Source organism: Microtus pennsylvanicus, chromosome 7, assembly GCF_037038515.1.
Source record: "Microtus pennsylvanicus isolate mMicPen1 chromosome 7, mMicPen1.hap1, whole genome shotgun sequence".
Classification (NCBI taxonomy): Eukaryota; Metazoa; Chordata; class Mammalia; order Rodentia; family Cricetidae; genus Microtus; species Microtus pennsylvanicus.
The window spans coordinates 114,238,864-114,310,952 of NC_134585.1; the positions used below are offsets into that span (position 1 = coordinate 114,238,864).

Below are 72,089 nucleotides of genomic sequence, written 5' to 3' on the forward strand. Positions count from 1 at the left end.
GTATGAAAGACACGGACCTGGTAGGAGGTCCTTCTGGCTATGTGTTGCTTTCATTGGTTAATGAATAAAGAAACTGCTTGGCCTGATAGGGCAAAACTTAGGTAGGCGGAGAAGACAGAATTGAATTCTGGGAGGAAGAAAGCAGAGTAAAGGAGACACCATGGAGCTGCCAGAATTAGATATGCAGAATCTTTGCTGGTAAGCCACTGCCACATGGCGATACATAGATTAATAGAAATGGGCTAAATCAAGGTGTAAGAGTTAGCCAATAAGAGGCTAGAGCTAATAGGCCAAGCAGTGATTTAATGAACACAATTTCTGTGTGTGGTTATTTTGGGGCTAAGCTAGTAGGGCAGCTGGGACGAACAAGTAGGCTGCCCCTTGCCATATGGACCTAAATGTGCAAGGCTCTAGAACTATCTTTTAGGCTGTGAACTAATGGCTGACAAAGACTATCATTGTCAGGTAGATGATTACAGAAATGAGTAACAGTTATTGCACAGCCAGTTTGGGGTGGGAGAGATGTCTCAATGGTTAAGAGAGCTTCCTTCTCTTGCATAGGACCCGAGTACAGTTCTCAGCTCCCAGGTCTGGTGGCTCACAAGTGTCTAAAATATGAGCTCCAGGAATTTGATAGTCTATGTCTCTGCCTTTTGGCACCTGCATTCAGACCCATATATCACCTCCCACCCATATTTATCTTTTTATGTGTACACACACACACACACACACACACACACACACACACACACACACACACACACAAAGCCCTGGGGCTGGAAAAATGATTCAGTGATTAAAGGCGCTAGCTGCTTTTCTAGAGGAACCATATTCTGTCCCCAGCTCCCAGCACCACTAACAACCAGCTATAGCTCCAGTTTCAGGGGGATTTAATGCCCTCTTCTGGCCTCTTTGGGCACTGCAGGCTTGGTGTGCACAGACATACATAAAGGCAGAACACCCATACACGTAAAATGAAAACAAAACGTTCAAACAAGCTAGCAAGAACAGCCAGTTTAGGGGCTAGGTGAATTGCACATCTCTGGGGAAGAACCAAAAAACCACGGGGTAGTAGAATGAGAGCAACACATGCAGATTTCCCCTGGGGTCTTTAAATGCACGTCAGCTGCGGTCTTAGCAGTTAAAGTGTGGCTCAAGGCCTGTGGACCTTAGTGGAAGCCTTCTGCAGCTGTCAGCTGTGCAGGGAGGTGCAGACACAGGCAGAAAACATCTGCCCCTAGAGGGAGGACCATATGCTAAAGGGCCACCAGCCTGTGTCACTACTGGTTTGTAGGAGACAGGGCCGGGTGTATGATGCTCTGGCCTTGGAGGGATATTGGGACCATGGCCCCTCCTGTTTCTTTCTCTTCCTGGCTACCGTCATTGTTCCACGCATGTCCTCCTCACCATGCTGTCCTTACTGCCTTACCACAAGCCCAGGACAAACAGCAAATGGGGACGGCTGAGCCTTTGAAACTGTGCACTAAGATAAACATCCTTTTCGGTGGATTGCCTCGGGCATTTTGTCGTGGCACTGAAACGCTAGCACATGTCTATATTCATGTTATATATGTATAGTTACACACATTTACATACAGCTGAAATTGATACTTACACATCTGTACGGTTGGAAATATAGTTGTTTTTTTTTTTAAAAAAAAAACAGGAATCTCCTTCCTAAGGTAGGATATAATTAGGTAACAAACATCATCTTGTGAGAGATTTTGTTACCACATACCAATTTCAGAAAATTATTTTAGAATATAAATCCTGAGATTTCAAGGTTTAGGAGCCTGAAGAGATGGCTCAGCGGTTAAGAGCACTGGCTGCTCTTCCAGAGGCTCAGGGTTCAATTCCCAGCACCCACATGGCAGCTCACCACTATCTATAACTCTAGTTCCAGAGGACCTGACATCCTCACACAGACATACACACTGGTAAAACAACAATGCACATAAATAAATATTAACAAACAAACAAAACAAAACTCAGAAGAGGCTAATGCTGCTTCCAAAGAGGAACCAAAGGGGTAGTGGGGAGATGTTCCAGAGAGATAAGGCAGACAGAAGCAGAAAAATCAGGAAGTAGTCACACTAGAGCGGTAAAGTTGGGGTTGACAGGCCACTTGGCAGCTGCTGGAACAGCTGTGCTGGTAGTTGACAGCTGGCTAATAGAACACCAGTCCTGATTGGCTGGTCAGCAGGATGGGTCCCCCTACCTGCTACCTGCTCCTTCCTGGAGAGGCAGCCCTGAGGATCCACAGGCTGTGTTTCTTTTCAGGCCAGTGTGCCCGGGATGATATCAGAACATTCTCTGGATTGCTAAAAAGGACAAGCCTTGGACAGTCCTTGTCTTTTGCTGAGTGACCACTGGAGAACATCTCTGCCATTCCAGGCCCAAAACAGAGTTCCTCCTGAGGCTGCTCAGTGCTTGGCACCGGGGCCAGTCCTGGTTGTCCACAAAGGGAGTCGGAGCCCCAGAGAAAGGTCTGGAGACTGTTCTCCACGTATTTCCTTCTAGGGAGTCACAGGCTAGGAAGACCTCCAGTTAAATGGCTACCTAAAGCCAGGGGCTTCTCCCCAAGCTTCCAGGAGAGCAGAACCCCCACTTCCCTCCGCACCCACTTTTCTATCCTAGTGTCCCCCCAAACAGGGGGAAGCATGGATACTCAAACTAGAGAATGTGAGGTACTGCCTCGAATCTCTGCAGAAAGAGCAGGGATCTACGCAGTGTGGCTCAGCCATCACACACTAAGTAGGGAGTTCTGAGAGTGTTAGCTTTCCTAATGGGAGCCTTTTTAAAAAAAACAAACTGAGGCCTAAAGCTACTCAATATGATCCCATTAGTTTAGCAAATGGATGATATAGGGGAAAAAAAATCTCTTTCCCCACATAAATAAGAAACTACTTTAAAGCAAGCCTTTGAATCATTATAAGCAAATTACGTGTGATTTCATCTAGTTAGTGATGGCGGACCTTCAAAATGAGTTCATTTCTTCAAGCATTCATTCATTAAAAAATATAATGAACGTTTGCTGTGTGGAAGGCTGCTAGGCAGGTGGGGGTGCCGATAGAAATTAGGAGGGAATGAATGTTTGTTCTGCCGCATGGCATGTTGGGCGCTTTTCCAGTCTTTGCATTAAGTATTCCTAAGCACCTTGGACAGCATGGCAGAGACTGGCGTTTGTCCACCTATGTCCATTCTCGGCCTCAACATTGTGAGCTTTGCATTTTAGCCGTGTGTCTTCCGGAAGAGGTAGTATGTGGGGTAAAGGGCACTACAAAGGGGCAGAAGAGCAGGAACAAGGGACAGGGAACAGAAAGACATGAGGCGTCACGCTCTGGCATGGCTTCTCTGGCATCATAACAGGAGGGTGACAATGGTCTGGGCCTCAGGTCAGGGTCTGTCTAGAGCGGCAGGTGAAAGAACTGTCTTACCAAGCATGCTGCTACTCCAGGCATGGATGGGAAGCGAGTCTGTCCATAATGAGGAAGACAAAGTAGAAGAGGACAGACAGGAAACCAGACCAGCTAGGAGGCTAAGCAGGGAAGCTGCGGCAGCAGGAGAGAAGGGGCGGGGCAGGCATTCCAGAGAGAAGCTGTGAGGGCAGGACCTGACAGCACTTGGCAGCCGGCTGGGAGTGGGAGGCAGGGAAACAGAGGAGCCCAGGACAACTTGGCAGTCCATTTCATCTCGCTGTGAGGGAGGAACATTGCTTGAAGATCCTCTCACCAGCTTTTCTCCCAGTCAACACCTCAGACAAGGAGTTCTGTATGCTCGAAGAGTTCCCTTCTAAGGACTCGTGAGAGGCAGGCCCAGAGCACATTCTGTTTCTCTGAGGATGATTTGCTGGTGGAGAATTAAGGTGACGTACACACCCGGCGGACACCTTTGCAGACCAGAATCCATGCTTATCTAGGACCTGACTGGTTGAGAAGGAAATGGGCCATGCCTTGTGTTTAAACTGTCCACTAACTCACCCTTCCTTCCTTCCTTCCTTCCTTCCTTCCTTCCTTCCTTCCTTCCTTCCTTCCTTCCTTCCTTCCTTCTTTCCTACATGCTGAGTCACAACCATCTGTGATTCCAGTTCCAGGGACCTTCTTCTGTTCTCCTTGGGCACACACACGGTGCACATACATGTATGCAGTACGCACATAGTCATAAAGTAAAATAAAACAGCACATAAAATAAAAACTGTTTGGAAAGCCTTCATAAAACCTATCACTGTGTTTGCTATTTAAGCTAGGGCTCAGTGGGTAAAGGCACCAATTCTTAAAACCCAAGTTCAATCCCCCAGAACCACACATTGGAAGGAGAGAACTGCCTGCTACAAGTTGTCTTCTGACCTCCATCTGGGCACCACGACACCACCCACATATCCACAAAAAAATAAAATGAGAGTTAAGAACTGAGAAGAAGTGTGAGCCCATTCCTGCCACTTTTGCGCTCTAAGCCTACCTTCCTTTTACAGCACACTTGGAATGAAACTCCAGTTCCAGGCTCTGACCCACAAGGCCTTTCAGGATTTGCTTCCTGCGGACCTTACTGCTTCCTCTTACTTTACCAGACAGGCCTCTGCATGACTTTGAACTTGACACCTGATCCCACCTGGGGACCTTTCATACCCAAGGTTGGAGAACCTGTGTGGATCCTCCTCCTTGTTCTAAGCCTTCATGTGCCACACTCCCGTGCCCACTGTAGTCTCTGTTCCTAGGTCACATCCTCTTAGCCGGCTTTGTGACCATAGAGAGATTTCTCTCACCCTTACTGGCTGCCATACAGCCTACCAGAACCACACTGGCCCACAGTTTTGCTGCAGGCCTCTTGGTGACAGGACCTTTGGGTGGTCCTGGATGTGTGGGAAAAGGACTTGAATGGCCAGGATTTAGGAAGACAAGGAAAGTGGAGGATGGCTTGGGAGAGTAGCTGTTTCCCACCAGCAGGGCAGACTTCCAGTCTTTAAAGCATTCTGGCTGCATCGTGCAACCCACTGGGCCCTTGAGCTATGCTAAGCAGATGCAGGCACCCATCTGCGTGGTTCAGTAAAGAAGGAAAAGTGGATAGCAAGAGCAATGTTTCTGGAAGCCCACACAGGTAGTGAGAGGCGTAAGGAAGAAAGGTGAAGATGTTTCTGGTTGTTGGGATTTGATATCAAAAGCTGCGGTGTGCTGGGAGTGTGTACCACCCTTCAGGGCTCACTTCTTCTTTACATGTGTTTGTGAGCATGTTGATAGGTGTTTAGGTGCTTGTCCGTGTGAGTGTGCGTGCATGTCTCTGCATGTGCAGGCCAGAAGTGAACATGGGGTGTCATTCCTGAGGTGACATCTACCTAGTTTTTGTGACACAGGGTCACTTCTTGGCCTGGTGCTTGCCAAATAAGGTAAACTGGCTGGCCAGTAAGACTCAGGAATCCTTCTGTCTTAGCTTTCCCAGGGCTAGGATTGCAAGGTCCGGCTCTTTCCACAGGTTCTAGGCATCAAAGTCAGATCCTGCGTTGGCATGCAGCTACTTTACTGACTGAGATGTCTTCCAGCTCCTAGTTCCTCTTATACATTTCAGGAAGTGGGAAGGTCTGCTCCTGCTTTGTTCTCCGACTCCATCCCAACAAGCCTCATACCGCCACGATAGCTGTCTCCACGGTCCGTGTGCAGAAGCGCATGCGTGGTGAATGCTCTGCTGTCTTGAAGTTCCCCTTTAAGGCGTGGACTTATTTACTCTGTGTGGTGTCGGCTGTGCCTGTGCATTTAGCGCGCCACATATGTGGAGGTCCGAGGACAACTTTGTAGACTCAGTTCTCTCTTTCCACCCAGGGAACAAACTCGGGTCATCAGGTGACTTTATCCACCGATTTTACCAGCTCTCTCTTGAAATTCTTAACAGTTCTTGAAGATGAGACCTGCATTTGCGATAGCCCCTACTTACACTGTAGCTGGACCTGAGGGTACCATTGCATAAAACAAGAAAACGGTCTTCCCCAGTGCCAGGGAGTCACAAAGTGGGATCCAGTGCACAGCCTTAGCTCCTTCAGTGGCCACGCAGGCTTGTGAGAAGTTAGAAGATCTTCTCTTCTGTATCTCAGATAGGGTCCTCATTTTACTCCCCTGAAACAGAAAGGAAGGAGGAGGATCTATCACCCGCCAGTGATGCTGGATCCCAGCTGAGACCTGGGTGGATAGAATGCATAGAGCCGAGGAGAAAAGTCTGTGTGCAAGTCCACATAAGCCTCTGGGTTTGCTTTTGCTTCTTCCCATGCGTGTTGGTAAGTTACTCATTGGCTACAGGTATCCTGAATCCCCAGAGCTCCAGGTTTTGTCCTCCTAGGCCCTGAACCAGCATACGATTGAGAGGAATGGCCATGTTTCCTAGGGCTGAGGGACCTCCCAGGCCCCCAAAGCTCTTGTGTTTTCTCTAAAACCATTGATCCCCAGGGTGGGTCCCTTTTTCAATTTTCTCAGCATACTTGACACCATGTAATTTCCCACTCAACAGCTGTTTCTGAGGCTCTGCTGTGTGGCAAGTGCCACCGGCCTGGGAGGACCGCTGAGAGGAAGCACAGGTCTGCATTTTGAACCGTGCCTCCTGCTCTCCTCCTCAATCTTGGGCTCAGCAGGCTACCGCGGCTGGCACTACGACCTAAGTCTACTCCCCATCTCGTGTCCCTCAGCTGAGCGGATAGCATCACTGTTCAGATAGGCCATAGAGGACAGTGGAGAACTCTAGACAGGCAGACAATGTGGATCCTAGCCAAAGCCTTTGCATGAGTGTGTTGCTTTGTGCCTCAGTTTCCTCACAGGGTTCCCAGGACTGGACGAGCTCTTGTTTACTGGATGGCATGTGTTAGCTGTTATTACCACATGACTACCCAGGTACTATCCAGAGAATCAGGCTTCATCTGACCCTTCCTACCTTCCCAGTTCCCATCAAGTCTTAGCATATGACTTTCTGGAGGGTTGAGGAATCTATTCGATGCTAGGCCTCTTCTGCACAGAGGCTCTAGACCAAGCCACGGTCACCCACTCGGTGGATTGTACAATCGTCTTTCATTTGCCCTTTCCACATTTATTCCAGTCTGTTCTGTTTTCCACACCATAGCTCAGCAGGACTTTTCCCACAACCTGATGTTATCAGGCCTCCATGCCTATAAGACACTTACTCCCCAATGCCTGCTTACCCCCCCACTCCCTACTCCACTGGCATTCTGAACCCCTGGTCACAGGGACTTGTCTTGTGTAGCACTGCTACCATGCTGTATCCTCAGCTTCTTGACACTACCGAGAAACTTGGCTGTGAAAAAGCTGTCGGCTTTTGGGCTGCTCCAAAAGAAGCACAGGCTACCCCCTTTCCCATAAGCCTCTGTAGGCCTTGTGGGTTTATGGTCAACCCCTTCTCGGCTTCACAGGCTCCACTCTTTTTTTTTCTTTTTTTTTAAATGTTTTTTTTTTATTTATTATGTATACAACATTCTGCCTCCATGTATGCCTGCAGGCCAGAAGAGGGCACCAGACCTCATTACAGATGGTTGTGAGCCACCATGTGGTTGCTGGGAATTGAACTCAGGACCTCTGGAAGAGCAGGCAATGCTCTTAACCACTGAGCCATCTCTCCAGCCCCCCACAAGCTCCACTCTTGTTGTAGGAGACCACTTTTTCATTCTGGGCCACCAAGACCAGAAATAACCACACAGAAACTGTATTAATTAAAACACTGCTTGGTTTATTAGCTCTAACTTCTTACTGGCTAGCTCCTACATCTCAATTTAACCCATTTCTATTAATCTATGTATTGCCATATGGCTGTGGCTTACTGGGTAAAATTCTGTCTGGAGTCTGTCTCTGGCGGGCTATATGGCTTCTCCTGACTCCGCCTTCTTTCTCCCAGCATTCAGTTTAATTTTCCGGGCCTAGCTCTGTTCTGCCCTGCTATAGGCCTAATCAGTGGTAATCACAGCATACAGAGGGGAATCCCACATTACACTCGTTCATCATTTCCCTGACCAAGGGCCTTCTGCTGCCCTCCCATTATGAGCTCTCTTAATACTGGATATTGCTCCCATGCAGTACTTACTACATGGTAATCGAAGCAAGTAGCTAGCAATAGAGCTATAATTTTGCTTTTGCTTGTATGATTCTTTGTGTGTGTGCATCCATATGTAGTATATGTGTGCTGATGTTTGTGTGTGTGTATGCACACGCACATATAGGTGCATATACACATATGTATTTGTATCTGTGGAAACAAGAGATTGACCTTGTGTGTCCTTCCTTGTCGTTTGCCACCTTGTTTTTTCAGACAGGGTCTCTTACTGAACTCAATGCTCATTAATTGGCTGGACTGGCTGTCCAGAAGACTCTAGGAAGACCCCCATGTCAGCACTTCCTGCCCTCTCCCCTGCATGCCAAGCTTATAGATGCTCTCATTTATACCTGGCTTTTCATGTGGTTTCTGTGGCTCCACACTTAGGTCCTCATGATTGCACAGCAGACCCTTTACCCAGCAGCCATCTCCCGGCTCCCGGCTCTCTGCATGTGCGATCCTTTGGCTAACACCTGTCTAAGATAACAGACCGTAAGCCCCACAAGGAGAGGAACAGGCTTAGCTTTTCAGCATCACTGTATCACAATAGATCTAGAATAGGATAGAACTAGCTGGCCTCAGATCAGACACACAGTGGGCAATCAGTGTTTGCTGAACTAATAGATGCTCGAAGATATGGCCCCGGCTGTCACACTCCCTACTGGAAGAAGTGGGCAATTAAATGTGCAAAGTCAACACAAGATACAGTTGTGCAATAGCCACCGAGCAGGAGCACACAGACAAGCCAGCTGTTTGGGGAGATCAGGGTGGTTCCTGGAAAACGTGTATGCCAGTTCCTGTCAGGCAGTCAGTCCGGAAGGAACGGAAGAGTTAGGTGGCTAGAGCAGAGGAGAAGACACTCGGGAGAGGGAAGGATTTCAAGTGAAAAGGTCAGCTTGGTTAATGACTCAGAAATGGTCCTCAAACCGCCTCTCTGCTCTCCTGCCCGCTTTCCAGTTCTCATGTGCTCCAGGCTCAGGCCTTGCTTAGGTGATCAGAGTCAAAGGGAACAAAGGGTGGAGTCAGGGATAGAACCTCTGCTGGCCTATGAAGGTGGGGGCAACCATTCTAGTTGCCTGGCATTGACCTGGCGTTAGCACTGAGAACCCTCTGGTCTGGGGGGGGGGGGAAAGTGGGGGAGCTGGCTATTCTCTTTGTCAGGCCACCCGGAGGGAGGGAGCGCCAGAGCATTCAAGCTTCGTGGCTTGAGCTCTGGATGAAGCAGAGAGCTAGAGCCCCTGGACTTGAATCGTAGCTGCATCCCCCAGCAGCCTGGTGTCCTTGGCAAGCTGTGTCTCCAGCTTCCTGAAATGGGCATTTTCTTATTTTCTGTATCCTTGACGCTAAGGCATTTGGGGACTTGAAGGCATTGTCTTTCCTAAATTCAACACGGGCCTGTTTTCAAAGCCTGCCTTTCCTATGCAAACCAACAAATCTAAGAGCTGCTTCTACGTCCCCCCTCCTTTACCAAACTCCCGCATCAAGCCAGCACGCAGCCAGCCAGGACTTAGTGCTGGAACATAGACCCCATTATTTACAGTCTACAGCTGCTGAAACGATTCAAACCACCCAGTCTAAACTTCCTCAGCACACCAGGCCTGGCTTACCTAGGTCTTCTGAAAACCCAACAAGGGCTCTGGGCCTTGCTTTGTTCTTCGCACTTTCTGCCTCCAGGGTCAACAAGGTCCCGTGTGTCCTGTTTCTAGAGATCTGAGTTTAAACTTCTTCCCTGACGATTGTTTATACATCTTACTATGCCTAATGAAAACCCTTCCAGGTAGATCTTTGCATATTTGCTTTTCTCCTCAAGCCTCCCTGCTTCACGTGGGGGCCAGAAGAGCCTTGTGAGATAATGTCTAGGAAAGAGACTCATTAGCTTTGAAGTACATTTTTATTATCATTCTTTCCAGGCAGTTTAGTCTGAAAATATTGGAAATCCCTAAAGAGCCCTCCGGAGGATGCAAGGAGGCCCTTCTTGAGAGGCTGCCGGGGGTCACTGGCCGCGGCTTTCCTGTGAGGGCTCTGCCTGCCAGGCAGCAGCAGCTGAGGCACATTCGGACAGCAGCCTCCTGGGCTCCTGGGCTGGCCGTCTCTGCTCCTTGCACCCCCTTTCCCTTTCACCGAGGGGGAACAAACACGTTGGGACTTCAGAGGAATGAAAACACTCCATAAAAACGTGTGTCTGAGCGAGAGCGCTTCTCATTCCTGGTGTAAGCATGCCTACCACAGAGCAGGGCTTCCAGAGTGTTCCTCCAAGAAAAACACGTGCAAACTGTTAAAGCCAGAGGCAAGCACACTGGGCGGGGCCCTCTCCCTCCTCGTAAAATCAGGAGACTGCGCCTTCCCTTTTCAGTTCCCTTCCTGGAAACTATCACTTCTCCAGCCCTGGGCTGTTTACTCTGCTTTACCCAGTAGGGTGGTTCACTTCCACACAGCCTGCTGTGTGTGACCTGTGACTCCCTTGCAGGCCCTCAGGCTTGGAGGTAAGAATCCCAGACTGACTAGGGGTACTTATGTGGTTCTGTGGCTTCAGGGAGCACTAAGTGGGCGTGACAGCAGCTGGCCAAGTCTTGAGATGGTGTTGCCAGATTAAACACAGGTTGCCCAAATAGTACATGGGATATACTTACACCAAAAAAAAAAAAAAAAAAAAAATAGAAAAAAGCGCATGTTTATCTGAAATTCAATTTTAACTGGACATCCGGCATTTTTTATTTGCTAAGTCTGGTAACCTACCTCAACTGCCCATTTCTGACATTTCTGAATCTATTTTTTTTTTAAATTTCCCGAGTGGAACAGGTTCATTCCCTTCATTTCCGGAGAAGACTAACAGGCCTTGTCTTCTATCTCCTGCTGCAAAGATCAATAGCTTCCTAAGCATGTCAGGTGGACTCTGGGAATGTCCTGTTTCTAGGTCTTTAACTAATTGGACTTAACGAGCAGATACCGGATGTGGAATTGAAAAGCGATTCATCAGAGTCTTGCAAGGTCTTGAAAAGCACTTGTAGGCACAGAAGCTGTGTGGGGGTGATCTTTGGGAGGGGCTCTGCCTAGCCAACTTACGCTCTAGAGCTTGCTGTCGTGCTACCCGGGGCAGGGTGTTAGGTCCCATCCCCTTTCCTTCTTTTGGCACTGGGGTCTTTGCTACTGTCTGTGTAGCCTGGTGCATCTATTTGTATCTAGAAATTTCTAAAGACTGGAGGGTGGTGGTGGTGGAGGGAGATGTTGGCAACTTCTGTCTCTTTTCCTGGACTAGAAGAGAAGGCTTTTGTGGTGAACTAGGTGGGCTAGGCTGGAAGTAGAGAAGGCAATGGGGGAACCTCAAGAGGAAACACTCCGCAGAAGGAAGAGGCGAGAAGACGCAGAGCTCAGGAAGAGGGGCCTCTCCCAGACAGCGCCATCAGAGAATCATTTTGACTGTGGTCTAACTGGGCAAAGGGCTCTGTTCACTATGAGTTGTGCATCCGGACCACGCAGTTCTTCTAGGCATCCTTGGGATGGGCAGTCTTCTCTTATTACTCGAGGAGCCTCAATACAGGGTAGACAAACGGCACGATAGGTGTAGGCGTGTGTAGAGACAAAAATCTGGGGTGGCAGGTCAGCTGGAGTGGTGACATCAGTCTGTATACCAAGACCTTGGCACACTCTTAGCGATGCCTGCAGGTGGGAAGCAGTTGAGGTGGAGATGGGGTAGGTTGATGCTCAGTGGTCAGGAGGTCGACCGCTTTCCTGATGTCTGAGCTCCTTGCCTTGGTTCAGGAGAGCAAAGAGAAGGACTGAACGAGGTGGAGATGAGGTTTATAAATAGGGTGCATGTGTGTAAGAGTTAGTGAATATAGTAGCACGTAGGTTTGTGCACTTGTAGACGTGTTTGTGTAAGTTTTCAGAACACTTGGAGATGACATCTCTATTTATTTGTTTATATTTACTTACTTAGTTAGTTAGTTTTTTGAGACAGGGTTTCTCTGTAGCTTTAAAGCCTGTCCTGGAACTCCCTTTGTAGACCAGGCTGGCCTTGAACTCACAGAGATCTACCTGTCTCTGCCTCCCAAGTGCTGGGATTAAATGCATGCACTGCCACTGCCTGGCTGGAGATGACATCCTTAAGATGGAACCCTGAATTGGTAGGTAGGGCGCTCAGGCTCAGTCTCATTTAGTTATTCTATTTGATTAGAGTCGAAGTTTTGAGATACCTGTGTGGCAGGAACTCTCCAGTTGAATTCAAGCTGGTACCAGGTTGGACCTCGTATAATTAAACTTCTTTTAACACCAGATTAAACTTCCCAGTTGGAATGTTTTGTTCGACTTCACCAGTTCCCATCTGTCATGAATGTAAAGAAGCCGGAAATGGGAGTGGTGTCAGGAGCAGACTTGGAAAGATAGTGTTTTCTCTGGGTGGGTGTAGCTTTAGTTAATCTGAGACAGAGGAAAGCAGGTTGGGGTTCAGTCCGGCCGCCTCCTCAAAGGTTACCTCAACATAACCTTACAATTGTTTATTTGTCTGCTTGTTTATTTATATGTTTATCTGTTTGTTTGGTTTTGATTTTTTGAGACGGGGTCTCCCTACGCAGCTCTGGCGAGGCTGGCCTTGAACTCAGAGATCTAGGATTAAGGTGTGCACCACCACGCCTGGCACAACCTTACAGTAAATAAAGGAGTTCTAGAGCACGGCTGCCGCTGGCCTATCACGGGGCTGTATTAGTGACAGCATTAGTAAACGCTCAGAGTGCGCACAGCATGAAGCCAAGGGCATTAAACACGCACCAAGTCTCACCTCTCCAAGACGGAGATAGTGGAGCTAGGTTTGTTGACTATCATCCAGCTGTCCTGGCAGACATGGAAAGATCACAGCCCCTGAGTGTGACTGATGGGTCAAAGGTCAAAAACAAGCTGTGAACGATCAGGGAGGAAATTCCACTGAAGAAGAGAGCAAAGAAGAGACATTGAGGAACGCAGAGCCGCACAGGAGGCTGGGAACCATCACTGCTCTGTATTCTGCGTTAGGAGAGGAGAGGCCACAGGCATCATCAGCCCTGAGCTGTAATTCACAGCAATTCATAGGAAGGAGAATAGTAACACTATTTTTAAAATTTCCAATATCTCTCTGACCTAAAGTTCAACAGAAGCAGGACTATTCGTGACACTAAGAGAGATCTCCTTCAGTGTCGGAAGAGGAACCTATTCCAGGTCCCATGGTACGTCAGCCAGAACGGAAATCCCAACCTCACTGTTCTAGAACCCAAGCTCTCAGATCAATGCGCTTGTTGCCTCCACAAGAGCTACATTCCTTCAGTAATGTAGCAGGATACAAGATTAACTTAAAAAAAAAATCAGTAGCCTCTTTTACAGAGATGATAAAAGGGCTGAGAAAGAAATCAGAGAAACATCACCCTTCGCTGGTGTTCTTGCTGAGAGCTGAGTGGGCATGGGAGTGACCAATGATCAAAAGCAGGAGCTCAGGCATATCTGAAGAGATAGGACCATGGCTTGGACCCGTGGCTTCTGTTCTCATAAGGGGTTGCTTATGGATGGAGTGGTCATGCCTCAGGATTGTGTCAGCAATAACCATTTCATACTCCCAATAACTTCTAAACGCACCCACTCACGGGGCTGGAGAGGTGGTCTAGGCGTTAAGGGTGTGTACAGCTTTTGCAGAGGACAGAGGTTCAGTTCCCAGCACCTGCACCAAGCATCACGGTGACTCACGATCACCTGTGACTCAAGCTCCAGGGGATTCAGTGCCCTCTTCTGGACTCAGAGGTCGCATGTGCTCACACGTGCACACTAGCCATGCCCTCATATAGACACAATTAAAAATAATATAAATATTTTAAAAATAGATTAATTAAGATAGACCACATGTATCCTTTCCCTTTGTCCTGAAAACCCAAGAATTTGGTTGCAATCAATGTGATCTGAGTGGAATTTCTTTCTTAGTCATGGGATTTCCACAGAAGCTCTCCTCCCTCCCTCTCTTCCTTCCTCCCTCCTTCCCTCCCTCTTTCTCTCTCCCTCTCGTATGTGTGTCCCTCTTTCCCTCCCTTTGTCTCACAATCTCTCTCTCCCTCCTCCCTCTCTTGTGTGTGCTCTCTCCTTCCCTTTCTCTCAAATCTCTCTCTCTCTCTCTCTCTCTCTCTCTCTCTCTCTCTCTCTCTCTCTCTCTCCCTCTCTGATGTAGATGAACACAAACCCTGACGTCAGAACTGGTCTGCTCTAACTGTCGGAGAAAGAGAATGCTACTCTAAGTGTAAAGCTGCTTATAAAATTCTCACAGTAACTGGAGAAAAATTGGCAACATTAACATCTAAGTCCCGGCTCAGTTCATTCTTCATTAAAGTCCTTCAAAGATGGCAAGTATTCGAAGAGAACCCCACTCAGCCTGGGTGAGAAGAATTTAACCCAAGGCCAACAGAGAGGAAGCCAATGGCCGTGAGCCATAATGTTCCCCAGAGCTCCATAATCAAATTTTTATTTTCACCCAGCAGCCTCTGAAATGCCTGTTGAATCTCTTAAACTAAACGTCTGAAGCGAACCCAGTTTGAAATCTGCTAATGCTGTAACTGGATGTCCACACCGTCCCTTTAGAGTTAGGTGGTGAGGTGTGATTTTCCATGTTTTGAGGTTAAGAACACAGACATAGAGGGATACAGGAGCTTACCAGAGCTATAAGTGAATGAGAATCCTCATGAGAACAGAGGGAGACCCAGTATTGAAGCCTGGGCTTTCTGAGCATTCACATTCTACCTTCTGACCTCTGCTTCCCCACCCCCGCCCCAGTCTGTGCTCCACCCAACAGAGGTTGGAGGGTTATGAAGACAAAAGAGAGGTCATGTTCTCTGGCCACATCTCTCAGGGAAGCTGCGGTTCCTATTGGTGGGAAGGTCTCGCATGTTCAATCTTTGCCGTCTACTGCTTGAAGTTCTGTTCATTGTGGCTTTGTAGGAGGCTTATCAGGTCAAGCCTCTCAGCTCTTTCCTCCTCCTTCTGTCATGGGATTGGTGCATCCAGGGTCCTCCACATTTCGTCCTGCGGGGGTGGGGACCAAGGAGTCTGCTACCAGAGACACGTTGATTCTCTTGTCTAGAAGATATCAATGCAAGCGTCACTAACTTTCCTGGAATAACCATGAAGGAGGAAACATATCAATAGAGCCTACCACTCTTCCTAGCTTGTTGGTTTTCAGGGCCAATCTCTTTATTAATTTACTCATTTGGCAGTTTATGTTGAGAGTCTGCCGTGCAGTCAACACTGCTCTTGGTCGTGGGGACACAGCTTTAGACAAAGCAGTCAAGAGCTCTGTTTCTTAATGGAGCTTACACTTAGCCTCAGAAAATCGATCATTAAAAATATAAAATAATGATAGTGTGTGACAAATATGATAAAAATTAGATGATATGGCAATGATTGGGCCTAGAAGTCCTCTCCAAGGAGGCAACATTTAAGTTGAATTCTGGGAGACCTGAGGGGCTAGCTCTGCAATTGTGCAGGCACTGAGGACTTCAGCTGTAGGGCCTGCCATTTGGCCAATGTGGCTGGAGCAGAGCAAGTGAGCCTATGGGACAGGAGAGAGGTGGATGGTAAAGACAGCCAGATCACTTAAGTCTCAGGTACTGTGGTATGGTGTGTGGTGCACAGCAGCCTAAAGGGAGTGGCCTCGCTGTGCAGACAGTTGCGAAGGCTGTGAGGTAGGCATGCTCTCCCCTTCTCTTAACCTCTCTCCCTTTCTCTCTGTATATGTCTGAACTAATGGAACTATGCCCTTAGTATAAAAAAATGGCAGCCAACTGAATTAGAGGGAGATATGGATAAGACAAGAATTGTTCTTCAATATTTTAATGTATAGCTCTCAGACACTGGTTAAGAAACAGATGACTGTAAAGCACAGAGTTCGAGATGATCTGGAAAGCCTGCCCACAAATATATACTAGTTTATAGATACCATGCAGCATTAGCACACACACTGGTTTGGAGAAAACTGCCCAAGTGTGACATTATCAAGGAAGCCTGAGGAAGTCAGGTGGCCAGTGTTGTTCTGATTGTATCCTGTAATGTGAAAAAAGTTAGATAGGAGAAGGGGAAAAAGACTCAATTTTTTTTTTAATTTTTAAAAATAACTTTAATCACTCTATTAGATGTCTGTGGTGAAGCACCCATTTGTTTTTCTGGTTTTCTCTTTCTTTCCTTCTTTCTTTCTTTCTTTCTTTCTTTCTTTCTTTCTTTCTTTCTTTCTTTCTTTTTTTCTTCCTTTCTTCTTTTTTTTCAAGACAGTTTCTCTGTAGCTTTGGAGCTGTCCTGGAACTAGCTCTTGTAGACCAGGCTAGCCTTGAACTCACAGAGATCCGCCTGCCTCTGCCTCCCGGGTGCTGGGATTAAAGGCATGCACCACCACCACCCGGCTTTCTGAGCTTTCTTAAAGTTTGTATAGTTTTCTTAAAACAATTTGGGAGGGAGAGAGATGGCTCAGCGGTTAAGAGTCCATATAGCAGAGGACCCAAGCTTGGTTCCTAGCCCTGGCATTCTGAGACTCACATCGCTTTTAACTGCAGCTCTAGGATGCGCTCTCCTGGCCTCTGTGGGCACTGGCGCTCTCATGTGTAGGAGCCCCCTCCCCCAGCTTTAAAAACAGAAACAAAATCTTCCACTGCATTAGTAACTTTAAATTCTTCTGGCCAGTTTTCTGGTACTTTGTATGTTAAGGAGATTACAGTTCCCCAAAGGTCCTGATGTTGATTGAAAGGATAAGGATCTCAACCCTTGTTCCTGTCCTGAAAGTCTCAGGCTGCTGATCTGCAGGGAATCTGTGGTCACTGCTACTACTTCTGTGCTATTATTGATGCCATCATAATCTCAGGTTTCTTACAAGTGTGAGGCTAGTGTATTGTCCCCGTTTAAGTAGTAGAGGGTACCCTGAGTGCAAATTGATCACAAGTCTGTCTTTGGTATGCCCAGGATGGACTGACAGGGTGCCTATAAAGAGGAATGGATGACGAAAGCCTTTGTAGGCTGTCATGGTAGAGGCACAGGCATTTCTGTAGGCACCAGCTTGGGGTCAGGCACCTTGGGATCCTCCTAGCTTCAGGTCCCTACAGAGGCATCAACTTTAGGCTCCTAACCAACCATGTGTGTCTCCCACCCTCTCCTCAGAGGCAACCATTGCCTCTGCCCATGCTGTGCTGTCTAAGGCAGTGGGGAGAATAAGTGGACAAGGGAATATTGCTGGGTCATATCCAGAGCCTTACGGTCCCTTTCCGGGCTCTGTTGCATCCTTTCCTGCCCTGTTTTGTTTGTTTGTCCCTAGGTAGGCTGATCTCAATGGCCTGAAAATCCTGGGTTCCTTCCTTTCTTGGCTTCCCTTTGGGCTGAGTCAGTCGTAGGCACTAGCAGCCGACAGGAGAACAGCAAAGGACGAATATTTAATGTCCCCATTTCCCCCAGACATGGCGAAAGTGCTGTCCATCCCATGTTTCTGTACCAACATACCTTCTACGAGGCTGCTCCTTTACCGTGGAACATACTTTCATCACTCAGATAACACCTACTTCACATTTTATAATTTTAGACCTGAGGATGGTATTGGTCCTTCCTGCTGCTAATCTCCGGTATTTCCTGTAGCCTTGCCCAGACCTCTGTAAACAGAGGTTTTAATAAAGTCTCAAGAGTCTCTTTTAAGTGTGCCCTCTTTTCTTGACAACTTTTGAGTGAAAGGACTAAGGCGAAAGGTACTAAGCAAAGGTGGGGTAAGAAGAGAGAGAGAGAGAGAGAGAGAGAGAGAGAGAGAGAGAGAGAGAGAGAGAGAACAGAAAGGAATGAGCAGAAAGTGGGAATAAAGGACTTGCTGCTTCACCATGGCCTTGGTGTATTTTTCATCTTGAACTAGAGATTACATTCTGTTCTCTGAGATAGAGAAGGTGTAGATTAAGACCCAGAGAGATAAAGAGGCTACAAACATCCAGGAGACTCATAAAGACAGGTTCCACTCTTGGGCCAGAGTGTTTTCAGAAGCTCAGTGACCTGTAGGAAAGTTGGCCTTGTTTCTCAAAGGGAAAAAAAGAAAAAGAAAATTAAAAAAAGAAGACTCTGTTCTTACCAAGGACAGAACAACGTATTTCTGACAAAAGCAAGAAATTTATTGATGAGACCGGCAATTGTTCACACTCATAGGTCTGTGTTTTCATCTGCTTTGTACTGATGTGCTAAAGACCAGGACTGAAAGTAACTGAGGAGGGAAGGATTTGTTTGCTCACACTTCCCTGTCACAACCATCACTGAGGGAAGTCAGGGCAGGAGCTTAAGCAGGACCACAGCAGAAATCCACTTCCTGGCTTGCTCCCCAATCTCTTTCCTCTGCTTGCTTTGGTATCACTTCAAAGTACTTTCACTATTCAAAGTTTGATTGCTTGCTGGGACTTTTTTGAGCCTCCTGCTTTTCCCTCTGCCTGCACTTGGTCTCAGAGGGTGCAGTGGGATGGGTGTAGGAGCTAAGACAGCAGCCTTAAGTGCCTATACTTTACTAGGGGTTGACAAATGTCAGGGATATTTCTGCAGGAAGCCAAGGACTTCCAATAAAGCTGACCATCTTTTTTTACATGATCTCCCCTTGGACTTCTTTAATATTCACATAAAACCCTTCTAATTCAATATACCTACAGAAAAGAATACACCATTCTAGAACATTCTTCACATTAATGCTCTGCTAAAGACAGTATGCAGTGATCTGCAGGGAATCTGTGGTCACTGCTACTACTTCTGCTGCGCCGTGAGCCCATGTTTCTCACGAGTGTGAGGTCAGTGTGTTATCCCTGTTTAAGTACTAGAAGGTACCCAGTGATGGAATTTGTCACAAGTCTGCAGTTGGCATGTTCAGGGTGACTGGCAGGTAACAAGGGAACCCTCAAAAAGGCATCAAATCAAATCTAAGGCTCTCTCTTTCTCTCTCTCTCTCTCTCTCTCTCTCTCTCTCTCTCTCTCTCTCTGTATGTATGTACATATGAACTAACAGAAGTATGCCTTCAATCTAAAAAAAAATGGCAGCTATCAGAATTACCACTTTCCTCGGTTGCCCATAGTTGTAATACAACCAAGGATAGCACGGCCCGTAGTGAGGTCAGTCATCCCACATCCATCATTAATCAAGACAATACCCGCACAGACTTGCCTATGGCCCAGTCTGGTGGAGGTGTTTTCTCACCTGAGGTTCCCTCTTCCCAGCTGATCTGAGCTTATATCAAATCAACAAATAGGAAGTAGCACCTTCTTCACGTATAAGCCTCGCTACAGGATCCTCTTAGAATTAATGCCCCTTTTTATTCCATGTGGCATTTAGATCGTGCATCAGGTGGGAGTGAAGAGGTAAAGTCTCAGCTCAGCCATGGACAGGAAAGAAGCCCCCTTCATCTCTGCGGCTCTAACTTCCTCTAGCTGCCAAGGGAGTGTCTTGAGGGCCGCTTCTGCCAGACTCACCCTGCTTCCTCTGATTTCCCCCCCCCCACACACACACCTCCCGCTCTCTCCAGACATTGGTCCAATCAACGGTTCACTCCTGGCCACACCTGGATTCTTGGTCATGGTTTCCTCACAGCCACCAAATGTCTGTCTCCTACACTCCTACACTGTTGCCCAGTGGAGCAACACACCCAGGCCCCAGTGCTTCTGACATGAACACTGGATCCTTGTCTCTCAAGGTCTCCACTGTAACCCACCTGAGGCCCTACTAGTATCCCCAAAGCAAGACCTGTGTGCTGGGGTCAGGTAGACCTGGGCCAGGCTAGGGCTACTCCTTACCTCCTTGCCTCAGCTTCCTTGCCAGTAAGAGCAGAGGTCATCACAACAGCCCTGCAGGTTGCTTTCAATGCCAAGGAAGATGTTAGTATCCTGAAGACAGTGGCTTAAAGAGGGTGTCTCCCTTCTGCCACCCGGGCCACACTTTAGCCTGGAGGCCCGTGCACCTAGCTCTTGCCCTGAAGTAGTATGTGGGAACCCACCACGGCTGGAGCGGTGCCGGGAATGGTCTGTCCATCGAACCTTGACTGTGTCCCTCATCTGTCTCTTAGAGGGTGCCTACATAGCTATGCTAAGCATCCCTCACACCCTGACATTCAGCTTTCAAGCAAAGCTTGTTTGTGTCATCGTATCTTTGTGGGTCAAACTTTTTCCTTTTTTCATGCAAAATCACAGAACTCTGCTTTTAGATCTACAAATGAGAGCAGTCTGTTTTTACTGATTATAGAGATGGTAGCAGAGGGTGGGGTGCTTAACAGCCTATATCAGTTCGTATTTAAGGATCCAGCTCCATCTTGTATTCATCTGACATGGTATTAACATATTGATTGTTTTCATTTTAATCATCCTTATTCCGATGTCTAATAAACTATTTCACTGGATTATTTAAGAGGTTTGGAGGAGCTTTGGGTAGCTAGGGTTGCTTTCAAAATCTGTACAAAGATTCTAGGCCTGTTCTCGGCGGCAAACACAACTACAAGACAGAATACCTAGGCCGACTCTGAAACAACCGCCTTTGGGGAGAGGGAATCAGAGGGGAGAGAGAAGCATTCGTCCTGTCGGCAAGAGCTATGCTGACACACCGTGACCCTTCCTTCTGAGAGCTGGGTTCGACAGATGGCGAGTTTGTCAAAGTGACCTCACTCCTCTATTTCCTGCGTTTTTAAAATATTACACATGCCGTGTGTTTTGAATAGCTTGTTAACATATAATAAGCAATGGATGCTAGTGTTTGGTGAGGTTTAACGGAAGCGCACACCCATGAAACTGTTACGACAATTAAGATAATTAGCAGAGACATTCTTCTCTCACGCACATTGTTCTGGCCCCCTGTCTAGTCCCTCTGTCTCAACTCATTCAGCCTCTCACGTTTCAATTTATATTTTAAAGATTTATTCTGTTTTTATTTATGTGTCTGTGTATGCATTAGTACCTGCAGAGGCCAGAGGAGGGTGTCAGGCTCCCCAGAGCTGGAGTTACAGGGAGTTGTAAGGTGTATTGTATGAGTCTAGGAACTTGAACTTGGGTCTTCAGGAAGAGTATCAACTGATCCCAAACACCAAGCCGTTTCTCCAGCCCCCAGCCTCTCACATTTGAATAACCATTGTTCTGTGTTCTGTTATTGAAGGTCTTTTTTTACATTTTCTAGACTTAAGTTCTTTTCCGTCGGCCTTCTTTCCAGCGGGAGAATTATCTTAAGATTCATCTGCAGTGTTGAAGGTTTTACAAGGTTTATTCCCTTTTATGCTGAAAACCTTTGAAAGAGAAGACTTTGTCCTTTGTTTTCTCCTGGATCATTCCTAGCTTTCAATTAAGTTTTAGACTCTTTTTACCTGGGGCTCAATTTTTGAGCTAGTTTTGAAGATGGTGTGAGGTTACAGATTGAAACTGGTGCTTTGGTGCACAGAGCTGATGCTCTGGGAACTGCTTGCTGAGAAGATACATTTCTATAGCAAGTGGCCTTTGCCTTTTTTGCTGGACACCTTACCCTTGTGCAAGTTGTCTCTTGATATTTGCAAGGCATTAGATTCAGGCCCCCGTGTATTGCATGAATTCTAATTGGTATTATTAATAAAAACCCAGAGTCAGATATAGGGGTTTAATACTGAAGATCGGAGAAGCAGAATGCCAGCCATTAGAGAGTTCTTTTATCTCTACCGATGCTTAGACTGAAGGGGCGATTCCATCTTCAAACTGCATCTCCAGCCTGTATCTGTCTCCACCAAACCTCAGACCGCACTGAGTTCCTGTCTCCTCCCACCTATATTCTTCTCCCTGCCCAGCCATACCATTCCTGACTCCACCTCCCTAGTGCTGGGATTAAAGGCATGGAATCCCAAGTGCTGTGATCACTTTTGTGTGTAGACAGAGACTACACTTTGTTTCTTGGCCTCCCGGACCCAAATATCTTGCTTCTTGGGCAGCTACATGCCGTCTGCCTCCTTCGGCAGCAACTGGCATCTCCCTGACTCTGCCTACTCTCTCTATATATCTCTGTTCAGATTTCCTGCCTGACTTTACTCTGCTAAGCCACTGGCCGAAACAGCTTTATTCATCAACCAATAAAGCAACTCCTATACAGAAGGACATTCCACATCATTTGTGTGAGCTGTTTCTCTTTTTAGACAGATTCAATCGTATGTAGTCCAGGGTGGCCTTGCACTAACAGAGATCCTTCTGACTGTTTCCCGAATCCTGGGATTAAAGGTGTATGCCATCACTACCTGGCCTTTAAGACTTAGCTCTGCACTCTGGTCTTCTGGAAAGTTTTATTTGTTAAAACACAATCAAAATATCACTATACCCGTGGATACTCAAATACCCGAACCACTTATCCAAGTCTCTGGATGTGAACCTGTAGATACTGACGGGTGGTTGTGCATAGAGGACCTTGTTTATAGATCGATTTTCTTGTGTCTGTTTAGTCTCCTGATTGGTTTGTACATCTTGATGATAGTGTCACACTTTATGGCCACTGTAGCTTCCTAATACATTTTAGGCTGAACAATAGAAGCGCTCTGATTTTGCTTTATTGTCTCATAATTGCTTCGGTTAGCCTAAGTCCTTTATATTTTGTATAAATTTTATGCTTGTTAATTTCTGACAAAACAAACAGGATTTTAACTGGAGTTATTTTAAATCTGTAGGCGATATGTATGAAAACTGACATTTTAACAAGAGAGGCATACCTCGGAGATATTCTGCACTTGTTTCCAAACTATTAGAGTACAGGTAAAGAGAATGTGGCAATAAAGTGAGACACGCAATTGCTTTTGTTTTCCAGTGCACACAGAAGCAATGTTTACACTTTATAAAGTATTAAATACACCTATGCTCGGAAGCAATGTATACGCCTCAGTTAAAATTAAGCTTTATTGCTTCAAAAATAGTCAGCAATCAGCTGCGCCTTTAGCAAGTCATCATTCTTTTTTTCTAGTCTTGGGAATTTCTTTAAAGAAGACCACAATAAAGTTTATTGCACTGATTGGTTCTTCCTTTAATGAAAGTTTTCTCTCCGGCATGTAATATTGTTCACAGCAAAACTTCTTCCAAAATTAAAGTCAATATCCTCAAACCGAGTGATTGTTCTATCAACTAAATTGATGTAGCCTTCGAAATCTTCCACTATTGAGCCAGCAGTGTTCGCAGCATCTGTGTCTGGAGCAGAGTCCCTCTCTAGTTTCTTTCTTTCTTTCTTTTTTTGTGGCGAGCGTGGGAGTGGGGTCCTAGAAAGATGCTTCAGTGGTTAAGTGCACTGGCTGCTCTTGCTGAGGACTCGGGCTCACAACTGACTATAACTCCACTTCCAGGAGCCCCAATGCCCTTTTCTAGCCTCTGTAGGCACGAGGCACACATGTGGCACATAGACACACATGCAAGCAAACACTCATAAACATTTAAACATATAAATCATACCCCTTCTCAGCCCCAATGAATTCTTAACTAGACAAGAGAGACAGAGAAAATCCTCTGTGTCAGGGCAAGTGTGTAGATGGAGTGGTGGATTTAGGGTCTGTCGTGGGGAGACACCTGTACAAATGGGAGAGACATGAACAAAGTCTTCTATTGTGTGGTTGTAAAGTGAGGTCTCTGGACCATCATCACGAGCATCCTCTGAGGGTTTTCTAAAAGCACTGATCTTTGAGCCACATTGTAGACACTCTGGAAAGTGAGTCCGGCTCTTTGTTGCATTACAACCGCCCCCTCCCCCAGGGACTGAAGCATGAATAAGCCTGAGAACAGCCTCTAGAGTGCAGTTGCGACCCAAACCAGCAAAGGAAGATTTGTAAAACAAGTTCCGGGAAGAGAATCATGGTGCTATGCACAGCCCAGAAGAAGCTGAGTATCGCATTATAAAATTTCAAAAAGCAAACCTAGCAAGCCTTGAAAAGCAACACAGGGATTTGCTTGAGGTCTTTTGGGATTGGTTACCAAGGAGATTATGGGGCTAACCTTCCCAAGCTCTTTTTCAATATCCCTTCCACCTCCAGGAGTCCTGCTTCACACACAGCAACTATAGACTCGGCTTTCTCTGCTTATGCGTGAGAAGCAACGTCTTATCTAACGAAGTTCCCTCCCTCCTTGCGACTGCAGCAATTCAGAACCCACTTCTAATTCATCTCTTGTTATTCGTACCACATCTGAAGTTACTTCTCCCACAGTAGTTTTGATCTTGTCACAGGTATCCACAAGAGCTGGGTTATCTCTCTGAAGGCTGATATTTTGACCTCTTCCCGTGAGTCAAAAATGTTCTTTAATGGCGTTTATGACTGTTCTACAATGGCTACTCCTATCCAGGAGATTTCCAACTTGCTTTGCCCGTATCAGTCATCATCCATAGCAGCTACTGCCTTATGACATTTTTTTTCTTAAATAATGTCTTGAAGATCAAAATTATTCCTTGATTGATAGGATTCAGAATGGATATTTCAGTAGCAGCCATTAAGACTGTATTGCTATCACTGGACATTCCTGTCTGAGCCCTTGGGTGGCCAGGCACATCTTCAATGTTGTAATATTTTGAAGGAGATCTTTTTCTGAGGAGTGGATCTCGGTAGTGGGCTCAACATAGTCAACAACCAAGCTGTAAACAGGCATGCTATCGTCCAGGCTTCCGGTGCTGCATCAAGAGCACAGCCAGAATAGGTGGAGACCAATAGTGAAGGTCCTGGGTTTTCAGAATGGTAAACGAGTACGGCTTTAACATAAAGTCACCAGTTGTATTAGCCCCTAGCAAGAGGGCCAGCCTGCGCCTGAAGCTTGTGTCGAGCTATATGGCACCTCCTTCCAATACAAAACTACTTAGTTTACATTGAGAGTCTGCTTTCCAGTTCATAGCACGTGGCAACGTTTGCTGCTCTTCCTTGCAGCCCCGTGTCTTTCTTGAAATCTCAGGAGCAAATCTGGTTGTCAGTCAGTCTCGATGGTTTTCTTCTGTAGCTTTCTTGCTTCTCAGAATTAAAAATGGCCAGTGCTTTGCTTCGGCTAAGGCACTAAGGCTTTGGCTATGGGAATTGTGGCTTGCTAGTCAATGTGATAAAGTCACCTGGCACATTGGAATAGCACTCCCATTTCCTTCAACCACCTTTCTTCTCCATCCATAACTTGGCCAGCGGGTACAAGAGGTCCATCTTGGCTCTGGAAGCACATTTTTCATTGAATTTAATAATTTCTAGCTTGTGAATTTAAATAGAGTCTTTCTCTCATGAGAACACTTGAAGGCCCCTGTTACTATCTGACCCAACTTAAATCTTGTGTCTCAGGGAATGAGAAGTCCCAAGAAAAACGGGGAGCGGGGAGAGGGGGGGAGGGAGGGAGAGAGTGAGAGCGAGAGCGAGAGAGAGAGAGAGAGAGAGAGAGAGAGAGAGAGAGAAGATGTGGGAGTCAGTCTGTAGAGCTGTGAGGTTCATCATCTTGCATGGATGTAGCGCATGTGCCCCCAAACAATCCCAGCATATGCTAACGATCACTGATCATAGCAAACCATCACAGAATAATAATGAAAAACTTCTAATTTTGTGAGAATTACTAAAACATGATGTAAAATGAATGATGCTGTTGCAAAATGGGGTAAATAGAAAGGTGTATGGAAAACCTTTGATTCGTAAAAGCAAACAAATAAAAAAACTAACCCACTGTCCGTGAAAATTAATAACGCAAAGCACAGTGCATCAAGACACACGTATATTAGACCTTTCAGTTCAATAGCCTGGCATGCGATTGCTTCATTAGGTTGTCTATAAATTCTCTTTCAACACAGGAAAGATTTTACAGTGTGGATCTTGCATGAATATTTTTAAATGGGTCCCAAAGTATTTCATATTTTATGAGATCATATTTTTAATTTCCAACTTCAAAGACCTATTCCTAACATATACAAATGTATTTTTTATATTGATTTTCTGCTTTGAGCTTTGCTAAGGTCTATTAGTTGTTTGAAGTAAGATTTTTTGCAGAATACTCAAGGTTTCCAAAGTGTATGATTTCCAACAAAGACAATTTCAACGTAAATCTAGCTTACTTCTCCAATTTATATGTGTTTATTTCTTTTTCTTGGTTTATTGCTGGCTAGGACATCTAATACCATGCTGATCAGAAGTAAGATTGAACATCTTTGACTTTTTATGGTCTTAGGGAAATAATTTAGTCTTTCAAAATTAAATAAGTACGTATCTCCCCCCACCAACAGATTCTCTTAATCAGATTAAAGTCACATATACATCTAGATTGCTGAGAACTTTTTACCTTAAATGGGCATTTTTCTTACTTTAATTTTTTCCTATGCCTGTTGAATGATTTTGTGATTTTCTTTCTTTTTGAGGTTATATTACACGGTAGTTACCTTGAGTGGTTTTGCATGTTAGTCTAATTCTGTATTCAAAGAACAAAAGTCCCACCCACTTAACTATGGTGTACTTCCCTTTTTATATCCAGCTGCTCCTTTGTTATAAAGGGGTTAGATCTCAGTAAATCCACCATAAGTTGAAACAATAATAATTTTAAAATGTTTCTAATGCCAGAAAAGAAAAATAAAGACATTCATAATCTTATAGCTTAGGCACACAGTGCTCTGAAGGCTTCCACTGGGAGTCCTTGTCATTGTATGACTGACTGCCATCTGCAGCTCTCACCGCTGCCCAGCATCTCAAGAGGACATGGCGATGCACACTGCTAGTCTACAGTAACTGCCCATGGTAGGGCATGCCTGCAACCACAGTACTTAGAAGGCTGAGGCAGCAGGAGCTTGAATTCAAAACTAACCTAGGCTGCGCAGAGATACACAGTCTCTTTAAAGTAAAAAAATACACTGAAGACCCAGTAAAGATAAAAGTTCAAAATATTGTTTCTTTTGAACGCGCATAATTTTTCCATTGTCATAAAGCTGAAACACATTTCAGTGGAACCGTCGTGCATCAGAGACTTTCTGTGGTATGAATAAATGAAGAGATCAAGATGGGGTGAATGAGGGACACGGAACACAAAAGACATCACAGGAAAAAAATCATGATGCAAAATAATATTTCTTACCTCTAAAGGTGAGTGTATTCATCTTAACAAGTCACTGTGGGTTGGGTCGCTTAGAAAACATGAGTAGTAATAACCCCTTATAGCCACGGACTTGTATTTGCTTACGTTTTTGTGAATTTTGTATGAATTTTACAATGGACAGTGCTCTACACTTTTCTTTCCTTGTTTTTTTCACTTATTTTTAGGTAGACAGGTGTGATGCAACCAGTTTCGTCAATATACCTTTTATAAATGAAGTCAAAGATAAGGCTCTTTGAGAGGTTAGAGTGTGTCCCTGAAGCCCAGAACACTGTAAGACCCACACAGTTAACCCAATATTTTATGTAGTTCTTATACACATTAAGTTATAGAGATAAAGGACAGGAATGAAATCCGTAAATATTTAAAATTAGGTTTCCCACATAGAACTAAGAGTTTCCAGACATTTCAGGAAGTCTGCCAAATAGTAAAAGAAGATAAGAAAAGAAACAAATCAAACATAAGTTAATTTTTTTTAAAAAGGCTGGAGAAAGAAGAAAATTATAAGCAAGTCTAAGTTTTTCATAATGACTTCATAATACATGATAACCAGTTCTAAAGACCAAGAATAAAAAAAAGAGGGTCAGTTGTGGAGCACAAAGAAAATTATGGGAAAAATCAAGATGCAAAATAATATTCCTGATTTTTAAAGTTGAGCAAATTCACCTTAACAAGCCACCACAGGCTGCATTTTTTAAAAAGCACAAAGAGTAATCATCTCTTACAGCTATGAGGGCTGGAAGTGGTGCATGAGCAAGGTCACAGGCTGAGTTCCTTAGGTCTGCCTCCTCGGCTTGCAGTGACCATGTCCTCACTCACCCTTTCTTCAGAATAGTCACAGCCCTGGTCCCTGGTGTCTCTGGCTCCTTCCATAAGGATGAGAGTCCTATTAGAGTCTATCCCACCCTCATGATAATTATCTCCTTAAAGGCTTTATAATCCAAATATGGCTACACTGGGTGTTTGGACTTCCACATATGCAGTCCATCCATAACAGTGAATAGTTGGAAACCGGTGGCTGGAGCAGCTGTTATGAGAATAGAATAATGACTGGACCGCGTATTTAAGGAACTTAACTGAAGGGCTTAAAATGCTAACTTTAAGAGAGGGTCTAAACAGACAAAGGTAGAATGAGAAACAAGTTTCAGCAAGGAAAGAAAGGAGCCAATCTTATTATTCTATGAGGTGCGGCCATGGGTGCTGAGAACTGAACTCAGGTCCTCTGCAGGAACAGGGAAAGCTCATAACCACGGGGCCATCTCTCCAGCCCTTGGATATTACTCCAAATAGGTAAACTAAGAAATGCTGGTAGAAGTAGATTACCTATCCAGAATAACAGATTAACAAGTTTTAGACATTTTAAAAACGGCTAACCTTACAAAGTATCACTGAAGAGGTCTGTTTTATTTTATTTTATTTTTTATTATAAGTCTTTCCTTACTTTTGCCCATACCGGCATACTTGATTTAAACTTAGAAGCAAAAAAAAAAAAAAAAAAGACAAAAACAAAAAAACAAAAAACAAAAAAAACAACAACAGTAACAGTAACAACAAACCATTAATATACAAAGGAAACAAAATTACCATGGCTGTTTAGGTTCTTCTTCAATGTTTTTTATAAAATAGGGTTACCTTTGGAATTTGTTTTAACTTGAATTCTCATTCCTCATTTTCTATTTTCTTTGCAGGAATTTGGGGGAATGCACAGATTTTATGATCTTGAATTCCTTCTGATATAGGATCTCAGTCTGTAGCCAATCCTGACTTCTAACTTAAACATCCATGACAGCCTCAAACTCATGACCCTGCTGCCCCAGCCTGCCGAGTGCTGGAATTATAGACATGTGATCAGGTTCATCTCATCTGAACCTCTTATGGGTACAGTTCAGTAACATTAAATATGTCTTTCCTGGTGTTTGAATGTGTTCATTTTGTCAAATTCTGTCATCCAATTATGATGACCATTGCCCCTGGAAAACAGAGCAACTGTGGCTACCCACCTGAGACTCTCAGAAGGCTGGGTCCGTCAACACTCCCTCTTGGAGGGATGGGAGGGCACACGATGCCCACAAAATGTGGTGGTTTGAGTAAGAATGGCTCCCACAGGCCCATGTGTTTAAATACTTAGTCATCAGCTGGGAGACTGTTTGGGAAAGATTAGATGTGGTCTTGTAGTAGGCGTGTCACCGGGAATGGGCTTTGAGGTTTCTAAAGTCCACTCTAGGCCCAGTGTCTCTCTTTCTCTCTTTCTGCCTGCCTACAGCACAGAATGTAGCTCTCAGCTACTTCTCCGGTGCCATGTCTGTGACGCCATGCTCCCTGTCATTATGATAATGGGTTATCATAGTGAAACTGGCTAAGCAAGCTCCTGATTAAATGCCTTCTTTTGTCACTGTGGTCATGGTGTCTCTTCCCAGCAGCACAACAGTGACGGAGACACCACGCCCCTCCAGTGGTTGGTGTGAGCAGAGTACTTCTTTGATGGTGTAGCTTTACATAGGTTTGTTACGCCATTATGTAATCCCCCACTAATTCTTCCATAAGTATCCCCAGTTCAGTTCATTGGTTCATGCAGCTAGACTTGGCTGCAAGTGTTTTTTGGCTTCCTGTCTGGCATCTTCACATCTCCCCAGGAAAGGTCATGACGCATTTAACATCCAAACAGGGGCCTGACAGAAACAAAGAGAATGAATCAGAGCCCAATATCTACAGGCAACTGAAGCAGCGGCAGCAACTATACCCGCTGAAGAAGGACACAGTGTATGTACTCAGGCACTTCCTTCTGCTCCCCCAATACACTGTCCAGTCCCCCCAGTGTATTGGATGGTGTCATTCAAATTCTGAGTGGGTCTTACCAACCCAACGTGCTGATCCACATGCTATGTTTCCCAATAAATAACACAAACATGCCCACAAATATGCTTTGCCAGTTTTCTAGATGTAATTCAATGCAGTCAATAACCAAAATTAACTAAAATACTATATATTATAGAATCAGAACATCACATAGTACATAAATACGACATTTATACTACAAAATCTCTAGAGAGGAATTCTGGGTAAGACTATGTTAAATGTCGTCTCCATGCAACGCAATGAAGATGAACCAGGGAAAGGAGTAGACACTACTCCAGAAAGGGATGGGAAGAGCTCTCAAAATCCCAAAGGGGCGGTAGGACAGCTGATAAGCGTGGGTAAACAGAAGGGGCAGCGCAGCAGAGAGAAGTAAACCGTGCCAAGCACAGCTCCAACTGTGTGGCTGCCCAGCAGGGAGAGGGGCCACAGTCTCACTCAAGAGATAAGCCAGGCCGCCTCAGTGAAGAGTCGGGCGGTCCTACCCACAGGACAAGCCCCTGGTTCTCTAGGCCTCAGCTCCAGTTGTGGTTTTGGTGAGACAGTGACTCCACTTGTGGGATGCATCAGCAGAGAAGGAATTCCATTTTGTCACCGCCCTGGTCTTAGCGGGCTGTGGCCAGATGCCATCTAAGAGGGAACCGATTGTTTAAAACTGATCTACTCTGGAGCCCTGAGATCCGTGAACAATCCTAAGTCAGCAAGCCGCAAGCCTACCCTCCGTAGCCCTGAGAGAGATGGAGAGATGTGCATTGGGGGAGTGGTCAGGGACAGCATCAGGACCGGATGTTGGCAAGCCAAACAGAGCAGGCAGTGTGAAGTGAGGCTCAGGCAGAGAAGGGCACAGAGGGAGGTAGCCCCACGCTCGATGATCAGAGGCAAACCCCACTAACTGATAGTTCCAAGTCTGAGGCCATTAGGTGGATCCATGGCTAAAGCCACCCATCCGCCATGAGGTTCACTGCTGTAGAGAACAGGATCTCTTGAGTTGTAGACTGCTACTCCCTGCCAGCAAAGTGATTTAATGCTCAGTGTGTCTTGAAATCATGGAGGCAGCTCTGCCTGTACATATCTCAGTGCTACATCTGCTTCCTCTATCCCAGAACACTGGGAGGACTCCGCACAGCAGTTAGAACATTAGCTACGACCGGGTGTACAAAGCAGAGAATACTGGCAGGGTGGGAGACCCTTCCCAGACTGTGATTGCAAAGACAGAGCGTGGCCAGCTGAGGCCTCTGCTATGCAAAGAAAGCAAGCTGCTAAGATGAAGACAATTCTGGCAGCCACTTGACACTGGTCCAGGGCGGGCTTAGCGCCAGCGGATGTCACAAGAAAGAAGAGAGCCCGCAGTCTGAGCTGGGGTTTATGTCATAGCTCATGTCCATTTGACAGTTTCTAATTTCTGAAAACTCAGAAAGGAGCCATGCCAACACTTCTTCTCTCTCCCTTTTGGGGGTGGGGTCCTCTTGATTTCCTTTTTTACTGCACTTGTAGCAGCTCTTAATTCTACTGTTCAAAAACATGCTCATGTTTTTATTACATCCCCCTTTTTATGTTCTCTAATTCTGTTTATTCATGTCTTTATTCTTGAATTTTCTTTCTCCTTTGTGTGTTTTTTCAATTATTATTATTATTACTAAACATTTAGTAGTATTTTGATTTTGTCTTACCATTACTGGCTATAGAAATTGTTTCTAATTTTTATTTCCCTTCTCTCATTTCTCTAATTTTGCTGAAGAACTTACATTCCTCTTGATTGTGTGTTTGATGTTTATATGTGAGGGAGATCACACATGTGGAGGTCAGAGGACAGCTTTCGGGGGTCAGTGCTTTCCCTTCACTGTGGGTCCTAGGGATTGAACTCACGTTGTTAGGCTTGCGTGAGGATCAATTTGATCCACTGTGATGACTGATCAATGTGACTACATCTGGAATCAACTGAAACTCAAGCAGCTGGATATGCCCGTGAAGGACTTTTCTTGGACCAATTGGAGGTTGTAAGAATCACCCTAAGGCTGGGCCATACCTGGGCAACTCACACAGAAGACCATGAAAGAAGGAAGAGGGACGTTTCTGCTTCTTTCCTTCTTGTCCTCACTTTTGTTGTTAATTTAATCTATCCTGTCCTGCTGTTGAGACATCTCTTCCCTGGTATTAGAGCCTGTTTCTTTGGGATTCCATTGTATACCAAAGACCAGTCTCATGGACTGAACAACTGTCAGATTCTTGGCCTTCCTGTAGGTAGACAGTAATTGTTGGACTAGCCAGACCACAGCCTGTAAGTCACTCCAACTAATTCACTTTTAACAGACATGGATTCATCCTAGCAGTTCTGTTCCTTCAGAGCCCTGGCTAATCTCGCCACTGATACTGTCATTGACTCTAGCTTCTTTAACCTTTCAGCGTGGACTGAAGACCAGTGGTTCACCAAGAGTCAAGGTCTTCAGGGCCAGATTTGGCTGCTGAGGTCTCTAGCCTCTGAGTAACTCTTGGGTTCTTAGCCTGTCCGGTGGGAAGATAGGCATTGCTCGATTACCTAGACTGTATTATGTATGCCAATCTAATAAATCCCCCACTTTGCTCACAGCTGTTTTATTGGTTTTGTGCCTCTGGAGAGCCCAGGTAAAATGCTGGATGTTGAATTCAGAGGTTCAAGTATAAACGTGCTCTGTGAAGATACAAACAAAGAGATGAATGAAGTGAGAAAATCAATCCAGGACCTGGAAAGGGAAGCCAGTAATATACATGTGGAAGTCAGGGATGAGGATCAGGAATGTAGGTGAGAAAGTGTCCTCTCTGGTGCAAGGATAGGCAGTGTCCTCACTGGTTGCAGGGTTATACAGTATCCCCCACTGGCTGCAGGGTTATACATGCCCTCACTGGTTGCAGGGTTATACAGTATCCCCCACTGGCTGCAGGGTTATACATGCCCTCACTGGTTGCAGGGTTATACAGTATCCTCACTGACTGCAGGGTAGGCAGTGTCCCCACTGGCTGCAAGGGTGTACAGTGCCAGGGTAGGCACTGACTTTCACTGGTTGCAGGGTTATGCATTGACCCCGGCTAGGTCTGCTTCAAAACACCTTTCTTCCCTGTTAATCTAAGTCCTCTCCCAGATTTTCCCGTCAGGGAATAACAGAGATCCACTTGTCCTTGGAACAGAGTGCCTCTGGATTGTGGATTAAGTCTCTGATACATAGAAACATCTTGTCAGAAGTAGAAGAAAATGGCACCAACCTACAGAGATGAGGGATGAAGGCAGACAGGGTCTGACATGGGTAATATCTGGATTAAGCAGCCCCTGAGCATGCCTGTGAGTGGTTACCCATGGGCTGAGGGCCTGAAGCGAACATAAAAGAGACCGTGAGTGGAGTGTGGGCATCTGTGCCTCACTGCTCCCTGGCTGTGGGCACCATGTGACCCAGCATCACAAGCCCTTGCCTCTATGACCTCCTCAACATGATAGACTATTCCATTAACTGTGAGCTGAAACAAACCCCTTCTCCATTCAGTTGCCTCTTGTCAGCTCTTTAGTCAGAGCAAGGGGGACATTGCCTAATACACCATCCACTCTGGAAGCTTCTCAAAGGCCAACTCAGCAGTTCCTCCTTGCTGCTCTGGCATCTTCTCTGTAGTTTCTCTGTCTCTTGTGTGGGGTCAGTTCTGGATATTTGTAATCAAAAGATCTCAAGCTAACACCCATTCTTTGAGCTCTTCGTGTACACCAGGACCTCTTTACATGCTTGTTAAAACACCCTGTGCTCTTGCTGCACGTTGCTCTCCGGATCTATTTCATGCCTGTCTCTTCGCCATGATACTGACTGTGTTTCTACTGTCCACTGACTTTTTAACCGAGCACACAGAGTACTGTTTTACATATAGCAAGCCCTCAAACACTTGGCAGACTAATAAATAAACAACTTTCTGGCTAATTAGGTATGAAGTAGGGAAGGAAGGGAACAGATTTTCTGGCTTTGTCTGGAGGGCAGGCATGGTATCACAGACTTAAACTGAGAACACATGAGGAAGAGCCTGGGTAGGATTTGGAAGAACACGAGCTAGGTTTTGGACAAGAATTTGGGCTCACACGGCACATTCACCAGGGCTTTGTAGCCAGCAGCAGGCTTGTCTCAGCAGCAGGCTTGTCTATGCTTAGTTTAGCAGACAGACAAGGTTGGAGATCTGATTAGGGACGTGTTAGCAAGGCGTGTCAGAAGCCTGGGGGGAATGACGCCCTACGTGAGTTTACAGTTCAGAAGAGAACCGGTAACTGAAAAGGGACTCCAAGGAAACCCCCCTCAGTTGTTCTAGATCTGGAGCTGAATCCTGGCTCCCAGAGTTTGCCTCTTTTCTATCTTCCTACAGGGCCAGGAGAATCACTAGCCACCAAGTCTATTCTTGAGTTTCGGAGAGCCTTAGGGGGAGATGGTGTGAACTGAGCCCAGCACATTGACCTTTGGGCAAACAAGGCCCTCCAGAGCAGGGTAGAGTTTCACCTCCACACGGCCCCTGACTCTGTTGTCCATCCAGGGGCTGTCTTAAGGCATGTAATATGTACCAGGAGCCTCAGAAGCATGTCTATATGTAGGTAAGGTTAATATTTAGCTTTCTTGGCTATAAAGTATTATTGTGCCCACTTTATAAACAGATCAGAAACTTGGGATGGTCACACAACTTACCGTGGATCGGACATTTGGCGACTGTCCTGCCAGAACTGGACACCTTCGTGTCTGCAGACAGGTTTTCTTTTCATCTGTCTTATGCCCTATGGAGAGGAGGGGGTGGATTTAACTATTGCTCCGAGGGCAGGCAGCAGCCTGAACAGTAACTGTTTGCCAGTCCTCGCCAAGCCTCCTCACAGGCAATTGAGGTCAAGCTGCAAAGCCACCTGGTGTGGGAGTCTTTCTCTGGAGTGCCACCAGCTGCATCTGTGTGACAAGTTCCAGTAACTCCTGCTCCAGAGCAGGTGCCGGCTGGGCCGGTCATCACCATAGCTTCCCCTGCTTCTCTTTGCCCACTCCCAGAGAACCATGGGAATTAGGGATCCAGCACTAGGTACTGAAATGCACTTAGCCCTCTCTCTCTCTCTCTCTCTCTCTCTCTCTCTCTCTCTCTCTCTCTCTCTCTTTCCTCCCCCTCCTCCTCTTTGTTTTCCTCTCTCCTCCTGTTTCTCCCCAATTCCTCCTCTTCCTCTATGGTTCAGGCTCTTACCACGCAGTCCAGGCTACTCTTGAGCTCGCTATGTGGTCCAAGTTGCCTAAAACCCACAATTCTTTTGCCTTCATCTTCCAGGTGCTGGGCTGGCAGATGTTCCCCACCATGCCCAGCCAAGATGATTAGTTCCTTAGGAGAGGTAAGTGGAAGTGTTCCTTAGGAGAGGTAAGGTTTCTAAAGGCTTAAAATCAGCAGAGATCTCCGCCCCCACCAAACTCTCTGAGAAACAAAACCAAAACTCTGGAAAATGAGCTTGGCTTCAAATACACTTTGGATGCCATTGCTGATCTACAGCCAGTCTATGAGCTTAGATCCATAAAACCTGTAACTGGGTTTCCTCTGAGTATAACCACATCTGGCGTATTTGGACACAAGCCGTCTTGAGGCAGGGGAAGGATAAAAAACAGGAGAGGAAAGGAGATTCCCATATTTTCCCTTGAGTTTTCTAAGAAAACAAAAATTATTTTCAGAAAAAGAAACACCTCACACCCTCGAGATACTGCCCCCTGCCAGCTCCTTATGGTGACACAGAAAACTGATCCCGGTCAGGATGCACCATCCAGTCCCATGCTGGGGGAAATAGAACATTACCCATCTCGTCCCCTACCCCTGGCCACGGCTAACTAGGCAAAGAGTAGCTTCACAGTTTATCAAGGGCCAGCATACCCAGAATAGCACCCTTTCCAAAAGCAAGGAGAATATGCGTCCTGGCTAAGACTCTCAATCTAAAGCTTCTAGCTAAGATGAACAGACCAATGTCTTAGCACAATTCTCACCCCCATTTTATATATTCATAATTTAGCAGATATTTCCTGGCCTTCTTCCATGCTGGCAGTCCCAGAAGACGGAAGTAGACATGTAATATGCTACAGTGTTCTCGCAGACCTCGCCGCCTGGTGGGAGCAGCTGCCCAGCAAATGACCCATTCTAGCAGAGAGAGCGGCGAGGTCAGTGATGGAGATGTGGCCCAGAGGCTGCTCCGACACTCACACTGGGTGCAGAGTGGGGACAGAGCCAGGGAAGACTTCCCGGAGGGAGGCCTCCCTGCACTGGGTTCTATTGGACGGAAGAAATAAAACCAGGCAAAGTGGAGAGAAGGCATTGTGAGCAGAGCGAGTAGCAGAGGAAAAACAAAAGCAAACGAAAGGAACGGCTCTTGGCACTTCTTCGGAGCTAGCAAAGGCCAAGTGTACCTTGAACCATGAGTAAGGACAGGCAATAGAAAAGGTGAAGTTTGAGCAGAAGGCAGCGGCTCGTGATGGAGGGATGGATTGTGCGATTTTCTTTGTAGTTAGTGATGTTTTCAGGAAAGGACAAAGCATGCTGCATTGCAGGTCTCCTGAGTCACGTGGGCTCTGCCGGACTGTTTGACTCCGTATCCGTAGCACGAAAGTAGCTGCGGTCTAAGGATAAAGCAATGACCGTGTTCCAGGAAAACTACTTGCAGAAATAGGCAGTAAACTGGGTTGGCCTGTGGGCCAGTCTGCAAATCCCCGCGGTCATTCAGTCATCCAGGAACAGGCGGGCCAGCTCATCTCCATTTGCCCAAAGCTTCTTAAACGCTTAGCTCTAAATGTCTCAAACCTTGGAGGCTCTCAAGTCCTAAGTAACCAAGGACAGTTGATTACCTCCCCTAGGAGCTTGACTAAAAAGTACAGACTCTTAACATCGCCTGCTGAGTCAATGAACCCCAGCCTGGAGCTGGGAGAGATCTGGGGGATGAACTGGCTCTCCAGGCAGGAAATCATTCCTCCGTGCCCCTACCTAGTTATCATGAGGGTGCAGTCAGTGTGGCCCTTTAAGAAAGTGAACTCAACTGGGTAATAACTCTTTATTGTTTTTATTGAGCTATAATTTTTCTCTTCTTCCCTTCCTTCCTCTCCCCTCCCCTTCTACCTTCTCCATGTTCCCAATTTACTCAGGAGATCTTGTCTTTTTCTACTTCCATGTATGTCTCTCTTAGGGTCTTCTTTGTTGTCTAGGTTTTCTGGGATTGTGATTTGTAGGTTGGTTTTTTTTTTTTTTGCTTTATGTCTAAAAGCCACTATGAGTGAATACATGTGATATTTGTCTTTCTGTGTCTGGGTTACCTCACTCAATATGATGTTTTCTAGATCCATCCATTTGCCTGCAAATTTCAAGATGCCATTAATTTTTCTGTGTAGTACTCCATTGTGTAAATATACCACATCTTCTTTACCCATTCTTTGGCCCAGTGGCATTTAAGTTGTTTCCAGATTCTGGCTATGACAAACAATGCTGCTATGAACATAGTTGAGCACATGTCCTTGTGGTATAATTGAGCATCCTTTGGGTATATACCCAATAGTGGTATTGCTGGGTCTTGAGGAAGGTTGTTTCCTAATTTTCTGAGAAATCACCATACTGATTTCCAAAGTGACTGTATCAGTTTGCACTCCCACCAGCAATGCAGGGGTGTTCCCTTTGCCCTGCATCCTCTCCAACATAAGCTGTGGATAATAACTCTTGGTATGAGGCTAGGCATTTATGCAAAAAGCTCTTTGCTAAGGAACCTCGGCACCATGAACAGAGAAAGATTCCTTGGGCAGATCACAGGAAGAGATGAACCAGATGGGGTCCTCGCGCCCTCACCTTCTTCAATGTCTAAAAGCACCACGTCCAGGTCAGTGTGCCTCCCAGAAATGAAGAAGGGAATAAATCCTGCGCCGGAGTCGCAGCTATGTGTTCCACTAAGGCACACATATAGATAACCAAGAGCAAACAGAGATAAACTTTGTGTCCCAGATACCAAGTTTTGGAAGCTGGTCACGACCGGCCCTTATCAGCAATAACCCTACAACGCCAGATCTGAAAATTTCCTTTCTCAAGCAACAGGTGTCTGAGTTCTGCTCACAAACGGCAGCTGTTTGATTGAAGCAAACAGAGTTTACTCCCCTGCTTCCCTCAACCAGTCCCTTTCCGAGTCAACTCTGCAGCCGTGGGGGAATTTTCCACTTGATTGCAAGTGGTGTTTGCTCTCGTCTGGACTGTTCCTTTCTGATGCAGGTGAGTCTTATTCCGAGAACATCAATACATGGGAACTCACATTCACAGTCTAGATAACTTGAACTGCATACAGAGCCTGAATGTTTAAAAGCGGCGTTCACTTGTATGGTACGGCTTTTTTTCTTTTTTTTTTTCTTTCTTTCTTTTTTTTTTTTTTGGCTTAATGAGCTACTAGACACATAAGCATCTCAAGCCATCAGAAATGAAGACAAAATACATTTTTGAGGCAATTGAAAGAAGCCTTGTGGAGGTGAGTGGCGGGGCTTGGTGGTGATATTACACAGTGCCCGAGTCAAAGCAGGGCACATGAAACCCTTGTTTGCACTCGGTAGACGTGTAACTTTGGACATGCTGTCGTCCCATCTGTGAGCATCCCTGTACATTGTTAAGCACCAAACATCTTTCATTTTGAGTACTTTGAACCAGGAGTAAAAATTAACGCACCTCTATAGGACTGTTGCAAAGACTACCTAAAGTATTGCATAGAAAGCGCATACGGTAAGCCCATGATAAAGGATGCTAATCTCATCCATCTTTGACAAGTTGCTTTAGCTCTACAGGCCCACATGCTTCTCATTAGTGGAACAAGGGAGTTGATCTCCAGAGTTAATCTCTATGTTAATCACAAAACCTCTTGCCCATGTAGAGAAATGAAAGAAGGGAGAGAAGGGCTTTGTGGACATCACAGCTCAGGAACAGCTTCTAGGGATGCAGCAATGGGCTTGAAGGTGATTTACATAGGGGCAGGGCGTCCTCTTCTGATACGTGGAGGAGAGGGGGCAGATGCTCTGGATACACAATCTATTTCCAGACTAGAACAAGGACAGCGATACCTCCTTAGTTACTTGTAAAGGCTGTGTCTGATGCTCAGACACCGGACACGCCTGAGGGTTGTGCTAAGGCTGTGTCTGAGGGTTTGTGCTAAGGCTGTGTCTGATGCTCAGACACTGGACTCCTGAGGGTTGTGCTAAGCAGCTTGTTGAACCTCGCTTTCTGCTACAAAGAGAGCAACTGCTAGGAGTTTGGCCTCTTTAACCTGCATTGTATTAAATGTGTTAGCAAAGCCCCGACCTTCATTTTCAGCATCAAAGAAGAATGCGTGGGTGGTACCCAAATGGGAAGCACTTTGGGAAAAAGTAGCTGTGTTAGTTGCCGAGTTAGAAGGACACAAGGCCAGGTGTGCCAGGGGTATCATAGAGTATTCCAAAGAGTGGTGGTTTTCAAAGTAAAACCCCACTCAGCATTGTGCTGATTGAGAAGGAAACCATAGCGGTGCTGTTGGAGATGTGGACGCTCCACGCCGTTCTCAAACACCATCTTCCAAGTTCTGTGTTTCATACAGGAAGACAGACTTTTTAAAAGGCTCCTTTCCTAAAGAAACCCACAAATCCTCAGACTATAGTGTCTGAGAAGATCAGCAAGTATGCAATTTCAACACAGGTCCATTACTGCCGAGGAGGGAGAGTGTACGGGGGGGTTATTGAAAACTTGGGGAGACACCTGGTCAGAGAAGAAAGGTCAGAAAAAGCTCCCCAGTGAAAGAAACTTGCTTTAGAAGCATGCATGGAGTTACCAGGTAAAAAAGGAGGCTGCATTCAGGAGCGTGCGCACGCATGTGTGTGTGGTGGGGTGTGCATGTTCATGTAGGTGCACATGTATGCAGATGTATGCATCTGTCCTCATGTGTGTGAAGACCTTGGGTACCTTGTAAGCATACCACTGACTGAGCCATATTCCCAGACCTTAATTAAAAACTTTTCCTAAAACCGAATGAGTTAAAGAATTCAGGAAGAAACAGAGAGAGAAACAGAGAGAGGGGGCCAGGTGATGCCGGGCCTTATTCAAAGAGAAGAGCCTTGGATAGAAAGCTTGACCATGAGCTTGGGTGTTATTCTTAGGCAACGGATACCACCAAAGATTTCAAATCGAGGCAACGAAGTGACGCAGGGTTATAGTTCAGATCCATGGCACCGTGCGTGATAGCGGTGATGAGTGATAGGCACGGTCAAGGATGAGAGACGACCCAGAGAGTCGCAGGAGGAAGGAGTGGGTTTGGGTTCTTTGAGTGGACAGAACTGATAGGATTTTGCTAAGGGTTGAGAACTGGAGAGGCCTGAAAGGGCCTGGCGCTGTTATGACAACATGAAGGACTGGACCGGGTGAAAGAGTAGGAGATTCAAGGGCAGGAGATGGGGAAACATAAAAAGATGGAGGCCTTCCATACGATCCAACCAAAAAGGGAGCTGAGAAGAAGCTGCTGAAGAAAGAGGAATCACGCCAGCCCAGCTGCGAGCAAGAAGCCGGCACTGGTTTGTGGGGCTGTGTCCCTGCCGTCAGTGTTATCGAGTGGGGGACAGAGTTGAAGGACCAGTTGAACCCTGAGTCACATCACAGTGAGCTGAGAGACAGAGACGGAAATGGAGGCAAGACACAGGTTGCTCTCTGGGGAGTCTTGACTGTGAAGGAGTGGACAGGTTTAAGGAGCAGCTGTGTTGAGCAGGGAAGTTTTTAAGGGCATTGAAATACCAGAACATACACACACACACACGTTGGGGAGCTGCATGAGCTGTCTGTGAGAGATGCTAGCACTGTGGTTCTCAACCTTCCTAATGCTACAACCCTTTAGTACATTTCCTCAAGTTGTGGTGACCCCCAACCATAAAATTATTTCATTGCTACTTTGTTACTCTAATTTTACTATTGTTAGGAATCATAATGTAAATATCTGTGTTTTCCAGTTTTCCAGTTGCCTTTGGTAGCCCAAAGGGGTTATGACCCACAGGTTGAGAAGCGCTGTGTTAGAGGAGCGTCCTCTTTCCAATAGCCTCACTCACTGGACACAACATCTTCAGGGGCTCCTCAGTGTCGCCATGGCTTATGCCCTTTCCTGCTCCATGTTAACCCAGGGAGGCATCCAGACACATTGGAGCTACTTCCCATTTCGAGTCATTCAGTTCTGAAGTAGGGACTCTTGACCTTGGTCGTTCTCACCTTCCTCTTTTCCGGAGACCACAATGGCTTAACTCTGAAGTCCTCCAGGACAGAGACAGTTCTCACACCTTCTTAGTCACCTTCCTGGGATCTCTTTGGTAGAAAAGCCAGAAAGGCCACTTCTCATCAACTTCTAAAACACTATTTTCTTTCAAGGTCTATTATTTTTAATTATAATATTATTTTAGTTCCATTTCCCTCAAAGGTGTTAAATGTCTATCGAGTACCTACGGAGTACCGGGTAGAGGGGAACATTACTCCTGCCCTGGGGAGTGTAGTCTTTCCCAGGCAGTCAACTTTTGAGGGGTTGGGGATAAAATGGAGATGACCGGACACAGTAACCAGGTTGCTATTTTTAAAACTATGTTTAGAGAGCCCCCTAGATTCTCATTGCCTCCACCCAAGTAGCTCTACTTTCATTTGTTTTGTATATTTGTGGGGCTTAAAGCTCCATCAAAGCAATGTTTGCTGACCAAAGTATATATAAAAAAAGATAACAATAAGGAGATAGCTCAGTGAGGAAAGTGTGAGCCTGGGAACTGAGTTCAGAGTCCAGAACCCATGTAAAAGCCTGCGCAAGGGCACATGTCTAACTGCGGTTCTCTCTCTCTCTCTCTCTCTCTCTCTCTCTCTCTCTCTCTCTCTCTCTCTTTCCTGTATGGTAAAATTTGGGGCTCATTTGATAGCCAGCCTAACCCAAATGGTGAACTTCAGGTTCACTGAGAGACCATGTCTAAAGAAGCAAGGTGGAATGTGAGAAAAGAAGATAGCCGGCATTGACCTCTGACCTCTGGCTTCTAACACACATACACACACACACACACACACGCAAATATCCACACAGCCTGGGTAAAGGGTAACCTTGTTTGTACCAAATATATTCATGAAAGAGTTCAACCAAAACATGACATGGCAGGCTCAGGGCAGTCCCGTGTTGAAACTTGGAAAGCTGAGATGAAAAAAGCTTGCCTCTGCTTTCAGGGACCTCACAGGGAGACCAAGACGGGGTGCTATCTGGGAGTCTTCATTGTCAGGGTCAGGACCCCAGTCGTGGAGAGTGGAGAGAGAAAGTAACAGCTGACCAAGCTGGGGAAAGCTTCCCTAGGGACCTTTCAGAGCAGAGCTTCAAGGGACTGCCAAACCCGGGTGTTTAGTACCTGTGTGGGGACCAGCCGGAGTGAGGACAATGGGCAGCTCTCCTCTAGGGCTGAACCTGTGCTTACACCTGAAGCCAAAGTCCTCTGGAGTGCTTGTGTCCTTGGGGACACCAGCCTGCTGTCTTTCTGCACACTGACACCCAGTGGCTGTTTACGTTTCTCACATTTCCTTGGAGAACCTAGAGATCTCTCTTCGCACTGACTTTTCCAGTTAAGGAAGTAGTGGACACCTTCTGCTGGACAGGATCACCTCCAATAGCTCACAGCACCTGAAGCCTGGGCTGGAATGGACCTCTCTCCCGGAACTCCAATGCAGATTAGCCATGATGCAGTTAGTTCCCCATCACAGCCAAGCCCCGAGCATCGACACAGAAGTCCCAAGAAGCCTCGGCTTGGTGACTGCCTTTGGAGTATGCTGAAAAACTTCATGCCACACTTGTGTGGGGTGGGGACATTTTAACATAAAAGAAACATGGAAGTAAGTGGCTTAGCCAAAGAGAAAGGAATGAGATATTTTCTTCTCACCCCGCTCCCACTGGTCCAGCCTTCAAACATCTGTCTCACTAATGAGTAAATGTGGCTAATAGAGGCTGAGAGAATGGATGAAAACTATTTGCTTTTGGAATTGGGAAGCCAGACTTTTATGAGAGATGGGAGGGGCCTCTAAATCCATTTTTTAATCCACCTCTAGCTGCTAGCAGAGAAAAATAACAAGAGTCCATGGAGCAGGTTTAGAGGGCTCTCCCAACACCTGTCAGCTGTTGGATCTCATAAGACGACGTGTCCAAACATGGTTTTCTGTTCAAGCTTAAAATTTCCATGCAATGCGTTTCAGAAGCCCATCTGGCGTTACAGATCTACTGTGGCTTCAATGTCCTTGCTCTCAACCAAACTGGCTAATCTTCATATGTTGCCGTGTTATGAATGGCCATGCTGTCTTCCTATGCTAAATATTTTGAAATTGCTCTAATGACAAATTCAGGCTATTATTATATGTCAGCAGTTAGTGAAGAACGGATCCTGAGAACCTTACAATAAAAACCACAGGAATAGTAAGGCTAGTAGAACTGACACAGCCCAGAGGTAGCAGCAGCTAAGGAGTGAAGAAAGTGCTGGAAGAACAACCTGAGAAGAGGAGGCTAGAAGGCAGATTCCAATATTTGGTCTTAGTGGCTCCATCATCCTGGGACAGGAAAGAACTGCCATTTGTCTATTCCTGAGTTAGCTCTTGGCATTTCAGAGATTCATGTGTAGCATCATGTCAGTAGGCAATACTAAGGCTTGTAGTGGGTTTTTTTTTTTTTTTGGTTTTCCCAAGGTCAGATGTGTATTACGTGGACAGTGGTACTCCAGAGAATGACAAAAGTTAAGGTATTTCACTGGCATCTTAATCTGTTTATGTCCCCAAGGCTGAGTTGTCTCTAGATACTCTTCTTTTATTGTGTAGTGTGTGTGTGTGTGTGTGTGTGTGTGTGTGTGTGCATGCAAGTGTAGTAGGAGCGGCGGGCTGCATTCCCTCCCGGCTAGCTTTATACCCGAAATAATTACACAGAAACTGTATTCTTTTAAACACTGCTTGGCCCATTAGCTCTAGCCTCTTACTGGCTAACTCTCACATCTTGATTAACCCATTTCTAATAATCTGTGTGGCACCACAAGGTGGTGGCTTACCAGAAAGGATCTTAACCTGCATCCATCTTGGAGAGGAGAGCTATAGCATCTGCCTCCCTGCCTTCTTCCCAGCATTCTGTTCTGTTTACTCCGCCTACCTAATTTTCTGTCCTATCAAAGGGCCAAGGCAGTTTCTTTATTAAGCAATGAAAGTAACACATAGACAGATGACCCTCCTCCATCGTGCAAGTGTGCATATGTATGTAGAGGCCAGAGGTCAATGTCAGTGTCCCCCTGTTATGGAGACAGGATCTTTTACTGAACCCGAAGTTCATTGATTGGCAGGCTGGATGGCTAGGAACCTATAGGGATCTGCCTGTCTTAATCTCCTCAGTTGCCAGGGTTACAGATGTGTGTCACCACTCCTGGCTTTTTATGTGAGTTTTGTGAATCTGGACTCTGGTCCTGATGCTTACAGGGCAAGCATGTTACCAACTAAACCATCTTTCCAGCCTCCCTTCTTAACCTTTTTAGGTATCCCCAGCATGAAGGCTGTTGACCTGAAAGGAAGAATGGTTTCTGGATGGAAGTAAGAAAACATATCTAGGTGGCAGTTCCTGGAGGAGCCTGGTCATGTTAGACTGGAACTTCTCATCTTCCAAATGAAAAATTATGTGTTGCTTCTGAACATCCCATCATTGAGCCTGGCATCATGACTGGTGATCCTAGGAGCCCCAGGGAGTGCTAGAATTTCTCCTTGTACCCATCAAGCTGAATTTACAGCAGGGAGAAGGGGGGAGACTGGGGGATGCTTTTGATTAGCTTGCATCTTCTGCCAAAGTTATATGTCCTCTCTGTGGGCAATTAAGTGTTTCTCACGAACCCACCATCTGGGTTCAGCAAAGTGGGGAGTGGCTCTTTCTCCACCCAACCTCACTCCAAATCCAGGGGCCAGGCAGCAAGACTCAGAATCTAACCCTTTCTCTAGCTCTCCTCTTTCCTCTCTTCTGGGGATAATGACTGCATGCATAGTCCCCAGCCCTTCATCTCTCAGCAGAGGAGGTGGGCAGAGCCCACTCAGTGGTCCTGAATAGAGCTAGAAAGTCACCACACTTATTGTGTATGTTGGGCATGGACTAGTGACTCCAAAGACAAAAGCAATAGCTTCACTTTCAACTTCCCCAGCCACTTCCAGGAAAAAAGTTTTCAGAGAAGAAAGTCCTGATTCACTGAAAGCTTGCAGAACAATTTATGTCTTGTTATTGTTGGTTTCTTAAATGTGTCCTCCAAATCATGTGTTGAAGGCTTAGAACCAAAGGTAGGTAGTAAGACCTTTAGGAGATAAGGCCTGATTGGAAGAAGTTGCATCCCTGGGGACATACTCTTAAAGAGTAAATTGAGACCCTGGCCTGCTTATTTGCTCTCTCTCTTATCCTCCCTACCCCAGCCCTGTCCCTTGTCACTACGAGACAAACAAGCCTTGTCCATCAAATACTTCTGTCAAGATGTACTACCTCCACACAGATGCAAAAGCGAATATCCTATGACATGTTGTATTACCTACTGTGGGCCAGGGCCTGTGCTAACCAAACCCAGCCTGGTCCACCTCTTGACCAGAGACAGTTAGAGAACCTGTCCAGACCTACAAAGAGAGTCATATGAGAACACAGGGGGAATGTGTGTATAATAATCTCTGGGCCAGGATGTAAGATGCAGAGACTTTTCATGCTCAGAGAGGAGAAAGAAACATAGGAAAATAAAACAATCTCTAACAACGGTCCAAACTTTTATATCACTATATTGCTTCCTCTTTAATCTCATTCTGTTTTCAAAACAACTCCTAAATTTAGAAAAGTAAGCCATGGATGAAGTTACACACCCCCAATCCCAGTATTCCTGAGGCTGAAGCCGGAGGATTAAAAGTTTGGGGCCAACCTGACTTAAACAAGACACTCTGTCTTTAAAAAAAAAGGAATGAAAGGAAAAGGAAAGGGAGGAAGATGTAGGATGGGTCATAAAAATACTTCATAAACATTTTGAAACAACACAAGCTAAAACATTTCTGTCACCCCACACTGTTGTCAGGGGAGGGTAGAGCGTAAGAATGTTAACCATATCTGTCTCTCTCAGCAGACTTACATGCAGCACTGTACCCTTAGCCAGAGTTACCTGTACTTGGTCCCAGAACTTTCCCATCCTACATGATTAAAAGTTTATGCCTTTTAAATATCATCCTTCCATTTCCCCAAACCCCACCCTCAATGAACACCACTCTCCTCTGTCCTCCTGAGTTTGAATTTAAGGTTCCACACAGAAGTGAAATGATGTACTCTCCTCTTGTATGTGATTTAGCTCATTTAACACAATGGCCTGGTTCATCTGTATTATCCCAAATGACAAGATTTCCTTCTTATTCAGGCTAAATAATGTTGATGTGATTGTGTCTGCATGTGGTGTACTTGTATGTGTGTTTGTGTGTGTGTGTGCATTTACAAACTTGTAATCGATTTATCCACCAACAAACACATAGCATAGGTTATTAGCATGTCTTGACTAGTCTGAATAATGTAACAGTAAACACGATATGGAGATGTCCTCTTAAAATGCTTATCTCTTTCCTTTGAAAGTCTACCCACAAATTACACTGCTAGATTCTATGAAAACTCTATTTTTGAAGACCCTATAGCAGATGTACTAATTACAGCATATATAAGGATTTCCTTTTCTCCACATACCAGCAAGGTAAGTTATCTTTCTAATAACAGCCAACTTAAGAGACCTGACATGTCACATGGTTTGCAGTTCTCTGATGACTAATGTTGAACACTTTCTCACATTCACTTAGATGTTTGTATGTCCATTTTGAAAAAAATGTCTACTCAGATGCATAACTCATTTCCTAACAGTTATTTAGTTAGTAGTTGTTTGTGCTACCTATGTAGCATGAGCACCAACCCCATGTCATGTGCATGGCTTGGAAATAATTTCCTCCAGCCCCTAGGTTTTCTCTACATCCTGTTATTTGTTTTGCAGAGGCTTTTGGGTCAATGCAATCCTGCTTGTCTTTTTATTGCTTGTGCTTTGAGAATCATATAGAAGTCATTCCCTAGACCAATTGTTGGGGAACTTTTCTCCTCATGTTCAAGGCTCACATGGAAGTCTTCAATCTATATTGAGTTGATTCTAATAATATATTTTACAAAATAAAAGTGAAATTCATCTTCTGTTTGAGGATATCCATGTTTCTCAACACCATTTATTGAAGAGACTGTCCTTTCTTTATCGAGTGCTCTTGCCAGAGATCAATTGATCATAACATTATGAATTTATATCAGGGCTTCCTTTTCTGTTCCATAGTCTATGTGTCTATGAAGATGCCAGTAGCCAGGATTCCACTTTAAAAATATTTTGATGTTTATTTATTTATTTATTATTTATTTATTTTTGTTTTTCGAGACAGGGTTTCTCTGTGGCTTTGGAGCCTGTCTTGGAACTAGCTCTGTAGACCAAGCTGGTCTCGAACTCACAGAGATCTGCCTGCCTCTGCCTCCCGAGTGCTGGGATTAAAGGCGTGCGCCACCATCGCCCGGCTCTTGATGTGTATTTAAAATCAAGTGTGGTTCTTCATTTCCTTCCATCTGTGAGTTTTACAATTTTCAGAAGCTTTCACTTCCTAGTTCTGTGTTATTGTGACGGGAAAACATTCTCCATACAGCTCCTGTGTTCTTCCGCCCACAAAGATTTGTTTTGTAGCGGAAAAAAATTCTACTCTGAGTGATGTTCTGTAAGTTCTTGAAAGAACGTGCACTCTGCGTGTGTTGGACGACGGTCGCTGTGTTTGTCACTCAGATCAGTTTAGTCTACAGTGTTGCTTAAATTTGCCGCATTACTCGTGTCTGGATAATCTATTCCCTGTTGAGAGTGGAGTATTGGAAGCCCTCTCTTCCTATGTTTCTGTGTCTATTGTTCCCGGGATGATTCCACACTTGCTCCATATATTCAGGCATATACACTGTTACCGCCTCTTGATGAAGCGCCCCTTTTATTGTGTAATGATCTTCTTTGTCCCGTGTTACACTTCTAGTCTATTTTGTGTCATATACACAGTCAGCTGTGCTCTGTTAGGATTAATTTGTCAACAAGTTGGATTGATATGTTCCTAAGAGACTTGTAAAACACATTTCTAGGTGTAGCTGAGGCTATTACTAGGCAGGATTAAATTGAAGGAGACCAGCTGAGGAGCAGGGCACACTCTGAATGTGGGCAGAACCATCCAATGGACTGGGGACCACATGGACACAAAGTGGAAGAAAAGGAAGCTAGCCAGTATGCACATTGCAGTTCCTCCTAAACAGGAGTGTCCATGGGCATCACTCCAGCTTCTTCTGTCTTTCAAACAGACTCACACTGTGGCACAGGGGAGCCCCAGCTTTTGAAGGGGGCTGCTATTGGTTCCCTTTGTGCTTAAGCTTCTGGTTTCTAGATCATGAGTCCATGGCTCTTGGGTTTATTCTTGAGATTATTAATATGATGTATTATATTTACTGATTTGTATATGTTGTATCCTTGGCATAAAACTCACTTGGTCACAGGAATGATCTTTTTGATATGTCATTAAATTCAGTCAAATATTTTATCAAGAACTTTCACATCTATGGGCCTCAGGGAAACTGACCTACGGTTTGTTTATTGTTTGTTTGTTTATTTTTTCTGTTGTTTTGGTCCTTATCTTATTTTGTAATCAGGATAATACTGACTCTTTGGTAGCATTCCTTCTATTCCTATTTTATGGAACAGCTTGAGGACCATTGGTGTTAGTTTTGCTCTAAAATGTATTGTGGAATTCAACAATGAAGCCACCTGAGTCTATGATCACTTTTTTAAGACTAAAAAAATTTATTTATACATGTATGTATATGTGTGTGTGAGAGAGAGGGGTGCAGAAAGAATACTACTTGTGTACATGCTTGTGGAAGCCAAAAGAAAGTATTGGATTCCTTGGATATAAAGTTGTAGGCAGTTGTGAGCCCACTTGACATAGGTGCTGAGAACAGAATTTGGGTCCTTTGCAAGAGCAACAAATACAATTAACTACTGAGTCATCTCTCCAGACAGGATTATGTTTTTAGTTGGGAGACATTTTATTATTGCTTTAGTCTCATTATTTGTTATGAATCTAAGTTGTTAATATCCTGGTTATAAATTTGTAGGTGTCTTAGGGGTACTATTGCTGTAGTGAAACACCAAAAGTAAGTTGGGTAGGGGTGGGTTTATTTGGCTTGCAATACAAACTCCACGTTGTAGTCCATCACTGAAGGAAGCCAATACAGGAATTCAAATAGAGAAAGAACCTGAAGGCCAGAGCTGATGTGGAGGTCATGGAGGAGTGCTTGCTCTCATGGCTTGCTCAGTCTGTTTTGTTACAGCACCCAAGACAACCAGCCCAGGGATAACACCCTCCCCTATCAATCACTAATTAAGAAAATGCTCTACAGGTTTCCCTACAGCCCATCTTATGGAGACATCTTTCAATTACAGTTCTCATCTCTCCAATGTCTCAAACCTATGTCAAGTTGATATTAAACTAGCCAGTAAGTAATGTGGATTTAGAACTTATCCAATTTTTCTAGTTTCCCAAATTTATTATAATATAGATTTTAAAAATATGCTTTAATGATCCCCTGATTTCATTGGAGTTTGTGATAATGTCTTTTCTTCTTTAATTTTATTAATTCAGGTCACATCTTTCTTTTAGCTAGGACTTGTCAATCTTGTTTATCTATTCAAAGAATCAAATGATTCCTTCATTGATTCATTGAGTTTATGTTGTAATTTTATTAGCTTCTGTCCTGGTTTTATTATTCCATCTCTTAATTTGGTGTTTGTCTTATTCTTGTTTTCAAAGAGTTTATGCTTCTTGGTTGATTTTTTTTGATGGTAGTGGGGTCTGGACGACCAAGAAGCATATGATTAAGTAATATCATGCATGTGTTGGGTGTGATGGCTCATATCTATATATCTGGTAATTGGGTGGAGGGTAAGCGGCAAGGGGATCAGAAATTTAAAGCTATTTTCTGCTACAGATTAAGTTCAAAGCCAGCCTGGGCTACATGAGACTCAGTATCTGAAATCTAATAAATAAATCTTATTGGCCAAATGAACTTAACATACATCTACAGAACCCCAAACACTGCAGGGCACACATCCTTAGCAATCAAGAGAATTTTCTCTAAAATAGATACCACAAGCTCATAGAAATTGGGTGTGCTAGAGTTTGGGTTGCATACATGTTTGGAATTGTAATAGCCTCTTGATTGATTGTTTGCTTAATCTACATACAGTGTTTTTTAGTTTGTGACTAATTTTGATGTAACATCTGTTTTGTGAGGTAGGATTTCTGCTCCTTCTTGCCTTTCTAAACTTCTACCAAACTGACAAGCAAGATCCATCACTGCTTAAGATGTTTTTTTACATCTTTTCCTTTTTTGACTGTATTTATCTTTACCAGTGAAGTGTGTGTCTTGTGAACAGTCAACAGATGTGTCCAATTTTTTCTTTTTTCTATTTTTTAATTGATTTTTGAGCTATATTTTTTTCTGCTACCCTCCCTTTCTCTCTCCTCCCTTTTTACCCCCTCTCATGGTCCCCATGCTTCCAATTTACTCAAGAGGTCTTGTCTTTTCCTACATCACATGTACTTTAGATCCATGTACGTCTCTCTTAGGGTCCTCACTGTTGTCTAGGTTCTCTGGGATTGTGAATTATAGGCTGGTTTTTCTTTGCTTTATGTCTAAAAGCCACTATGAGTGAGTACATATGATATTTGTCTTTCCGGGTCTGGGTTACCTCACTCAATATGATGCTTTCTAGATCTATCCATGTGCCTGCAAATTTCAAGATGCCATTAATTTTTCTGTGTAGTACACCATTGTGTAAATATATCACATTTTCCTTATCCACTCTTCAGTGGAGAGACATTTAGCATGTAATCAATTTTTGAGAAAGTTATTTGATGAGCTCAAAAGGTATATTATTTTATGTTTGGATGGAATGTTCTGTAGATGTTGGTTAAGTCCATTTGAGTCATAACATCTGTTAGTTCCTTTATTTCTCTGCTAAGTTTCTGTGTGACAGACCTGTCCAGTGGTGAGAGTGGGGTGTTGAAGTCTCCCACTATTAGTGTGTGGGGTTTAATGTATAATTTAAGCTTTAGAAGTGTTTCTTTTACATATGAGGATACCCTTATATTTTGGACATAGATGTTCCCAAATAGATTTCTTCTTGATGGATTTTTCCTGGGATTAATATGAAATGTCCTTCCTTGTCTCTTTTGATTGATTTTAGTTTGAAATCTATTATGTTAAATATTAGGATAGCTACACCAGCTTGTTTCTTAGGTTTATTTGATTGAAAATTTTTTTTCCCAACCCTTTACTCTGAGGCAATGTCTGTCTTTGAGGTTGAGGTGTGTTTCTTGTATGCAACAGAAGGATGGATTCTGTTTTTGTATCCAGTCTGTTAGCCTGTGTCATTTTATAGGTGAGTTGAGTTCATTTATGTTAAAGGATATTAATGACCAGTGATTGATATCTCCTGTTAATTTAGTTTTCATTGTTGGTAATCCCTTCTTTGGGATTTGTTGCTGTGATTGTCTGTGTTTTTGTTGATATAGCCAACTTCCTGGGTTGTAGTTTTCCTTCTAGTACTTTGTGTAGGGCTGGGTTTGTAGCTAGTTATTGGTTAAGTCTGGTTCTGGCTCTGTCATGGATTGTCTTGTTTTGTCTGTCTATGGTGATTAAAAGTTTTCCTCGGTATAGTAGTCTGGACTGGCTCTTATGGTCTCTTAATCTCTGTATAATGCTTGATCTTCTGGCTTCCATTGTTTCCATTGAGAAGTCAGGTGCAATTCTCATAGGTCTGCTTTTATATGTTACTTGGCCTTTTTCCTTTGCAGATCTTAATATTCTTTCTTTATTCTGTATGTTTAGTGTTTTGATTATTATTATGTGGTGAAGGCCCCCCCACTTTTGGATCCAGTCTATTTGGTGTTCTGTAGACTTCTTGTATCTTCATTTGCATATCTTTCTTTAAGTTGGGAAAGTTTTCTTGATTTTTGTTGAATATATTTTTTGTGCCTTTGAGCTGGAGTTCTCCTTTTTCTATACCTATTATTCTTAAGTTTGGTCTTTTTATGGTGTCCCATATTTCCTGGATATTTTGTGTTAATCTTTTGTTAGATTTAATGCTTTCTTTGGCTGATGAGTCTATTTCCTCTATTGTATCTTCAGTGCTTGACATTTTCTCTTCCATCTCTTATATTTTGCTATTTGTGGTTCCTGATTGTTTTCTCATAATTTCCATTTCTATAATTCCCTTGGTTTGTGTTTTCTTTATTGTATCTATTTTGGTTTTCAGGTCTTGAATAGTTTCTTTCATCTGTTTGATTGCTTTATCTTTTTTTTTTAAAGGGATTTATTGATCTTTTCCAACTTTCTCTTCGTCTTTTTCTCCATTTCTTTGAGGAAATTTTTCATTTCCTCTTTAAGGGCCTCAAACATTCTTCTAAAGTTATTTTTTAGGTCATTTCCTTCTGCTTCATCTATATTTGGTTGTTCAAGTCTTGCTGTTGTAGGGCCACTAGTTTTTATTGGTGTCGTGTTGCTCTTTGTGGTGTTGCATGTGTCTACTCATCTTTTCCTTCTGATTGGTGTAGTTGTGGCTGTCTGTGTCTCTGGTGATCAGTCTTCCAGGTGCCAGTGACTCCAAGGCTCAGATGGTTGTTCCTCATTATGCAGTCAGGGCCAAGGTTCCAATCACTCCGGAGGTTACTTGGTGTTTCTGGAGGTCACTGACTCAGGCCGCCTACCTCAGAGGTCACTGATTCATGCCAGGTCCCCCAGAGGTTTCTGACTTTGGCCTGCTCCCTCTGCAGCCACTCCCATGTGCACCTGTGGAGGTTGCTGACTCAGGACTTTTCCAGTGGAGATTGCTGTTTCAGGCCTGCTCTGGTGGAGGTTGCCTGCTCAGGCCTGTTTTTGTAGATGTTCCTGTCCTAGACCTGTTCTTACAGAGGTCCCTGACCTGGGCCCAGTTCTGCAGAGTTCTCTGGCTCAGGCCTGCTCCCTTGGAGGTCCTTACTCATGTCTGGACCTGCAGAGATCTCTGGCTTGGGTCTGTTCCTCAGCAGTTGTTCCCTTGTACCTGCTCCTGTGGGGATTTCTGCCTCAGGCCTGCTCTGATGGAGGTCACTGGCTCAGACCTGCTCCCTCAGTGGTAACTCCCTTATACCTGCTCTTGATATTGCTCCCGGGGGTGTTACTGCTTCAGGCCTGCTCTGGCAGAGATTGCTAGTTCAGGCCTTCTCCATTGAGATCACTGGCTCAGGCCTGTTCTGGGTGAGATCACTGGCTCAGGCCTGCTACCTCAGAGATTGCTGATTCATGTCTGGTCCCACAGAGGTCCCTGGCTGGGGCCTGCTCCTCAGTAGTGGCTCCCTTGTACCTGCTGTGTCCTGTTTTTCAAACTAATCTGCTAGTCTACATGTTTTTTTTTTGCTGGAGAATTGAGACTATTAATATCCAGAAGTATTATTAAAAGTTTGTATGAGTTCCTTTTATTTTTCTGCTTCACAGTTGTTGGTACATTCATTTCTAATTTTCATTGCCAATATTACTCTAGTGTGGTTTATTTTTACCTGTGAAATTCAAGCATGTATTTATCTCTCTTTTCAGTGTGTAGGATTCCATAGTGCTAGCTCAGTGAGCGTGGATTCCTTTGGTTTGTATTAGTCATACAAAGTTTTTCTTTCTCCTTCACTAGAATAGCTTTTCTGTCTGCAGTAATCTGGCATGGTAGGCAGCATCTTTCAGAGCCTGAAATAAATTATTCTATACCATCTTGGATTTTAGAGTTTATGCTGAGAAATATGTTGTTATTCTACTGGCTTTGCCTTTACGTTTCAGCTTTTAACATTTTCTCTTTGTCTTGCATGCTCAGAGTTTAACTATAATGTGATAATATGATGGGGGAGAAGTCTTTTTTGGTCTTGTTTGTTTGACATCCTAAGTGCCTTAAAAAAAACCTTATTTCATCTCTATTTATGTGTGTTCCTGTGGAGGCCAGAAGAGGGCATTGGATCCCTGGAGTTGGAGTTACAGGTGGTTGTAAGCCATCCAAGTGGACACTGCAGACAGAACTCCAGTCTTCTTGCAGGATCAGAGAGCATCTTAACTGCCAAGCTGTCTCTCCAACTTCTCAGTTTACTTTTAAACAATTATTTCCTGGTAAGAATTTATATTGCTATTTTGTTAATTATTTTCTGATTGGTTTGTCTCTTCTTTCTCCATTGCTGTCTTCCTTGGAGATTTGATTTGAGGATGTGATATTCCTGTTCTCTTCATCCAACTTTTTTTTATTGACTTTTTGTATCTCTACAATATAGATTTTGGGTGTGTGTGCATGTGCCTTATGAGGCTTACACAAAACACCCAAAATTATTCACTTAAATTGACAGCAACTTAAATTCAGCGATATACAAACAACATTTTTACTACCTTAATTTTATATCATTGATGTTATAATTTATATCTTTCTGTATTAGGTACCCATTAACAAATAATTACAGGCACAATTAGTTTTAGTGTCTTTCATTTAACTTTTATACTAAGGTAATTGTAATTATTTATTATCCTGATATTATCAGAACATTCTGAATTTGGTTATGTATTTACTCTTACTAGCATATCATGCATTTTCATGTTGATTAGTGATTTTTAAAAAATTTCCAGCTTCCCTCTTCTCCTCCCCTCTCCCCTAGAATCATTTCTCCTCTGTTTCCCTTCAACAAAGTGCAAGCCTCCCAGGAATATAAACTAAGCACGGCATAACTAGTTACCATAAGACGAGGCACAAATCCTCTTATTAAGGCTGGATGAGGCAACCCACTAGGAGAAAAAGGGTCCTAAAAGCAGGAAAAAGAGTTAGAGACACCCCATTCCCATTGTTAGGAGTCCCACAAGAATATCTAGCTACACAACCACAACATATATGCAGAGGACCTGGTGCAGACCCATACCGAGTCCATGATTGTTACTTCAGTCTCTGTGAGCCCCTACGAGCCCCACTTAGTTGATTCTGTGGGCCATGTTATCCTGCTGTTCTTGTCCCTCTGGCTCCTACAATCATCCTTCCCATCTTCTGTGGGATTCTGCCCCCAAACTCCACCTGATGTTTGGCTGTGGGTCTTTGAGACTTCTCTGATTAGTGAGTGGTATTTTAAAAATAGTTATTTCAGAACTTTTCTGTGGAACATTTTAAAGCTAGGAGCTGGGCCTGTAGCTCAACTGATTGAGTGCCTGTTGCACTTGCATGATTCCCTGGGTTGAATCCCCAAGATCACATAAACAAGACATAGTAGTGCATGTCTATAATCTCAGACTTAGGGAGGTTGAGGCAGGAGAGCAGAAGTTCAAGTCCTCTTCAGTTACTTATTGAGTTGGAAGTCAGCATGGGGTTCATGAAATCCTATCTCAAGACAAATGAGAAAGAGGAGATAGAGAAGAAGATGTTTTTAGAAGACAACAGTAATCACTATGAACACTCAGCATAGTCTTTCTGGTGTATTTGATCTGTTACTATTATAAACTCTTTTGGGGTATATTTGAACTCACAGTTCTGATCCAAGGGCAGATAGTGATGACTGGATGACAGAGTTCTCTAGTGTTTCCTCTTTATTTGTCCTCTGGCCTTTCTCTCTTATTAAGACATTAGTAGACACTCTTTAGGGTACCATGCTGATGGCATCATTTAATCATCACCCCCCAAAGACCCAAATACTGATATATGAAGTTCCTTTCTCTGTAGCATCTATCAGTAGAGATTGCATTTCAAAATATGAACCCTTGGTGGAGGATGCTCAAGCTATAGCCTGACCCAGGGCATTCTGCCCAGGACTTCCGTTGTTTATGTTCATCTCACAGTGGAACACATAATCATTCTATCTCCAACATCTCCAGCTTCCTAATTCATTCCACCGGTAATTCAAAATTCCAAAGTCCCAAGTCTTAGGAGATTTAAGACACACTGCCTGCAATTGTGACTCTACATCAAAACAAATAGTATACTTCTCATAGAATGGTGGAGCTGGGAAAGGTAGGCAAATATGAAGGACTAACCAGCCCAGATGATGGCCAAACTCAAAAGAGCAATGAACTCACAGCTCCAAATCTAGCATCTTTTATACATTACCCCGTGAGAGTGCCTATGGATTTGCTGAGTGGGCTGGTTTCGTTAGCTGCCTCTCACTTTCCCTGGCAAGCCCTGCATGTTTTTCTAAGTACATTGCTGAGGTCCTTGCTGCAAATCCACTTTCACAGCTTCATTAGGCTTCTCTCTACTGAGAGCTTTCTGCTGGAGCTCTGACTCTGTCTGTGGCTTTACCAGTGGGAAAGCTGTTCCAGTTGAACAAAGAAAAGTGAAGAATGTGGTAGGCCTGACCAGAGAGGACACAGAGAGCATCCGGGCACCCTCTACTGCAATGGTTCTATCCTGGAAGGCTTGTGGACCTGTGATTCCGGAGACTCGCTGAGGGTTTCTGAGACTGTGATGCTTACCCACTCATGATTGGCAAGCATGTCCGTTCATCTACTCTTATTTTTGGCTTTGCATGCTTTTTCTTCCTGCCTTCCCCGGTCAAGTTGCCATTCTGCTTCTTTGCCCATGAGTCTCATTGTAAATATTTTTAAAGTAGCCAATATCACCATGCTTCACTCTGAACGCATTGTTTGTAAGTCCCCAACATACCATCATTTGTAACTTCAGCCTTCTATAAAGTCTTGGACATGGATGCAACTCAGCCAAGTTTTTTTGGATGGAGAGCCAAGACCTTTATTGAATTTCAATATAATCCTCATTTAGCTCTGAGATCACTTTCCCAATTTGAGCCCCAAGGACTGTCAAGAACACCCACTTACAGCATTGTAGGCTTTTCAAGCCTTTATCTCCAAACTCTCATCTGCTCATAACTCAGTTCCAAAGACACTCTCACACTTCAGATGCTTATTATTAGCAATGCTTTCATTTCCATGCCAGTGTAGGGTTTTTGTTTTGTTGTGGCCAATTAGTTGGTATCACAGACTATGTGTGTTATAAAGAAAGAGGTTATTTTTGCTCACAACTCTATCCCAACACTTCAGAGCACCCGTCTGATGACAGACTTCTTACTGGAAGAGTCCCAAAGTGATGCTTGGCAACACATAACAAGGGACAAGGGACACATAGGTGTCTCTGTGTCTTCTCAGGTCTGTGTGGGATAGTCACAGGCATTGGGCTTCACTATGACAAACTTTGCTGGGCCTTCAAGCACTCTCTTTATGATACCATAGTTTGATTAAGTTTTCACACTCTTAATAGCTTATAATGGAGATTAATCTTCAACATTAACTCTTGGGGTATTTCCTCAATGCCTATCTAAACCAGTATCTGGGAAAGTCTTTCTCCAGCTTTTAGACCCATAAATGGTGGGGTTGTTTCTTTGACTATGTTGTCCCACTCTATCCTGACCAGTAGAGTTTGCTGGGAATCTGCTGATACTTCCTTCTTTGTGAGTCATTTCTTTTTCTTGTTGTGTTCAAAATTCTCTTTGACTGTGGTGCTTGACTATTTGATTATAATATGTCTCAGAGATGATATTTTGGTGATGAACCTATTTAGAATTCCTTTGGGATCACAGACCTGAATATTAATTACCTTTTATATATATCAGAAAATTTTAGTCTTTAAGCTTTCTGTCACATGGCCATTCTAAACTCCTGAAACTTGTGCAGTGTGTATAGTGGTTCACTTGATGGAGTCGTAGACATCATATGGACTCATTCTTGGGAAATCAAGTGATTTGTCTTTGAGCGATTGATTTGTTTTTCTGTCTGATAGACAGCTGTTGAAGGTCTCTGTTGATTTTTTTTTTATTTCAGTCAGTGCATTTTTAGCTCCAGGGTTTCTTTGGATTCTTCTTTTGGTTTATTTCTTCTTTGGTAAACATTTGCTCTTGTCCATTTATTGTTTGCTTTGTTTCATTGTCTATGATCTCTTATAGCTCATTGAGCTATTGTTATTAAGGCAATTGTTTTGAATTCTTTGTCAAGAAGCTTATAGATTTCTATTTCCTCGAGGGTTTTTTTTTTTAACTGAAACTTTATTAACTTCCTTTGTTTGAATCACACTTGCCTGGTTTTTCCCAATTTGTATAACTTTGCACTGTTGTCTTTGCATTTGAAGAATTACATGCTTCTCTGGTATTATAGATTAGCTTTTGTTGTTTTGTTTGTTTTGTAGGTAAAGGCTCCCATAGTTTTTTTTTTTTTTGTCTCTGGATTAATGGTACTATCTCCTGAATCATAGTTAACAGGGTCAATAATCACATCCATGGATGGAAAACCTGCTAGAGGCATAGTGAGGCATGGTCCCTGTCAGTTCCTGAGTATGCTCCTGTTGGATATATGGGGATGTTCTCTTAGTGGTCCAGGCTGCCTCCAAACTGCAGTGGAACAGGATTGAGTAAAGGACTGTGTCAGTGAGTACATTTGGATCTCTGTCAAGTCTGTTACATGAGGAGCCCATGGGCATGGCACTACATCTGAATGGATCAATTCTATAAAGTCCCCAGGCAGATTTCTGATGGGCAAGACAACCTTGAATCATGATGGAGTGTGGCTGAAGCCAATTGTTGGGACTGTTTCAGTGAATGCAGTTGGGTCTGAGATTGGAAGGTCTAAAAAACAGGGCAGAGATGCATATCTGTGTCCCTTGGCAGAAGGGAGAGAATGCAGGGCTATGGACAAACAAGGCTGGAGTTTAGCCCACAATCGTATGGTTGCTTTGGTCTTTAGTGTGATGATGGTCGATGGGCCTGTCACTCATGTGTGATCTTGCCTTCTCAAAGTATCCCTTCTTGATCTTAGGCTCCATTAGGGTTTATAATATACTCCCTAAGTCCTTAAGCTCCTACAAATTCACTTTAGTACTTGGGTGACTGACTGACGAATATTTGAGTCCGTGTAGGAAGGGAAAGGCAGATTGTCTTTTGTTCTACCACCTTGCTGATGTCATTCTCTCTCTTTATCCTTTATGCCTCTTTTGGATGCCAGGTAGAGAATGGACTGGGAGTGGGAGGAACACAGTGGATGTGGGAAGGATGGTTAGAAATCTCTTGTAAGGATCAGTTCAGATGGAGTTACCATGATGCTTCCGACTCACATTTCCAGAGCCTTTCAGTAGCGTAAATCCTCTGCATTGATTGGCCTGGGAAGAAACCCCGCAACACATTCTCATGCTAAAATGATTCTGCGGAATTTCTTAGAGATAAGACTGCAGCATGTACCCATGTGAACACACCCTCCCTTTCACTCTCCATCATGACTGATGGCACAGGTACGGGTATGATGCCTTGGGGGGTCCAGTTAGTAGCAATTTAATTAGAGGATTATATTTAATATAGGTTTGATTGGATATATTTATGCAATTCTCTGATATTCTGCCAGCAATGGAAAAACAACAGAAGAGCATCTAAGCCTTTTTTTTTTTCTTTCCTCTTTGTCTTTATTATAGATCTAATTCACGTTCCCTGCTGCCTCTGTGGTCCAGATCTGAGTAATCCAATATCATCTTCAGTCATCTAAGTGTAGTCTATTCAAACCTATCTCTCATCTTACCTCAGAAGGGACTTTTAGAAAAAAATCCAATTGATATTTACCACTTCTCATTAAAAACCTTGGTGATGATTGTCACTCTCTACACGATAAACTTCAGCTTCTATAACCTACTTTTAACTCTTTCCCGTCTTTTCTGGGTCACCAGAAATGCCTACTAATTTATCCTGAGTCCTTGAGCTGGCATCTAGGAGCACATTCTTTTTGGAGGGATACCTCGTTCAGCCTAGATAGAGGGGGAAGGGCTTTGGTGTTGCCTCTAAATGAAGTGCCGGGCTTTGTTGACTCCCCATGGGAAGCCTTACCTTTTCTGAGGAGTGGATAGTGGATGGAGCAGAGGGAAGGGTGAGTGGGAAGAGGGAAGGGAGTGGGAATGGGGATAGCTATATAAAATGAAATAAAATGGAAAGAGTGTATTAAACTATTTTTGATAAAGAAAGGAAAAGGAAAAAAAGGAAATGCCTACTAGGGCTGGAGAGGTGGCTCAGGGGTGAAGAACACTGACTGCTCTTGCAGAGGACCTGAGTTCAGTTCCCCACATGGTGGCCCACAGCCATTTGTCACCCCAGATCCAGGGGATCCAAAAGGTGAATGCATGGTGTATACACGTAGATGCAGGCCAAACAACAGTGCCCATAAATTAAAATAAAGCTAAACACATTTTAACTGCCCACCATTTCTTACATAAGAAGCTGTAGTCCTACACAACAACAGATCACAACATAAGCAAATGATAATGTTGGTTCTTCTTCAGTTTTTACTCTTATGGGCCTGTCTGTCTTGCTTTTCTGTGGCTGTAGCTCTGAGAAACTATATTTTTGTATGCCAACCACTTCCTGTAGATTTGGTCAAGCAGGACCAAAAGACAATGTTGACTATAACAAGTTCCTCGATCAATCCTATGCTGGAGAGCAATGCCATGTAATAGATGATTGTCAACTAAAGAGCATATGAAAAGACTGCTCGTGTAGCTTCAAAAAATGTGCCCGCAGGCTGGCGAGAAGGCTCAGTGGTAAAGAAAACTGCGTACTTTTACAGAGGATCAGAGTTTGATTCCCAGCACTCACAGAGTGGCTTCGCAACTCTCTGTAACTTCAGTTTCCAGGGGTTTGGCACCCTCTGCTGGCTTCTGAGGGCACGAAACACACACATGATACATATGCATATATGCAGATGAGCATCCATACACATATACACATAAACAGAACAGAATTCCTTATACTTTGCTGTACCTACCTTTGTGAAAGTCTGGCAAGGAAAGGGTGTGGAAGCAGAAGCATGGACAATTGGACAACTTCATCTGGCCGAAGCTCTAGCCAGTCAAAGATTTTTATTTACTTAATGAAAGTATTGACAGTGTTCAAGTTTAAGAAGACAACTTTTAAAATTGATATCACTCTGTGAGACAATCAGGAAATTGAGAACACACCACTCACTAACATCAGGAATGAGAAAGACTATATCTTTGATATACTCTTCATCAATATTAAAAATATGAAAAAGATATCTTTTGATCAGCTATCCATTAAGAAATACAAATTGGATGAAGTAAACATATGTTCTGGAAGATACAAACTGGGATGGTCAATATTGTCAATATGAATAATCTTCAGTTACCTAGGAGGTGAGCTCCTGAGCATGCCTGTGAGGGATTGTCAAGATAACGTTGTTGATTGACATTGGAAGAGTCCACCATGGGTGACATTATTCCAGGGGATGGAGTTCTGCCTAAATAAAAAGGAGAAGACAAGTCTCATTATGTGATTCCTGGAGGTAGGATGGCCATTTTTGGACTGAGGTTGAGGTAAGAGCCAGTGGCTGGCTGCTTTGCTTTTTCAGTCTTCAAGTTGAACCCCAAAATCTCTCTGAGTTTTTATTAATTGTGTTTTATTTTTTTTAAAAAAGGAAAATGCTGTGGGATAATGCTCTTGTACACTATAAAGATTTTTTTCACTTGTATTAGCTTAATAAACCACTGATTGGCCAGTAGCCAGGCAGGAAGTATAGGCAGGGCAACCAGACTATGAGAATTCTTGCAGAGAAAAGGGAGAGAGCAGTCATCAGGTAGATGCAGAGAAAGCAGGATGAGAATGCTGCATTAAAAAAAGGTACCAAGCCATGTGGATAAACATAAATAAAAATTATGGGTTGATTTAAGTTGTAAGAGCTAGTTAGTAATAATCCTGAGCAATAGGCTAAACAGTTTATCATTAAAAATAAAAAAAGGAGAAGGCAAGCTGAGCATCTGTTTTTCTCTGCTTTCTGACCACGAATGCCATGGTCATCCATTAGAACTTGTCTCTGTGATGATTGTACTCTGAAACTAAGACAAAGTTAATCCTTTTCTTTCTTAATTTGCTTTTGACAAGATATTTTATCACAGTAAAGGAAGAGCAGCTATCATACAGACTATTAAAGCTCACTGAAGAAGATAATTTTATTAGTTTATATTTGTTAAAGAAATTAAATCAGTAGAAAAGTCTTTTCACTAGGCAAACTTAAGGCCAAATAATTTATTAGGGAAATTCTATCAAATATTTCAAGAAATAATACTACCGCTGGTACTAATTTTTAGAACCCATTCTCTTTGGAAGGATACCTTGCTTAGCCTAGATATAGTGGGGAGGGCCTCGGTCCTGCCTCAAAGCCATGTGCTAGACTTTGTTGATTTCCCATGGGAAAGCTTACCTTCTCTGAGGAATGGATGGGAGGTTATTGGGGGAAGGAGAGGTTGAGAGAGCAGGAGAAGGGGAGAGAGTAGGAACTGAGATTGGTCTGTAACATGAGAAAGGATAGTTTTTTAAAAAATTAAATTAATTAATAAAATAAATAATACCAACCTATGTAAACTTTCCAGAAAATTGAAGTGAAGGGAATAATACATAAGTTATCCTATAAGCTTGATATTATCCTTTAAAATTATTTTATTTATTATTTCATGTGTTTTACCTGTATGGGGTCTGCATACCATATTTGTGCCTGGTGGCCATAGAGGCCAGAAGAAGGCATCAGAGTCCTTGAAACTGGAGTTACATGTAGGTGCTAGGAATTGAACCTGGGTACTCTTTAAGAACAGCTAGTGATCCTAACTGCTGAGCCATATCTCCAGCTCTAGATTTATGATATCTTGATAACTGTCATGGTTTGAAAGCGAACTCTTCCCCAGAGGCTTATGGATTATGCTCACATGCAGTCTTCAGTCTGGGGAACTGTTTGGGAAGCTATGAAAATTTTTAGGGAACGGAGTCTTGCTAGAGTGTCACTGGGGGTGGGCTTTGGGATTTTAGAGACTAGTTGTTCTTCCTTCTAACCTGCTGCTCCCTGATGGCCAATACAGTGTGAGCAGCTGTCTCCCAACCCTGCTGCTATGCTGTTCTCACCTGGAGAGATAGCATCCCTCCAAACTGCTTCTTGCCAGGCTTCTTGTTACAACAACAAGAAAAATAACTAATACAATATCTAACCCAGATAGTCACACTGCATGAAACTAAACCTGTAATCTACTCTCCTCTTAGATATTTTCTTCAGAGAAATAAAAGTGTAGGTCCATACAAAAGCCTGTACACGATTGTTCATGGCAGCATTGTTTGAAGTAGCCCTAAACTGAAAATGACTAAAATGTCCATTAACAAGGAAAGGAGTAAACAAATCACGGTATATTTCTCACCAAAAGAAATGAGTGAGCTATATATGCATGTATGAATATTGTTGAGTTTGAAAATAACTGTGCTGGATAAAAGAACTCAAACATCAACACCCTTGTAAACAGCTAGACATGTTGGTACATACATTGTATTTCCAGCGCTACGAGACAGAAGCCAGAGTCCCTTAGGGACTTGCTGTACATCAGTCTAGCTACTTGTTGAGCTGTAGGTACAATGAGAGATCCTGGCTCAAAAAATAAGGTGGATGGACTGGGGAAATTGCTCAGTGGGTAAGAGTGTTTCAGGAGGATCTAAGTTTGAATCTCCAGCCCTCACATAAAAGGCTATGCGTGTCCAGCATTAACCCCCAGCATTAGGGACTGAAGATGGCACACCCTGAGAGCTCACTGGCTTGCCAGCCTAGCCCCCAAAATGATGAGCTTCCGCATCACCAAGAGACCCTGTCTCAAGTCAATAGAACAGAGAGTGATAGAGGAAGACATTTGATAACTTATTCTCGTCTCTGCACGTGTTTACACAGGTACTACACCAGCATGACCTAGATACACACATACTACGTGTGTACGCAGTACACCACATACATTCATATACTTATGCCAAATAAATAAATGACACACATGCATCATAGAGAAGATACAAAAGAACCCAGCTAGAAATACTGTACTGTTCCATTCATTTCACATTCCAGGAAATGTAAACCAATATAGTAAAATAGAAAAAGCAGTAGTTATGTGTTGATGGATTAGATTAGTAAAAAAAAAATAGAATTACAAAGGGAAATGAGGAAACTCCTCAAGAGACTAGATATGCTCATGATCTTGATTGTAGTAATGCAATTTGTCAAAACAGGCAAATGTCATGCTTCAGTAAATGCAGTTGATAATATGTCAGAACTCTGTAAAGGTAACAAAACTCAAAAGCAATCTCTGCATTTTTCCTATTAAAGGCCCTGTCATTTTTCTTTTAATCTCTCTAAGCGAAGTATAATTTTCAATAAAAACTAAGCATCATTAAAATTAAACATTTATTCCCAGCGATACTAGTTGTAGATCTATCTGGGCATGTAATGTTTTTATGACCCAGATCCTGGCATGATTGATGTCTTCTCAGGAGGGATGTGTACAATCCGGGCTTCTCCAGACCAGTGCTCCGTGAAACACAATGTTCAGCTGAACTTCTCCTGAGAAATCATTTCAATTTAAATTAATTTAAATAAAAAATTGAAAGCTCATTCTCAAAACAAGGTAATATTCACTAGCCACCAGAGGCAAGGCTACCATGTTGAATGGTGTAGCCTAAGAATTACCTTCATCACCTTCATCTTTCCAAAAAGTTCTAATAAACGCTGTGGTCCCAAAGCTTTCTCTTTCACTTGTCTTTTCCACAGACCTGAGAAACTGGTAGAAATGGCAACTCCCACCCCAAGAAATTTTAGGCACAAATTAAAATTTGACAAATCTTTGTTTAGAAAGATTGCTTCAATCAAGAAGGTTGTTACACTTGATGATGTTGGAACAGGGCGCTTTGTTTGGCTTTTTTTCTCAGAGTTGCCAGCACAGAGATAGAAAATCGGAGGATACGCACACATCTGAACTGGGTCCTGGTGAGAACTTGAGCACCAGGGGACAAGCACTGACTGAAGAACACGAGATTTGGTCCTAGATGATGCTTAATTTTTTCCTAGGAAGATGTGAACCATATCTACAGACCAAAGAAATCATCCTGCCTGAGGCTACCTTGATGACTCAGTGGGCTTATTGGAATTACTTACAGGAGCATGGCAAACAGCAAGGCAGTTGTATCACCAAAAAAAAAAAAAAAAAAAAAAAACACCCACATCAGCATGGGTGGTGACTCATGACAGCTGTATCCCAGAATGCCCTGCCCAATGTGCAGGCAGGTCCACTGGCCTCTCCTCCAGCCTGTGGTTGTTTACCGCTTTCATAACTTTAGGGAGAGGCCTTGTGAATTCTGAACTGTTCTGAGCTTCCTAAGGCACATATGTTTGGTTAGATTTCTGAGCCTCTCTAGGGAGAGATGTTTTGAGGAACCAGCTCCACAACAGGTAGCTCGTTTCTGAAACAAGGCGCAGGTGGCAGAACCACACTGGAGAGTAGATGCACTGCAATTCTGTTAGGCCAGGCAGAGACGGGGCAAGTCCACCTAGAGCAGAAGAAAGGACAGTTGTCAGTTTACTTAAATCCTTGGAAATCCTGGGAAACTCCTGGCTCTGAACGTTTTCTTCCTTTCACAGAACCCACAAATCTGAAACTTGGAAGGGCTCTTAGCGGCAATCTTCAGCTCATTTTCACTCAGTAATTATGGACTTACCAAGAATTTCAGAGCTCCTTGTATCTGTCCTCTGGTCTCTGAGTGCCTGCTACACATGGGATAATCCACTAGGTGCTATTCTAAGAAATGTTGTAGATGTCTGACTCAGGAAGACACAGAAGTGTCCCCTTATGACTTGAGTGTCCTGAACAAATGTCTGGAACCCCATGGGCACATTCCTTTGCTCTCTTTCCTCTCACCCTGAGTGAATGGCCAGTCATCGTTTCCCATAGATTTAAACACGGTCACAGATTTATAAACCTCAGAACCAGACCTATGTTCTTAGCTTTCCTAATTACCACACAGTGTTACTAAAAGTTATTTCTATCTCTTGGTTGCTTTGGTCTCCCTCTTTTCCTATTCCGTCTCTCCAACAACCACTTTTTCTCGACTCCCCTTCAAAGAAAGGCTAACTTTTCAATTTCGAGGGAGGGGGACTTAATTGGGGAAGGGGGAGGGAAATGGGAGGTGGTGGCGGACAAGAGGCATAAATCTTTAATAAATAAAGAAAGAAAGAAAAAAAAAGAAAAAACCCATTTACCATCCTAGGCTCCTTTGGTCTAGGTTACTTCTGATGGTCCCATGTTCTTGCCTCGGTCTTGTTGAGCAAGCTTGCTGGTGATGTGTGCTTATCTCTAGTTGATGGCTTCCCACATTTTCTTGACATTTGTTTATTCCTGCTCTCAAATCCTTAGCAAAGATATTAATCAAAACCAGACTGGACCCCGCTCTCTGGGGAAGTGCCCTCAGGCCCCCTCCCATTCCCCTTCTTGGAGTTGGTTCTGTGTTCTCATATCATTATCTTTTATTTATGACCTCCCAGCCTGCGAGTGAGGTCATGTGACCAGGTCCTTTTCCAAGGCAATCTGGGCTGGCCTTGGAGGAGAAATGGCATGCCAGGTTGAACAAAAGCCTTTATCCAAGTTCCAAATCCTTACTGAAGACCTGGCTTTGCTCGACTTTTCTCTTTTTACAGTCTCTTGAACTCACTTCTTTCCATAAATCCTTCGCGACTTTATCCTTCCCAGATGTTGATGGATCTTCACTGTTAACATCTGCCTTATTACCATGAGTACTCAAGTTATTGGCCAGTAATTTCCACAATTAGCTTTCTTTTGCTTTCCTTTTTGAACACCAACACCATTAACACCACATTAGTGGCATCTTTTCACACTCTGCCCTTGAGTTTTCAACTTCCCCTTAAATCTTCTGAGAGTTTTCTGAGTTTTTACGTCTCCACCATCTTCGTGGTGAAGGAAGCCTCAGTGGGGGTGAAGCTTACACTGCATTTGATCCACATTGTCTGAAGTCTCTAGATTTAGTTTTTTGACATCATTGATAGAAAAGAGAAAGGATCATTGTACGTTGTGCTATTAATACTAATTCTACACAGTTGAAGACACTTATTTGTCTTTAAATGTCTGGAATATAGCAAAAAAGAAAGGATTCTAAAAATTAAAAACAAATAAATAGAAATAAGGAAAGCCACAGAGAGGCCAAAAGTGATGTCACAAAGTCCACGTACTGAATGACACCAACCTTCCACGCTGCCTGGATTTCTGGATGCTATCCCAGTGTTTTCCACTGTTTGCTAGGGAGGACGGGATCACGACAGTTGCCAGTTGTCATCAGTACTGCCTTTATCAGCACTTGGGAGTCTGCCATCACTGTGTGGTGAGACCCACAACCAGAAGGTTCTGTTCCACACGATTTTGACATGGAGACCAGTTCAGCAGTTCAACAACAGGGGCTGGAGGGATGGGGACTCAGTGGATAAGAGCACTCGCTTTGCCAATCGGAGAACCAAGTTTGAATCACTAGTGCTGGGCACAGTGACAGGTGCCTGTGACCCCAGTGCTGGAAGACAGAGACAGGTAGATCCTAGGAGTTTGCTGGCAGTTAGCCTAGTCAAAATAGTGACTTTCAGGTTCAGTAAAGGTACTGCCTCAAGGGACCAAGATGGAGAAAGAGAGAAGAATATTGCACACCCTCATCTGGCTTCAGAATGCCCACATGTGTGTGTGTATGTATGTATGTATGTATGTATGTGTGTGTGTGTGTGTGAGAGAGAGAGAGAGAGAGAGAGTGAGAGAGAGAGAGAGAGAGAGAGAGAGAGAGAGAGAGAGAGAGAGAGAGAGAGGAAAAGGAGAAAAGATAAATAGATAAATAGGCAGGTCAGCCTAACTCACTCTTAGTAAAACCAGAGCCCACGTAACTGGTGCCCTTTAACTCCCGGAACTCCTTTCTTCTTATCACTGCTTAATGAACCCTACCTATCGCGTGAGATTATCAGATTGTCAAGTCATAGCACAGCAAGTGGAGCAAAGCAGAGATAGGACAGTGGCTGCTATTAGCGGTCACCTGTGACCACAAGAAGAGAAAGCTGCCAGGAAGAGAGAGAAAACCTAAAAAGCCAGCAGAATGCAAGACTTATACAGACTTTAGCAGATTTTGAAGCATTTAGCAAGGAGAAAAAAAAACTGTACAGTTAATTTCTTTTGCTGTATTCCTGCTATCTCTGAGAAAGGCAGTAACCCTTAGTTCACCAAGAAAAGACATTAGGTTCAACACCTACATTTAAGGGTGCAAGGTAAGTCAGTATTTACATTTTATTTCAGTACTAGGATCTGAACTCAGGGCCTTGAACATACTAAGCACGTGCTCACCCACCGAGCTACATCACCAGCCCTTGGCTTTTTGAGACAAGATCTACTATGTAGGTCAGACTGACTTTGGATTCTCTATGTGGCTCAGGCTATCCTTGCATTGTTTACTCCACATCCCAGGGGCTGTGGTTACAGGCACGTGAAGCTATACCTGGCTGTTATTAATTTTAGGTCAATAAATAGAAGGTTGTGTAGTTTAAGATTCATAAACACAAGAGGGCACATCATAGGAAGTCAGTTTTCTCACCCAACTGTTTTCTAATCTTCCAACCAACTCTCTTTCACCGATGTCAACCCTATAGTCAGTCTCTTTGGGACTTTTCCATAGGCACTTTAAATGCCTCTAGGAAAGTATTTTGTAAATTATTAATTTTTTATTTTGATGAGTAAGCACTGGTGATTTGGAAAATTCACTTTAACTGTCAAATTCCAAATCATTTATAGTAAATATCACTTAGTGTGAGTTTGGTTTCCTTAATTTTTGATTTCTATTATGGGGAAAGAAAGGCCCTTTGTGACCTTGGGGAGAATATGAGAGATATATGATCTCTCCCTAGGGTGGGAAAGGTTTTGAATGTTAGCCTGTATTGTTACTAGAACTGTTTAGTCAACTCCTTCCTCATTTGTTCTTAACCCTACACTGTGTGGATACAGGGTGGTTGGGAGAAAACACAGGCCTTCTGGGAAGAACAAGATAAGGCACAGAGAAGAGTAAGGAAGACCACTGTTCACAGATCTATTGCGACAATCCAGTTTTGTTAAATTTGTATTCAGGGTTGAAGCAATGTCTCAGTGGTTAAGTGGTGTAGGAGTTCCTTCTGTTTGTGTATTGCTTTCATTGGTTAATGAATAAAGAAACTGCCTTGGCTTAGTTGATAGGGCAGAACATAGGTAGTGGAGAAAACAGAACTGAATGCTGAGAGGAAGAAGGGAAAGCCAGAGAAACCATGGATCCTCTGCCTGAGATGGTTAGAATCTCCAATAAGCCACAGGCACGTGGAGATACACAGATTAATGGAGATGGGTTAAACTAATATGTAAGAGTTAGCCAATAAAAAGTCAGAGCTAATGGCCAAGCAGTGTTTTAACTAATACAGTTTCTGCGTGGTTATTTCGGCTGTAAGCTAGCAGGGCGGCCAGGACAAACAAGCAGGCAGCTCCATACAACAGTTAAGAGTACATACTGCTCTTGCAGAGGACTGGAGTTTAGCTCCCAGTACCCACATCAAAGGCCCATAACCACCCATAACTCCAGTTCCAGGGCCGTTGATATCTCTGGCCTCCTCCTTGGGCATCTGTACTCACTTGCACATGCCATATTTTCATATACCTACAATTTAAAATATGAATCCAAAACTCTGTAGGCACATATATTTAATAAAAGGTAAAATACTTGTTATGAGGAACTTAGAATGCTAGGTAAGAGATATTAATTGAAATAGAGAAAAGTTTCATTAATGAATAGCACTTGGGGGCTGGAGTGATGGTTCAGACACAACAACAAGAGCACTTATTACTGTAGAGGACCAGAGTTCTCTAAATCCAGCTTTTGGGGATCCAGAATCCTCTTCTGGCCTCTATAAGAACCTGTTCACATATCATACATACATACATACACACACACACACACACACACACACACACACACACAGAGAGAGAGAGAGAGAGAGAGAGAGAGAGAGAGAGAGAGAGAGAGAGAGAGAGACTACAAAGAAAGAAACAGCACTTGTCATAACGCTGCAAGAAAAAGGGGTTCCACAGGTAAGAAGGCAGGAAATGCTTTAGGAAGGGAAAACATGAGCAGAGATGTAGAGCTACAAGCAAGCCCTAAAACACTTTGGTAGAGCCATCAATGGGTGAAGCAAGCTACCATCTGTTGTCCATTCGCTTGATATTCTGAAATGTTCCAGGTCTAGGAATTCTGTCACAGAGTCTAGAGCGTGGTCAGACATCTACCCACAGACCCAAAGAGTGCCTTTGATAAGAAGCAGCGGAGAGCATGTCAATAAAGGAACAGACTTAAACTACCTGCAAAACAGCTTTGTCCCTTGCCCACCTCCGCTTCAAAACTAACAAGTTTGTTTTGGTGGACAGATTACTCTGTGTTGGCCTGGTGTACCTAAACCATGTGTCTAAGTTCATCTTTCCTAGAATCTCCCCCATCTCTGTGGTAGTTCCTAGAGGAAGGAGCCTAGATTGCTCTCATGACAAACCACCTTCTCACTCTAGTCTGGGTCGCTCCATAGCTGCCTCAGTTTCCAGCAGAGACACATTATCCAGATCCAGGGGACAATGCCCATAGGCTAACTTGTTTTTGTTTGTTTGTTTGTTTGTTTTTGACAGAGCTCTGCCTTCCAAGCTTTCCTAAGGGAAGAGTGCCTGAGACCATGTGTTTGGTATTTCCCTCTGGCGGAGATGCAAGGAACTCTCGTGTACAAGATGGATTTGATTAACAAGGACGACATGCAATTTTTTCTTTTTTTTTTCTTTTTCTTTTCTTTTCTTTCTTTTTTTTTTTTTTGCTGGAGGATGCTTTTATGGGTGTTGGGATTCTTTATTCTTTTGCCCTCAGTCAACCACTGCCAAGCCACAAACTGGGCACACAAGACCCATTTGTTTATTAGAAGAAAAGAGGGATTTTCCCCCCCTTCTTCTTAGAATCAAAGGTTTGTGGACTTTCAGAATTGAGCTTTTAGGGTCCCTGGTCCAGATCTCTACTCTGAAGCACTCTTGACTCGTCTAAACTTGCTATGCTATGTGAGGGACCACAAAAACAGAGGCCATAGCTGAATCGTTCACCATTGCATTGCGGGAGGCCAGCTCACAGCAGGTGCTCTGTGATTGCGTGTTGAATGGAGATTGCCTGGTCTTTCTTGAATTCCCCCTGGATAGTCCATTTTACATTTGTTTATATTCTTCTTCATAGGGAAATTGATAAACTGTTGTCTTTCTCAATCCTAATCACGTTTCATGTTACTGTGCAGGGATCATTATGGTTCCAGGAGATGGAGGTCAGGTGCTACCTCTGGAAGGAGACTGTTACCCCGCAGCTCAATTTCCTATTCTACAGAAGGGAACAATGAAAACAGGAGGTGGACAATGGACAGTGGGAAACCTTGTGCCCCAGGCTGCCAGTGAAGGAGTGGTGTCACATCTATTCCTACAAATCCGAATAGAATTTTGTTTATGATGATGTTTGGATTTACAGATGAACGTTTATAAGAAGACAGTCTTGATAATGGACCTGCCAGTCCATGAACATGTATACCTATTTATTTGCTTTAAATTATACCACTGTTTCAAGTATACACATCTACATATTAGTGTCAGATTTATAAGTTTTTAAGTTGTTCATATTTTTATGTCATTTTTACTTTAGTTGCCAATTGTTCTAGTATCATAAGGGAGAAGGGGCTTATTTTGCCTTCCAATTTCAAGTTACAGCCCAGTATACCAGGGAAGTCAAGCAGACAGGAATTTGAAACAACTGGTCACATCATAGCTTCGGTCAGAAGGGAGAGGCTTTAATGCTGTATTCGGGTCTGTTGTGTTCTGCTGTATTTCTCTGCACACAGCTCAGGACCCCTTGCCTTGAGAATGGTGCCATTCACAGTAGGCTGGATCCACCCACATAAATTAAGATAACCTCCTCAAACACACGTCCCCAGGCGATTTTAGGCTGTGTCAGTTGCAGAAGCAATGTTGTTTTAATAAACTAACCCTTGCATGCTATGAACTCGCTGACCTCACTTA

At 43.9% G+C, this 72,089-nt stretch overlaps 2 long non-coding RNA genes across 2 annotated transcripts; one reads left to right on the forward strand and one right to left on the reverse strand.

Annotated features, from left to right (window-relative positions):
• Positions 1-10,497: 10,497 nt before the first annotated feature.
• LOC142853896 (uncharacterized) lies at positions 10,498-29,024 on the forward strand. The gene is made up of 3 exons (XR_012911281.1): positions 10,498-10,556; positions 26,954-27,107; positions 28,806-29,024. It is a non-coding gene; the product is annotated as an uncharacterized LOC142853896 (long non-coding RNA).
• A 682-nt stretch (positions 29,025-29,706) lies between these two features.
• Positions 29,707-36,025, reverse strand: LOC142853897 (uncharacterized). Its single transcript, XR_012911282.1, has 3 exons — positions 35,961-36,025; positions 34,650-34,735; positions 29,707-29,786 (listed from the first exon to the last, which is right to left on the reverse strand). It is a non-coding gene; the product is annotated as an uncharacterized LOC142853897 (long non-coding RNA).
• Between the last annotated feature and the right edge of the window lie 36,064 nt (positions 36,026-72,089).